The 72,089-nt window shown below is 44.7% G+C and overlaps 1 protein-coding gene across 4 annotated transcripts; it reads left to right on the top strand.

Moving 5' to 3' along the window:
- Positions 1-23,371: 23,371 nt before the first annotated feature.
- LOC109878548 (rho-related BTB domain-containing protein 1) lies at positions 23,372-51,293 on the top strand. 4 transcript variants are annotated; one of them, XM_031820240.1, is made up of 12 exons: positions 23,372-24,750; positions 26,797-26,992; positions 28,240-28,401; positions 28,757-28,860; positions 33,117-33,302; positions 33,616-34,024; positions 34,265-34,814; positions 35,583-35,701; positions 39,263-39,413; positions 46,226-46,314; positions 47,448-47,553; positions 47,913-51,293. In XM_031820240.1, exons 5-12 carry the CDS (start codon positions 33,181-33,183, stop codon positions 48,080-48,082), a joined length of 1,716 nt encoding a protein of 571 aa, XP_031676100.1. In that variant the 5' UTR covers positions 23,372-24,750; positions 26,797-26,992; positions 28,240-28,401; positions 28,757-28,860; positions 33,117-33,180; the 3' UTR covers positions 48,083-51,293. The 4 variants fall into 4 exon arrangements, with proteins under 4 accessions (XP_031676100.1, XP_031676099.1, XP_031676101.1 ...); XM_031820239.1 differs by lacking the exon at positions 28,240-28,401; XM_031820242.1 differs by lacking the exons at positions 23,372-24,750; positions 26,797-26,992 and adding an exon at positions 27,881-27,968.
- Positions 51,294-72,089: the final 20,796 nt, after the last annotated feature.

A 72,089-nucleotide genomic window follows, 5' to 3' on the forward strand; every position in this document is an offset into this window, starting at 1 on the left:
GTGGTCAGAGATAGATGGGAGGAGTTGAGGGGAGCTGAAGGGTGGGACTGGATGGTGGTCAGAGATAGATGGGAGGGGTTGAGGGGAGCTGAAGGGTGGGACTGGATGGTGGTCAGAGATAGATGGGAGGGGTTGAGGGGAGCTGAAGGGTGGGACTGGATGGTGGTCAGAGATAGATGGGAGGGGTTGAGGGGAGCTGAAGGGTGGGACTGGATGGTGGTCAGAGATAGATGGGAGGGGTTGAGGGGAGCTGAAGGGTGGGACTGGATGGTGGTCAGAGATAGATGGGAGGGGTTGAGGGGAGCTGAAGGGGGGGACTGGATGGTGGTCAGAGATAGATGGGAGGGGTTGAGGGGAGCTGAAGGGGGGGACTGGATGGTGGTCAGAGATAGATGGGAGGGGTTGAGGGGAGCTGAAGGGTGGGACTGGATGGTGGTCAGAGATAGATGGGAGGGGTTGAGGGGAGCTGAAGGGTGGGACTGGATGGTGGTCAGAGATAGATGGGAGGGGTTGAGGGGAGCTGAAGGGTGGGACTGGATGGTGGTCAGAGATAGATGGGAGGGGTTGAGGGGAGCTGAAGGGGGGGACTGGATGGTGGTCAGAGATAGATGGGAGGGGTTGAGGGGAGCTGAGGGGGGGGACTGGATGGTGGTCAGAGATAGATGGGAGGGGTTGAGGGGAGCTGAAGGGGGGGACTGGATGGTGGTCAGAGATAGATGGGAGGGGTTGAGGGGAGCTGAAGGGGGGGACTGGATGGTGGTCAGAGATAGATGGGAGGGGTTGAGGGGAGCTGAAGGGGGGGACTGGATGGTGGTCAGAGATAGATGGGAGGGGTTGAGGGGAGCTGAAGGGGGGGACTGGATGGTGGTCAGAGATAGATGGGAGGGGTTGAGGGGAGCTGAAGAGGGGGACTGGATGGTGGTCAGAGATAGATGGGAGGGGTTGAGGGGAGCTGAAGGGGGGGACTGGATGGTGGTCAGAGATAGATGGGAGGGGTTGAGGGGAGCTGAAGGGTGGGACTGGATGGTGGTCAGAGATAGATGGGAGGGGTTGAGGGGAGCTGAAGGGTGGGACTGGATGGTGGTCAGAGATAGATGGGAGGGGTTGAGGGGAGCTGAAGGGGGGGGACTGGATGGTGGTCAGAGATAGATGGGAGGGGTTGAGGGGAGCTGAAGGGGGGGACTGGATGGTGGTCAGAGATAGATGGGAGGGGTTGAGGGGAGCTGAAGGGGGGGACTGGATGGTGGTCAGAGATAGATGGGAGGGGTTGAGGGGAGCTGAAGGGGGGGACTGGATGGTGGTCAGAGATAGATGGGAGGGGTTGAGGGGAGCTGAAGGGGGGGACTGGATGGTGGTCAGAGATAGATGGGAGGGGTTGAGGGGAGCTGAAGGGGGGGACTGGATGGTGGTCAGAGATAGATGGGAGGGGTTGAGGGGAGCTGAAGGGTGGGACTGGATGGTGGTCAGAGATAGATGGGAGGGGTTGAGGGGAGCTGAAGGGTGGGACTGGATGGTGGTCAGAGATAGATGGGAGGGGTTGAGGGGAGCTGAAGGGTGGGACTGGATGGTGGTCAGAGATAGATGGGAGGGGTTGAGGGGAGCTGAAGGGTGGGACTGGATGGTGGTCAGAGATAGATGGGAGGGGTTGAGGGGAGCTGAAGGGTGGGACTGGATGGTGGTCAGAGATAGATGGGAGGGGTTGAGGGGAGCTGAAGGGTGGGACTGGATGGTGGTCAGAGATAGATGGGAGGGGTTGAGGGGAGCTGAAGGGGGGGACTGGATGGTGGTCAGAGATAGATGGGAGGGGTTGAGGGGAGCTGAGGGGGGGGACTGGATGGTGGTCAGAGATAGATGGGAGGGGTTGAGGGGAGCTGAAGGGGGGGACTGGATGGTGGTCAGAGATAGATGGGAGGGGTTGAGGGGAGCTGAAGGGGGGGACTGGATGGTGGTCAGAGATAGATGGGAGGGGTTGAGGGGAGCTGAAGGGGGGGACTGGATGGTGGTCAGAGATAGATGGGAGGGGTTGAGGGGAGCTGAAGGGGGGGACTGGATGGTGGTCAGAGATAGATGGGAGGGGTTGAGGGGAGCTGAAGAGGGGGACTGGATGGTGGTCAGAGATAGATGGGAGGGGTTGAGGGGAGCTGAAGGGGGGGACTGGATGGTGGTCAGAGATAGATGGGAGGGGTTGAGGGGAGCTGAAGGGTGGGACTGGATGGTGGTCAGAGATAGATGGGAGGGGTTGAGGGGAGCTGAAGGGTGGGACTGGATGGTGGTCAGAGATAGATGGGAGGGGTTGAGGGGAGCTGAAGGGGGGGACTGGATGGTGGTCAGAGATAGATGGGAGGGGTTGAGGGGAGCTGAAGGGGGGGACTGGATGGTGGTCAGAGATAGATGGGAGGGGTTGAGGGGAGCTGAAGGGGGGGACTGGATGGTGGTCAGAGATAGATGGGAGGGGTTGAGGGGAGCTGAAGGGGGGGACTGGATGGTGGTCAGAGATAGATGGGAGGGGTTGAGGGGAGCTGAAGGGGGGGACTGGATGGTGGTCAGAGATAGATGGGAGGGGTTGAGGGGAGCTGAAGGGTGATTATATATGGGTGGTTATAACATTTTGGAATATACAGAGCATTCAGAAAATATTCAGACCCCTTGACTTTTTCCACCTTTTGTTACGTTACAGCCCGTTTTCCTCATCAATCTACACACAATATCCCCTAATGACAAAGCAAGAACAGAAATACCTTAATTATATCAGCATTCAGACCCTTTGCTATGCGATTTGAAATTTATCTCCGGTGCATTCTGTTTCCATTGATCATCCTTGAGATGTTTCTACAACTTGATTAGAGTGAACCTGTGGTAAATGAAATTGATTGGACATGATTTGGAAAGGCACACACCTGTTTATATAAGGTCCCACAGTTGACAGTTCAAGTCAGAGCAAAAACCAAGCCATGAGGTCGAAGGAATTGTGCGTAGAGCTCTGAGAAAGGATTGTGTCGAGGCACAGATCTGGGGAAGGGGATACCAAAACATTTCTGCAGTATTAGGGGGTCTGAATACTTTTGGAATGCACTGTATAATGTCTCTAACTCTGTGGTCTGTTATGGGAGCTATAATGTCTCTGTAACTCTGTGGTCTGTTATGGGAGCTATAATTTCTCTCTAACTCTGTGGTCTGTTATGGGAGCTATAATGTCTCTCTAACTCTGTGGTCTGTTATGGGAGCTATAATGTCTCTAACTCTGTGGTCTGTTATGGGAGCTATAATGTCTCTGTAACTCTGTGGTATGTTATGGGAGCTATAATGTCTCTGTAACTCTGTGGTCTGTTATGGGAGCTATAATGTCTCTAACTCTGTGGTCTGTTATGGGAGCTATAATGTCTCTACCTCTGTCCTCAGTTATGGGAGCTATAATGTCTCTAACTCTGGTCTGTTATGGGAGCTATAATGTCTCTAACTCTGTGGTCTGTTATGGGAGCTATAATGTCTCTGTAACTCTGTGGTCTGTTATGGGAGCTATAATGTCTCTGTAACTCTGGGCAGTTATGGGAGCTATAATGTCTCTGTAACTCTGGTCAGTTATGGGAGCTATAATGTCTCTGTAACTCTGGTCAGTTATGGGAGCTATAATGTCTCTGTAACTGGTCAGTTATGGGAGCTATAATGTCTCTGTAACTCTGTGGTCTGTTATGGGAGCTATAATGTCTCTAACTCTGTGGTCTGTTATGGGAGCTATAATGTCTCTCTAACTCTGGTCTGTTATGGGAGCTATAATGTCTCTGTAACTCTGGTCTGTTATGGGAGCTATAATGTCTCTGTAACTCTGGTCAGTTATGGGAGCTATAATGTCTCTGTAACTCTGGTCAGTTATGGGAGCTATAATGTCTCTGTAACTCTGGTCAGTTATGGGAGCTATAATGTCTCTGTAACTCTGGTCTGTTATGGGAGCTATAGTGTCTCTGTAACTCTGGTCTGTTATGGGAGCTATAATGTCTCTGTAACTCTGGTCTGTTATGGGAGCTATAATGTCTCTGTAACTCTGGTCAGTTATGGGAGCTATAATGTCTCTGTAACTCTGGTCAGTTATGGGAGCTATAATGTCTCTGTAACTCTGGTCAGTTATGGGAGCTATAATGTCTCTGTAACTCTGGTCTGTTATGGGAGCTATAATGTCTCTGTAACTCTGGTCAGTTATGGGAGCTATAATGTCTCTGTAACTCTGGTCAGTTATGGGAGCTATAATGTCTCTGTAACTCTGTGGTCTGTTATGGGAGCTATAATGTCTCTGTAACTCTGGTCAGTTATGGGAGCTATAATGTCTCTGTAACTCTGGTCAGTTATGGGAGCTATAATGTCTCTGTAACTCTGGTCTGTTATGGGAGCTATAATGTCTCTGTAACTCTGGTCAGTTATGGGAGCTATAATGTCTCTGTAACTCTGGTCTGTTATGGGAGCTATAATGTCTCTGTAACTCTGGTCAGTTATGGGAGCTATAATGTCTCTGTAACTCTGGTCAGTTATGGGAGCTATAATGTCTCTGTAACTCTGGTCAGTTATGGGAGCTATAATGTCTCTGTAACTCTGGTCAGTTATGGGAGCTATAATGTCTCTGTAACTCTGGTCTGTTATGGGAGCTATAATGTCTCTGTAACTCTGGTCTGTTATGGGAGCTATAATGTCTCTGTAACTCTGGTCAGTTATGGGAGCTATAATGTCTCTGTAACTCTGGTCTGTTATGGGAGCTATAATGTCTCTGTAACTCTGGTCTGTTATGGGAGCTATAATGTCTCTGTAACTCTGGTCTGTTATGGGAGCTATAATGTCTCTGTAACTCTGGTCAGTTATGGGAGCTATAATGTCTCTGTAACTCTGGTCTGTTATGGGAGCTATAATGTCTCTGTAACTCTGGTCTGTTATGGGAGCTATAATGTCTCTGTAACTCTGGTCTGTTATGGGAGCTATAATGTCTCTCTAACTCTGGTCTGTTATGGGAGCTATAATGTCTCTAACTCTGTGGTCAGTTATGGGAGCTATAATGTCTCTAACTCTGGTCAGTTATGGGAGCTATAATGTCTCTGTAACTCTGGTCAGTTATGGGAGCTATAATGTCTGTAACTCTGGTCTGTTATGGGAGCTATAATGTCTCTGTAACTCTGGTCAGTTATGGGAGCTATAATGTCTCTAACTCTGGTCTGTTATGGGAGCTATAATGTCTCTGTAACTCTGGTCAGTTATGGGAGCTATAATGTCTCTGTAACTCTGGTCTGTTATGGGAGCTATAATGTCTGTAACTCTGGTCAGTTATGGGAGCTATAATGTCTCTAACTCTGGTCTGTTATGGGAGCTATAATGTCTCTAACTCTGGTCTGTTATGGGAGCTATAATGGAATGTAGGACTGAACAAATCACCAGACTTCAAAGCCTTGTTTATAACAAGATGTTAACAGCTGATTGGCTTCAGTTGAAGTTGTTTACTCTTCACTTCCTGAATAATTAGCTGGGTTGAAGTCATTCTACACAATCCTATATTAAGTTCTGTTTATGTGAAATGGGTTTTTATTTGATGTGGAGTTGATAGTTACCTGCAATCTGACATTAATATAGCCTTTCTTCTGTAAATAAAGCATTGGTGAATTCCATGACAAATCTGCTTATCAGAATGTCTGTTGGGAAATCAAGATGGTCATATATCAAACGGAAATAAAATTCCATTCTGATCTCTCATGTACACTTTGTCTTCAAAACATTAGGAACACCTGCTCTTTCCATGACAGACTGACCAGGTGAATCCAGGTAAACGCTATGATCCCTTATTGATGTCACATGTTAAATCTACTTCAATCAGGGAGGAGACAGGTTATATAAGGAGTTTTAAGCCTTGAGACAATTGAGACACGGATACACAGAGGGTGAATGGGCAAGAAAACAGATGTAAGTGAGACACGGATACACAGAGGGTGAATGGGCAAGACAACAGATGTAAGTGCCTTTGAACGGGATGTGGTAGTAGGTGCCAGACGCACCAGTTTGAGTCAAGAGCAGCAATGCTGCTGGTTTTACCAGTGTGGATCAAGAATGGTCAACCACCCAAAAGATATCCAGCCAACTTGATACAACTGTGGGAAGCATTGGAGTCAACATGGGCCAGCATCCCTGTGGAACGCTTTTATCAACTTCAAAACGGGGTGCAATTCCATATTGGGAATCTAAGGTTCCTAATGTTTTGTCCACTCAGTGTAGATGTAGGACAGAATCATTATACTGTTTAAGGAAAAGTAATGATATCATCTGTCCTCCAGGAGGAGGTATTGGGTCACTAAACAACAATAGTAATGACATCATCTGTCCTCCAGGAGGAGGTATTGGGTCACTAAACAACAATAGTAATGACATCATCTGTCCTCCAGGAGGAGGTATGGTCACTAAGCAACAATAGTAATGACATCATCTGTCCTCCAGGAGGAGGTATGGGTCACTAAACAACAATAGTAATGACATCATCTGTCCTCCAGGAGGAGGTATGGTCACTAAGCAACAATAGTAATGACATCATCTGTCCTCCAGGAGGAGGTATGGGTCACTAAACAACAATAGTAATGACATCATCTGTCCTCCAGGAGGAGGTATGGTCACTAAACAACAATAGTAATGACATCATCTGTCCTCCAGGAGGAGGTATGGTCACTAAACAACAATAGTAATGACATCATCTGTCCTCCAGGAGGAGGTATGGTCACTAAATCAAATCAAATGTATTTATATAGCCCTTCGTACATCAGCTGATATCTCAAAGTGCTGTACAGAAACCCAGCCTAAAACCCCAAACAGCAAGCAATGCAGGTGTAGAAGCACGGTGGCTAGGAAAAACTCCCTAGAAAGGCCAACACCTAGGAAGAAACCTAGAGAGGAACCAGGCTATGAGGGGTGGCCAGTCAACTTCTGGCTGTGCCGGGTGGAGATTATAACAGAACATGGCCAAGATGTTCAAATGTTCATAAATGACCAGCATGGTCGTATAATAATAAGGCAGAACAGTTGAAACTGGAGCAGCAGCACGGTCAGATGGACTGGGGACAGCAAGGAGTCATCATGTCAGGTAGTCCTGGGGCATGGTCCTAGGGCTCAGGTCTGGAGCAGCAGCACGGCCAGGTGGACTGGGGACAGCAAGGAGTCATCATGTCAGGTAATCCTGGGGCATGGTCCTAGGGCTCAGGTCCTCCGAGAGAGAGAAAGAAAGAGAGAAGGAGAGAATTAGAGAACGCACACTTAGATTCACACAGGACACCGAATAGGACAGGAGAAGTACTCCAGATATAACAAACTGACCCTAGCCCCCCGACACATGAACTACTGCAGCATAAATACTGGAGGCTGAGACAGGAGGGGTCAGGAGACACTGTGGACCCATCCGAGGACACCCCCGGACAGGGCCAAACAGGAAGGATATAACCCCACCCACTTTGCCAAAGCACAGCCCCCACACCACTAGAGGGATATCTTCAACCACCAACTAAACAACAATAGTAATGACATCTGTCCTCCAGGAGGTATGGGCACTAAACAACAATAGTAATGACATCATCTGTCCTCCAGGATTAGGTATGGTCACTAAACAACAATAGTAATGACATCTGTCCTCCAGGAGGTAGGGGTCACTAAACAACAATAGTAATGGCATCATCTGTCCTCCAGGAGGAGGTATTGGGTCACTAAACAACAATAGTAATGACATCATCTGTACTCCAGGAGGAGGTATTGGGTCACTAAACAACAATAGTAATGACATCATCTGTCCTCCAGGAGGAGGTATTGGGTCACTAAACAACAATAGTAATGACATCATCTGTACTCCAGGAGGAGATATTGGGTAACTAAACAACAATAGTAATGACATCATCTGTCCTCCAGGAGGAGGTATTGGGTCACTAAACAACAATAGTAATGACATCATCTGTACTCCAGGAGGAGGTATGGGTCACTAAACAACAAGGCCACATGAGTTAAGTTACAGTTATAATAGTCATTCTACAGAGTACATAAATATTTTGTGTCTGAATACAGAATCAAACAGTACAGTAGACTGTTGCATCATACAGTACAGTAGACTGTTACATCATACAGTAGACTGTTACATCATACAGTACAGTAGACTGTTACATCATACAGTACAGTAGACTGTTACATCAAACAGTACAGTAGACTGATACATCATACAGTACAGTAGACTGCTACATCATACAGTACAGTAGACTGTTACATCATACAGTACAGTAGACTGTTACATCATACAGTACAGTAGACTGTTACATCATACAGTACAGTAGACTGCTACATCATACAGTACAGTAGACTGTTACATCATACAGTAGACTGTTACATCATACAGTACAGTAGACTGTTACATCATACAGTAGACTGCTACATCATACAGTAGACTGTTACATCATACAGTAGACTGTTACATCATACAGTACAGTAGACTGTTACATCATACAGTACAGTAGACTGTTACATCATACAGTACAGTAGACTGTTACATCATACAGTACAGTAGCCTGTTACATCATACAGTACAGTAGACTGTTACATCATACAGTACAGTAGACTGTTACATCATACAGTACAGTAGACTGTTACATCATACAGTAGACTGTTACATCATACAGTACAGTAGACAGCTACATCATACAGTACAGTAGACTGCTACATCATACAGTAGACTGCTACATCATACAGTAGACTGTTACATCATACAGTACAGTAGACTGTTACATCATACAGTACAGTAGACTGTTACATCATACAGTACAGTAGACTGCTACATCATAGAGTAGCCTGTTACATCATAGAGTAGACTGCTACATCATACAGTACAGTAGACTGTTACATCATACAGTAGACTGTTACATCATACAGTAGACTGTTACATCATACAGTACAGTAGACTGTTACATCATACAGTACAGTAGACTGTTACATCATACAGTACAGTAGACTGTTACATCATACAGCACAGTAGACTGTTACATCATACAGTAGACTGTTACATCATACAGTACAGTAGACTGCTACATCATACAGTACAGTAGACTGCTACATCATACAGTAGACTGCTACATCATACAGTAGACTGTTACATCATACAGTACAGTAGACTGTTACATCATACAGTACAGTAGACTGTTACATCATACAGTACAGTAGACTGCTACATCATAGAGTAGCCTGTTACATCATAGAGTAGACTGCTACATCATACAGTAGACTGCTACATCATACAGTAGACTGCTACATCATATAGTACAGTAGACTGTTACATCATACAGTACAGTAGACTGTTACATCATACAGTAGACTGTTACATCATACAGTAGACTGTTACATCATACATTACAGTAGACTGTTACATCATACAGTAGACTGCTACATCATACAGTACAGTAGACTGTTACATCATACAGTAGACTGCTACATCATACAGTAGACTGCTACATCATACATTACAGTAGACTGCTACATCATACAGTACAGTAGACTGTTACATCATACAGTAGACTGTTACATCATACAGTAGACTGTTACATCATACAGTACAGTAGACTGTTACATCATACAGTAGACTGCTACATCATACAGTAGACTGTTACATCATACAGTAGACTGTTACATCATACAGTACAGTAGACTGTTACATCATACAGTACAGTAGACTGTTACATCATACAGTACAGTAGACTGTTACATCATACAGTACAGTAGACTGTTACATCATACAGTAGACTGTTACATCATACAGTACAGTAGACTGCTACATCATACAGTACAGTAGACTGCTACATCATACAGTAGACTGCTACATCATACAGTAGACTGTTACATCATACAGTACAGTAGACTGTTACATCATACAGTACAGTAGACTGTTACATCATACAGTACAGTAGACTGCTACATCATAGAGTAGCCTGTTACATCATAGAGTAGACTGCTACATCATACAGTAGACTGCTACATCATACAGTAGACTGCTACATCATATAGTACAGTAGACTGTTACATCATACAGTACAGTAGACTGTTACATCATACAGTAGACTGTTACATCATACAGTAGACTGTTACATCATACATTACAGTAGACTGTTACATCATACAGTAGACTGCTACATCATACAGTACAGTAGACTGTTACATCATACAGTAGACTGCTACATCATACAGTAGACTGCTACATCATACATTACAGTAGACTGTTACATCATACAGTACAGTAGACTGTTACATCATACAGTAGACTGCTACATCATACAGTAGACTGCTACATCATACAGTACAGTAGACTGTTACATCATACAGTACAGTAGACTGTTACATCATACAGTAGACTGTTACATCATACAGTAGACTGTTACATCATACAGTAGACTGATACATCATACAGTACAGTAGACTGCTACATCATACAGTAGACTGCTATATCATACAGTAGACTGTTACATCATACAGTAGACTGCTACATCATACAGTACAGTAGACTGTTACATCATACAGTACAGTAGACTGCTATATCATACAGTAGACTGTTACATCAAACAGTACAGTAGACTGTTACATCATACAGTACAGTAGACTGATACATCATACAGTACAGTAGACTGCTACATCATACAGTACAGTAGACTGTTACATCATACAGTAGACTGTTACATCAAACAGTAGACTGATACATCATACAGTACAGTAGACTGTTACATCATACAGTACAGTAGACTGTTACATCATACAGTACAGTAGACCGTTACATCATACAGTAGACTGTTACATCATACAGTACAGTAGACTGATACATCATACAGTAGACTGCTACATCATACAGTACAGTAGACTGTTACATCATACAGTACAGTAGACTGTTACATCATACAGTACAGTAGACTGTTACATCATACAGTAGACTGCTACATCATACAGTACAGTAGACTGTTACATCATACAGTAGACTGCTACATCATACAGTACAGTAACCTGTTACATCATACAGTAGACTGTTACATCAAACAGTACAGTAGACTGTTACATCATACAGTAGACTGTTACATCAAACAGTAGACTGATACATCATACAGTACAGTAGACTGTTACATCATACAGTACAGTAGACTGTTACATCATACAGTAGACTGTTACATCATACAGTAGACTGTTACATCAAACAGTAGACTGTTACATCATACAGTACAGTAGACTGTTACATCATACAGTACAGTAGACTGTTACATCATACAGTAGACTGTTACATCATACAGTACAGTAGACTGATACATCATACAGTACAGTAGACTGCTACATCATACAGTACAGTAGACTGTTACATCATACAGTAGACTGATACATCATAAAGTAGACTGCTATATCATACAGTACAGTAACCTGTTACATCATACAGTAGGCTGTTACATCATACAGTACAGTAGACTGTTACATCATACAGTACAGTAGACTGTTACATCATACAGTAGACTGCTACATCATACAGTACAGTAGACTGTTACATCATACAGTAGACTGCTACATCATACAGTACAGTAGACTGCTACATCATACAGTAGACTGTTACATCATACAGTAGACTGTTACGTCATACAGTACAGTAGACTGTTACATCATACAGTAGACTGCTACATCATACATTACAGTAGACTGTTACATCATACAGTACAGTAGACTGTTACATCATACAGTAGACTGCTACATCATACAGTAGACTGATACATCATACAGTACAGTAGACTGTTACATCATACAGTACAGTAGACTGATACATCATACAGTAGACTGCTACATCCTACATTACAGTATACTGCTACATCATACAGTAGACTGCTACATCATACAGTACAGTAGACTGTTACATCATACAGTAGACTGCTACATCATACAGTACAGTAGACTGATACATCATACAGTACAGTAGACTGATACATCATAGAGTAGACTGTTACATCATACAGTAGACTGCTACATCATACAGTAGACTGCTACATCATACAGTACAGTAGACTGTTACATCATACAGTAGACTGCAACATCATACAGTACAGTAGACTGCTACATCATACAGTACAGTAGACTGCTACATCATACAGTACAGTAGACTGTTACATCATACAGTACAGTAGACTGTTACATCATACAGTAGACTGTTACATCAAACAGTAGACTGATACATCATACAGTACAGTAGACTGTTACATCATACAGTACAGTAGACTGTTACATCATACAGTAGACTGTTACATCATACAGTACAGTAGACTGATACATCATACAGTAGACTGCTAAATCATAAAGTAGACTGCTATATCATACAGTACAGTAGACTGCTACATCATACAGTACAGTAGACTGTTACATCATACAGTACAGTAGACTGTTACATCATACAGTACAGTAGACTGTTACATCATACAGTAGACTGCTACATCATACAGTACAGTAGACTGTTACATCATACAGTAGACTGCTACATCATACAGTACAGTAACCTGTTACATCATACAGTAGACTGTTACATCAAACAGTACAGTAGACTGTTACATCATACAGTAGACTGTTACATCAAACAGTAGACTGATACATCATACAGTACAGTAGACTGTTACATCATACAGTACAGTAGACTGTTACATCATACAGTAGACTGTTACATCATACAGTAGACTGTTACATCAAACAGTAGACTGTTACATCATACAGTACAGTAGACTGTTACATCATACAGTACAGTAGACTGTTACATCATACAGTAGACTGTTACATCATACAGTACAGTAGACTGATACATCATACAGTACAGTAGACTGCTACATCATACAGTACAGTAGACTGTTACATCATACAGTAGACTGATACATCATAAAGTAGACTGCTATATCATACAGTACAGTAACCTGTTACATCATACAGTAGGCTGTTACATCATACAGTACAGTAGACTGTTACATCATACAGTACAGTAGACTGTTACATCATACAGTAGACTGCTACATCATACAGTACAGTAGACTGTTACATCATACAGTAGACTGCTACATCATACAGTACAGTAGACTGCTACATCATACAGTAGACTGTTACATCATACAGTAGACTGTTACGTCATACAGTACAGTAACTGTTACATCATACAGTAGACTGCTACATCATACATTACAGTAGACTGTTACATCATACAGTACAGTAGACTGTTACATCATACAGTAGACTGCTACATCATACAGTAGACTGATACATCATACAGTACAGTAGACTGTTACATCATACAGTACAGTAGACTGATACATCATACAGTAGACTGCTACATCCTACATTACAGTATACTGCTACATCATACAGTAGACTGCTACATCATACAGTACAGTAGACTGTTACATCATACAGTAGACTGCTACATCATACAGTACAGTAGACTGATACATCATACAGTACAGTAGACTGATACATCATAGAGTAGACTGTTACATCATACAGTAGACTGCTACATCATACAGTAGACTGCTACATCATACAGTACAGTAGACTGTTACATCATACAGTAGACTGCTACATCATACAGTACAGTAGACTGCTACATCATACAGTACAGTAGACTGCTACATCATACAGTACAGTAGACTGTTACATCATACAGTACAGTAGACTGTTACATCATACAGTAGACTGATACATCGTACAGTACAGTAGACTGCTACATCATACAGTAGACTGCTACATCATACAGTAGACTGCTACATCATACAGTACAGTAGACTGTTACATCATACAGTAGACTGATACATCATACAGTACAGTAGACTGCTACATCATACAGTACAGTAGACTGTTTCATCATACAGTACAGTAGACTGCTACATCATACAGTAGACTGCTACATCATACAGTACAGTAGACTGCTACATCATACAGTACAGTAGACTGCTACATCATACAGTACAGTAGACTGCTACATCATACAGTACAGTAGACTGTTACATCATACAGTACAGTAGACTGTTACATCATACAGTAGACTGCTACATCATACAGAACAGTAGACTGCTACATCATACAGTAGACTGCTACATCATACAGTAGACTGCTACATCATACAGTAGGCTGTTACATCATACAGTACAGTAGACTGCTACATCATACAGTACAGTAGACTGCTACATCATACAGTAGACTGTTACGTCATACAGTACAGTAGACTGTTACATCATACAGTACAGTAGACTGTTACATCATACAGTAGACTGCTACATCATACAGTAGACTGCTACATCATACAGTAGACTGTTACATCATACAGTACAGTAGACTGTTACATCATACAGTACAGTAGACTGTTACATCATACAGTACAGTAGACTGATACATCATACAGTAGACTGCTACATCATACAGTACAGTAGACTGCTACATCATACAGTACAGTAGACTGCTACATCATACAGTACAGTAGACTGCTACATCATACAGTACAGTAGACTGTTACATCATACAGTACAGTAGACTGTTACATCATACAGTAGACTGCTACATCATACAGAACAGTAGACTGCTACATCATACAGTAGACTGCTACATCATACAGTAGACTGCTACATCATACAGTAGGCTGTTACATCATACAGTACAGTAGACTGCTACATCATACAGTACAGTAGACTGCTACATCATACAGTAGACTGTTACGTCATACAGTACAGTAGACTGTTACATCATACAGTACAGTAGACTGTTACATCATACAGTAGACTGCTACATCATACAGTAGACTGCTACATCATACAGTAGACTGTTACATCATACAGTACAGTAGACTGTTACATCATACAGTACAGTAGACTGTTACATCATACAGTACAGTAGACTGATACATCATACAGTAGCCTGCTACATCATACAGTAGACTGATACATCATACAGAACAGTAGACTGCTACATCATACAGTAGACTGCTACATCATACAGTAGACTGCTACATCATACAGTAGACTGCTACATCATACAGTACAGTAGACTGCTACATCATACAGTAGCCTGCTACATCATACAGTAGACTGCTACATCATACAGTACAGTAGACTGCTACATCATACAGTAGACTGCTACATCATACAGTAGACTGCTACATCATACAGTAGACTGCTACATCATACAGTACAGTAGACTGCTACATCATACAGTACAGTAGACTGTTACATCATACAGTACAGTAGACTGTTACATCATACAGTACAGTAGACTGCTACATCATACAGTACAGTAGACTGCTACATCATACAGTACAGTAGACTGCTACATCATACAGTACAGTAGACTGCTACATCATACAGTACAGTAGACTGTTACATCATACAGTACAGTAGACTGTTACATCATACAGTACAGTAGACTGCTACATCATATAGTACAGTAGACTGCTACATCATACAGTACAGTAGACTGTTACATCATACAGTACAGTAGACTGTTACATCATACAGTACAGTAGACTGTTACATCATACATTACAGTAGACTGTTACATCATACAGTACAGTAGACTGCTACATCATACAGTAGACTGTTACATCATACAGTACAGTAGCCTGCTACATCATACAGTACAGTAGACTGTTACATCATACAGTACAGTAGACTGTTACATCATACAGTACAGTAGACTGCTACATCATACAGTAGACTGTTACATCATACAGTACAGTAGACTGCTACATCATACAGTACAGTAGACTGTTACATCATACAGTACAGTAGACTGTTACATCATACAGTAGACTGTTACATCATACAGTACAGTAGACTGCTACATCATACAGTACAGTAGACTGTTACATCATACAGTAGACTGCTACATCATACAGTAGACTGCTACATCATACAGTAGACTGTTACATCATACAGTACAGTAGACTGCTACATCATACAGTAGACTGTTACGTCATACAGTACAGTAGACTGTTACATCATACAGTAGACTGCTACATCATACAGTACAGTAGACTGCTACATCATTCTATATTAGTGGGTTAGGGTCTCCGACTGTAGTCTACAGCTCATATCCTATATTAGTGGGTTAGGGTCTCTGACTGTAGTCTACAGCTCATATCCTATATTAGTGGGTTAGGGTCTCCGACTGTAGTCTACAGCGCATGTTCTATATTAGTGGATTAGGGTCTCCGACTGTAGTCTACAGCTCATATCCTATATTAGTGGGTTAGGGTCTCTGACTGTAGTCTACAGCTCATGTTCTATATTAGTGGGTTAGGGTCTCTGACTGTAGTCTACAGCTCATGTTCTATATTAGTGGGTTAGGGTCTCTGACTGTAGTCTACAGCTCATATTAGTGGGTTAGGGTCTCTGACTGTAGTCTACAGCTCATATTAGTGGGTTAGGGTCTCTGGCTGTAGTCTACAGCTCATATTAGTGGGTTAGGGTCTCTGACTGTAGTCTACAGCTCATATTAGTGGGTTAGGGTCTCTGGCTGTAGTCTACAGCTCATATTAGTGGGTTAGGGTCTCTGACTGTAGTCTACAGCTCATATTAGTGGGTTAGGGTCTCTGACTGTAGTCTACAGCTCATATTAGTGGGTTAGGGTCTCTGACTGTAGTCTACAGCTCATATCCTATATTAGTGGGTTAGGGTCTCTGACTGTAGTCTACAGCTCATGTTCTATATTAGTGGGTTAGGGTCTCTGACTGTAGTCTACAGCTCATGTTCTAGTGGTGTGGGGGCTGTGCTTTGGCAAAGTGGGTGGGGTTATATCCTTCCTGTTTGGCCCTGTCCGGGGGTGTCCTCGGATGGGGCCACAGTGTCTCCTGACCCCTCCTGTCTCAGCCTCCAGTATTTATGCTGCAGTAGTTTATGTGTCGGGGGGCTGGGGTCAGTTTGTTATATCTGGAGTACTTCTCCTGTCCTATTCGGTGTCCTGTGTGAATCTAAGTGTGCGTTCTCTAATTCTCTCCTTCTCTCTTTCTTTCTCTCTCTCGGAGGACCTGAGCCCTAGGACCATGCCCCAGGACTACCTGACATGATGACTCCTTGCTGTCCCCAGTCCACCTGGCCATGCTGCTGTTCCAGTTTCAACTGACCTGAGCCCTAGGACCATGCCCCAGGACTACCTGACATGATGACTCCTTGCTGTCCCCAGTCTACCTGGCCATGCTGCTGCTCCAGTTTCAACTTCCACCTGACTGTGCTGCTGCTCTAGTTTCAACTGTTCTGCCTTATTATTATTCGACCATGCTGGTCATTTATGAACATTGAACATCTTGACCATGTTCTGTTATAATCTCCACCCGGCACAGCCAGAAGAGGACTGGCCACCCCACATAGCCTGGTTCCTCTCTAGGTTTCTTCCTAGGTATTGGCCTTTCTAGGGAGTTTTTCCTAGCCACCGTGCTTCTCCACCTGCATTGCTTGCTGTTTGGGGTTTTATGCTGGGTTTCTGTACAGCACTTTGAGATATCAGCTGATGTACGAAGGGCTATATAAATAAATTTGATTTGATTTGATTTGATTCTATATTAGTGGGTTAGGGTCTCTGACTGTAGTCTACAGCTCATATTAGTGGGTTAGGGTCTCTGACTGTAGTCTACAGCTCATATTAGTGGGTTAGGGTCTCTGGCTGTAGTCTACAACTCATATTAGTGGGTTAGGGTCTCTGACTGTAGTCTACAGCTCATATTAGTGGGTTAGGGTCTCTGACTGTAGTCTACAGCTCATATTAGTGGGTTAGGGTCTCTGGCTGTAGTCTACAGCTCATATTAGTGGGTTAGGGTCTCTGACTGTAGTCTACAGCTCATATTAGTGGGTTAGGGTCTCTGACTGTAGTCTACAGCTCATATTAGTGGGTTAGGGTCTCTGACTGTAGTCTACAGCTCATATTAGTGGGTTAGGGTCTCTGACTGTAGTCTACAGCTCATATCCTATATTAGTGGGTTAGGGTCTCTGACTGTAGTCTACAGCTCATATCCTATATTAGTGGGTTAGGGTCTCTGACTGTAGTCTACAGCTCATGTTCTATATTAGTGGGTTAGGGTCTCTGACTGTAGTCTACAGCGCATGTTCTATATTAGTGGGTTAGGGTCTCTGACTGTAGTCTACAGCTCATATTAGTGGGTTAGGGTCTCTGACTGTAGTCTACAGCTCATATTAGTGGGTTAGGGTCTCTGACTGTAGTCTACAGCTCATATCCTATATTAGTGGGTTAGGGTCTCTGACTGTAGTCTACAGCTCATATCCTATATTAGTGGGTTAGGGTCTCTGACTGTAGTCTACAGCTCATGTTCTATATTAGTGGGTTAGGGTCTCTGACTGTAGTCTACAGCGCATGTTCTATATTAGTGGGTTAGGGTCTCTGACTGTAGTCTACAGCTCATATTAGTGGGTTAGGGTCTCTGACTGTAGTCTACAGCTCATATTAGTGGGTTAGGGTCTCTGACTGTAGTCTACAGCTCATATTAGTGGGTTAGGGTCTCTGACTGTAGTCTACAGCTCATATTAGTGGGTTAGGGTCTCTGACTGTAGTCTACAGCTCATATTAGTGGGTTAGGGTCAGATGGGGCTTCAGGTTTAAACTTCATCAAATATATTTGGGCTGTTGTGGATGAGTTTTCAGCAATTGCGGTGCGGGTGAACAAACAGCAGGTAATATAATTTTACCAATCATCAATCTACACACAGTACCCCATAATGACAGAAAACTGAAATATTACATAAGTAAATGTCTAAAAACCTGTTTTTGCTGCATCATTATGGGGTACTGAGATGTCATTATGGAGTACTGTGATGTCATTATGGGGTACTGTGATGTCATTATGGGGTACTGTGATGTCATTATGGGGTACTGTGATGTCATTATGGGGTACTGTGATGTCATTATGGGGTGCTGTGATGTCATTTTAGGGTACTCTGATGTCATTATGGGGTACTGTGATGTCATTATGGTACTGTGATGTCATTATGGGGTACTGTGTGTAGATTTGATTTAACAAGGCAAGTCAGTTAGGAACAAATTCTTATTTACAATGACCGCCTACACCGGCCAAACCTTCCCATAACTTGGACAATGCTGGGCCAATTGTGAGCTGCCCTATGGGACTCCCGATCACGGACGGTTATGATACAGCCCGGGAAAGAAGAGAGGCTGTTCAGTGCTCCCAGTCCCAGTCCCAGTCCCATCTATAGTAGAGAGGCAGTTCAGTGCTCCCAGTCCCAGCTATAGTAGAGAGGCTGTTCAGTGCTCCCAGTCCCAGCTATAGCAGAGAGGCTGTTCAGTGCTCCCAGTCCCAGTCCCAGCTATAGCAGAGAGGCTGTTCAGTGCTCCCAGTCCCATCTATAGTAGAGAGGCTGTTCAGTGCTCCCAGTCCCAGCTATAGCAGAGAGGATGTTCAGTGCTCCCAGTCCCAGTCCCAGCTATAGCAGAGAGGCTGTTCAGTGCTCCCAGTCCCAGCTATAGTAGAGAGGCTGTTCAGTGCTCCCAGTCCCAGCTATAGTAGAGAGGCTGTTCAGTGCTCCCAGTCCCAGCTATAGCAGAGAGGCTGTTCAGTGCTCCCAGTCCCAGCTATAGCAGAGAGGCTGTTCAGTGCTCCCAGTCCCAGCTATAGCAGAGAGGCTGTTCAGTGCTCCCAGTCCCAGCTATAGTAGAGAGGCTGTTCAGTGCTCCCAGTCCCAGCTATAGCAGAGAGGATGTTCAGTGCTCCCAGTCCCAGTCCCAGCTATAGCAGAGAGGCTGTTCAGTGCTCCCAGTCCCAGCTATAGTAGAGAGGCTGTTCAGTGCTCCCAGTCCCAGCTATAGTAGAGAGGCTGTTCAGTGCTCCCAGTCCCAGCTATAGCAGAGAGGCTGTTCAGTGCTCCCAGTCCCAGCTATAGCAGAGAGGCTGTTCAGTGCTCCCAGTCCCAGCTATAGCAGAGAGGCTGTTCAGTGCTCCCAGTCCCAGCTATAGTAGAGAGGCTGTTCAGTGCTCCCAGTCCCAGCTATAGTAGAGAGGCTGTTCAGTGCTCCCAGTCCCAGCTATAGTAGAGAGGCTGTTCTGTGCTCCCAGTCCCAGTCCCATCTATAGTAGAGAGGCTGTTCAGTGCTCCCAGTCCCAGCTATAGCAGGGAGCCTGTTCAGTGCTCCCAGTCCCAGCTATAGCAGAGAGGCTGTTCAGTGCTCCCAGTCCCAGCTATAGCAGAGAGGCTGTTCAGTGCTACCAGTCCCAGTCCCAACTATAGCAGAGAGGCTGTTCAGTGCTCCCAGTCCCAGCTATAGCAGAGAGGCTGTTCAGTGCTCCCAGTCCCAGCTATAGTAGAGAGGCTGTTCAGTGCTCCCAGTCCCAGCTATAGCAGAGAGGCTGTTCAGTGTTCCCAGTCCCATCTATAGTAGAGAGGCTGTTCAGTGCTCCCAGTCCCAGCTATAGTAGAGAGGCTGTTCAGTGCTCCCAGTCCCAGTCCCATCTATAGCAGAGAGGCTGTTCAGTGCTCCCAGTCCCAGTCCCAGCTATAGTAGAGAGGCTGTTCAGTGCTCCCAGTCCCAGCTATAGTAGAGAGGCTGTTCAGTGCTCCCAGTCCCAGCTATAGCAGAGAGGCTGTTCAGTGCTCCCAGTCCCATCTATAGTAGAGAGGTTGTTCAGTGCTCCCAGTCCCAGCTATAGCAGAGAGGCTGTTCAGTGCTCCCAGTCCCATCTATAGTAGAGAGGCTGTTCAGTGCTCCCAGTCCCAGCTATAGCAGAGAGGCTGTTCAGTGCTCCCAGTCCCGGTCCCATCTATAGTAGAGAGGCTGTTCAGTGCTCCCAGTCCCAGCTATAGCAGAGAGGCTGTTCAGTGCTCCCAGTCCCATCTATAGTAGAGAGGCTGTTCAGTGCTCCCAGTCCCAGCTATAGCAGAGAGGCTGTTCTGTGCTCCCAGTCCCAGCTATAGTAGAGAGGCTGTTCAGTGCTCCCAGTCCCAGTCCCATCTATAGTAGAGAGGCTGTTCAGTGCTCCCAGTCCCAGCTATAGTAGAGAGGCAGTTCAGTGCTCCCAGTCCCAGCTATAGCAGAGAGGCTGTTCAGTGCTCCCAGTCCCAGCTATAGTAGAGAGGCTGTTCAGTGCTACCAGTCCCAGTCCCAACTATAGCAGAGAGGCTGTTCAGTGCTCCCAGTCCCATCTATAGTAGTGAGGTTGTTCAGTGCTCCCAGTCCCAGCTATAGCAGAGAGGCTGTTCAGTGCTCCCAGTCCCAGCTATAGCAGAGAGGCTGTTCAGTGCTCCCAGTCCCGGTCCCATCTATAGTAGAGAGGCTGTTCAGTGCTCCCAGTCCCAGCTATAGCAGAGAGGCTGTTCAGTGCTCCCAGTCCCATCTATAGTAGAGAGGCTGTTCAGTGCTCCCAGTCCCAGCTATAGCAGAGAGGCTGTTCTGTGCTCCCAGTCCCAGCTATAGTAGAGAGGCTGTTCAGTGCTCCCAGTCCCAGTCCCATCTATAGTAGAGAGGCTGTTCAGTGCTCCCAGTCCCAGCTATAGTAGAGAGGCAGTTCAGTGCTCCCAGTCCCAGCTATAGCAGAGAGGCTGTTCAGTGCTCCCAGTCCCAGCTATAGTAGAGAGGCTGTTCAGTGCTACCAGTCCCAGTCCCAACTATAGCAGAGAGGCTGTTCAGTGCTCCCAGTCCCAGCTATAGCAGAGAGGCTGTTCAGTGCTCCCAGTCCCAGCTATAGTAGAGAGGCTGTTCAGTGCTCCCAGTCCCAGCTATAGTAGAGAGGCTGTTCAGTGCTCCCAGTCCCAGCTATAGTAGAGAGGCTGTTCAGTGCTCCCAGTCCCAGCTATAGTAGAGAGGCTGTTCAGTGCTCCCAGTCCCAGCTATAGCAGAGAGGCTGTTCAGTGCTCCCAGTCCCAGTCCCAGCTATAGCAGAGAGGCTGTTCAGTGCTCCCAGTCCCATCTATAGTAGAGAGGCTGTTCAGTGCTCCCAGTCCCAGCTATAGCAGAGAGGATGTTCAGTGCTCCCAGTCCCAGTCCCAGCTATAGCAGAGAGGCTGTTCAGTGCTCCCAGTCCCAGCTATAGTAGAGAGGCTGTTCAGTGCTCCCAGTCCCAGCTATAGTAGAGAGGCTGTTCAGTGCTCCCAGTCCCAGCTATAGCAGAGAGGCTGTTCAGTGCTCCCAGTCCCAGCTATAGCAGAGAGGCTGTTCAGTGCTCCCAGTCCCAGCTATAGCAGAGAGGCTGTTCAGTGCTCCCAGTCCCAGCTATAGTAGAGAGGCTGTTCAGTGCTCCCAGTCCCAGCTATAGCAGAGAGGATGTTCAGTGCTCCCAGTCCCAGTCCCAGCTATAGCAGAGAGGCTGTTCAGTGCTCCCAGTCCCAGCTATAGTAGAGAGGCTGTTCAGTGCTCCCAGTCCCAGCTATAGTAGAGAGGCTGTTCAGTGCTCCCAGTCCCAGCTATCTGAAGAATGCTGTGTGGTTTTGATGTGTCTGACATATCTATAAAATGCCGTGTTGTTCTGATGTGTCTGACATATCTACAGAATGCTGTGTTGTTCTGATGTGTCTGACATATCTACAGAATGCTGTGTTGTTCTGATGTGTCTGACATATCTACAGAATGCTGTGTTGTTCTGATGTGTCTGACATATCTACAGAATGCTGTGTTGTTCTGATGTGTCTGACATATCTATAAAATGCTGTGTTGTTCTGATGTGTCTGACATATCTACAGAATGCTGTGTTGTTCTGATGTGTCTGACATATCTACAGAATGCTGTGTTGTTCTGATGTGTCTGACATATCTATAAAATGCTGTTGTTCTGATGTGTTGTCATCTTATATACAAGGAAAAAGCTAATTGCGTCCCATTCATTTAAATTGCTGCGGCTCATATCTAACGGATCACTGCTTTAACCTGTTAGTTTAGATAAGACAGTTTTACTTGACAGAATTTGAATGGATGCAAACAACAGGATGCGGAAAGCATGAATGATTCTGATTGGCCCTTGTCTCTACTTCAGCCCTTCCAACTGCTCTGTCTAGTCTATCACATGATTATGTTCCGTTTCCAATCTCTGTATTATTACAATGGAAGGCTTACATAACTCATTTTAATATTAATGACGCTTTTTGCAGCTGTCCTTTTTAGTGCCTGGACTTCAATGGCAGTGTCAGTTGAAACATAGTGGTCCAGATACTACTGCTTGCCCGGTACAGTATATCATTAGTGCACAAGATATTTACCTTGTTGTTAATACCACTTCAGTTATAACTTTATCAAATGTTTACATTCTGTATAACATATTTCTCTAAAATGATAAACATGTCTCCTATATTCACAGATGGCGTCGGTCGAAACGCTCAGCTCAGCAGCGTCCCTCCCTGCCCGGTTTCTCTCTGTCTCCAGCGGGACAGGCTATACAGACAAGCCTGGTGTCCACATGGATTTTGTATGTTGCGCAGTTTAAAAGTGAAGGGTGTGTGGAGACAAATGAATTCGGTTCAGTCAGTCGTCCTGATAAGCCCTTCCGATAAAGTTTAGCAACAGACGCAGCATGGCACTAGTTCAAACTTGTAAAAGAAAGTGATGTTTATTTCGATGGCCGACGGAGAAATTACTTGTAGTATTGGTCACCATCTTCAATTTGTTCCATCTCACTTGATTTTATTACGAGTAGGATAGCAGCCTACACGATAAATAACTTGTAATAGTGGTAGTAACTGTCGGGATGTCACCGTGATACAGTCTACACTGCTCAATGGGGAGAGTTTGCGCGGCAAGCCGACATCACAACATTTTTATTTAATTTAACAAGGAAAGTCTGTTAAGAACAAATTATTATTTACAATGACGGCCTACCCCGGCCAAACCTGGACGACGCTGGGCCAATTGTGCGCCGCTCTATTGGACTCCTAATCACCGCCGGATGTGATACAACATGGGCCACATCAGTGTCATCGCTCCTGCTGGAGGTGGAAGTAGATAGATATAGTGTAGCCAATATCAGGTCAGGGTGAAAGCTAAAGCACATTCATTGTAGTGGTTTTCGCCGAAAATGTACAACTATGGCATTAATGTCGGTCTAAAGAGACATTTATATCTAAATAAATAAATAACACTATTAGTCCGGTAGAACGGAATGATTCTGAACACTCCCACGTCCCAACTTCGACAGACACGTTTCAAATGATCACTGACATTTCTAGACAAAAACATAAATCCGCTAACTGAGAATCAGGATGACTGACTGAACCGAATCCGTTTGTCTCCACTCGACTCTCAACTGCGCTCCAAACGTCATCAATTTAGGCACCCGGCGTACGCGTATAACCTCTCCCGTCGCGGGCTGAACCACCTGGTTTTCTGAATGAAACCGTAGCTCGCCTCCCGCTATAAATAGAACTGACAGGGCTTGACGTCACCATGGAAGCCGCATCGCGTCGTTTTGTTCCGTGCTGTTGTGGCTGCAGATTATTTTTTCCCCCGAAGCGCTTTCGGATGGGGACGGACGGAGTACTTCTGAAGGCAGCCCGAACAATCAAGCTAGATACATAGTAGTGGTTATTGTTACATTGGGAGAAAAGGATTAACGTTCAACAAGCTGGGCCGTGATACCAGTTACGAAATGATCTTGCAGTATTTGCCTAGCTAGCGGCGAGCGATTCTTATTTGTACAGGAGCCATCGAGCTACCTGCAATTATTGAATCGCACTCTGAACTCCTGCCTGTAGTTTTGGTTGACCAGATCACACTCACTCAGCCCTAGAGAACGGTAGGTGCTTCTGTTATGACATCTTGGCCAACTGGAACGAAGACTAGGGTGTCGTCCTCTCTGTTATTTCATTACAGAGCTGTGCCTGGCACTTACACGGTAGTTGAGTCGAGAGGCACTTCAACTCATTTTAATGTGGATACAAATTATATCATGCAAGGACATCATCCTTGTTACATTATTTGATTGATTTCATTATTTGAGTCCCAAGTTAGTGTCAATTTCGAGTAAATTACAGCAGTCTGGTTGTGAAACACATTGTGGAGGTTTGGAAACGTTTAAAGACTTTGCACCTAAATGACATCACAGAGTGATTATGCCAAGCAGCAGACTCCCATCAACTATCTTCTGAAATTATAAACAAGTCATGTTTAATTATTTAAAAAATGTATGTAGCTAATTAGATTAGTTTATTAGTCACATGCACAGGGTCACAAATGTAATTGCAGGGTACAGTGAAATTCTTAAATTCTGACATGTTGTTACACTCAGGCCCCTCTTTCAGAGTAGCATCACTGGTGCTGACTAGGCTTGTTTCCTCCTCTGTCAGAGTAGCATCACTGGTGTTGACTAGGCCCGTTTCCTCCTCTTTCAGAGTAGCATCACTGGTGTTGACTAGGCCCATTTTCTCCTCTTAGCTACTGAGGTCAACTGTTCTGAATGTCATACAGTAGGACTAAATCCTACCTTTCAGCTGGCCCCTCTTTACCCGAGACCTGTCAGCTGGCCCCTCTTTACCTGAGACCTGTCAGCTGGCCCCTCTTTACCTGAGACCTGTCAGCTGGCCCCTCTTTACCCGAGACCTTTCAGATGGCCCCTCTTTACCCGAGACCTTTCAGCTGGCCCCTCTTTACCCGAGACCTTTCAGCTGGCCCCTCTTTACCCGAGACCTGTCGGCTGGCCCCTCTTTACCCGAGACCTGTCGGCTGGCCCCTCTTTACCCGAGACCTGTCGGCTGGCCCCTCTTTACCCGAGACCTGTCGGCTGGCCCCTCTTTACCCGAGACCTGTCGGCTGGCCCTCTTTACCCGAGACCTGTCAGCTGGCCCCTCTTTACCCGAGACCTGTCGGCTGGCCCCTCTTTACCCGAGACCTGTCAGCTGGCCCCTCTTTACCCGAGACCTGTCAGCTGGCCCCTCTTTACCCGAGACCTGTCAGCTGGCCCCTCTTTACCCGAGACCTGTCAGCTGGCCCCTCTTTACCCGAGACCATTCAGCTGGCCCCTCTTTACCCGAGACCATTCAGCTGGCCCCTCTTTACCCGAGACCATTCAGCTGGCCCCTCTTTACCCGAGACCATTCAGCTGGCCCCTCTTTACCCGAGACCATTCAGCTGGCCCCTCTTTACCCGAGACCATTCAGCTGGCCCCTCTTTACCCGAGACCATTCAGCTGGCCCCTCTTTACCCGAGACCATTCAGCTGGCCCCTCTTTACCCGAGACCTGTCGGCTGGCCCCTCTTTACCCGAGACCTGTCGGCTGGCCCCTCTTTACCCGAGACCTGTCGGCTGGCCCCTCTTTACCCGAGACCTGTCAGCTGGCCCCTCTTTACCCAAGACCGTTCAGTTGGCCCCTCTTCTGACCTCAGACAATACTAAACAACAAGTGTAAATTCAACAGTAGTGTAACGGCTGAAGCAAACACAAAGCTTGGTTGGTCCATAGTCCCTACTCTGTTGAAGAGCTAAACTGATTTGTTTTGGATGCAGGGCTGCGGATTAGAGCCAGTTTCCTCCTCCTCCCTCTATTCCCTGACCTCTGGATGTGTTCTGCAGCAGTGTGGTTCTAGAGCAGCAGAGTGACAGATTAGTGGACCTCAGTGTTAATACTATCCTGTTGCCATGTCATCAGTATAATCATAAGAATGTGAATAGCTGCTTATTAGAATGTGTTTCAGGGTTGTTTTGAATGAACTGAGTGAAAATGAAGTCTTAATTTAAACGTGTACCTACATTACGTTGTTCATCTGCGTTGTTTAGGCGATCTACTACCTGACGTTGCATCATCATCATCCAATGTGATTGAGCCTGTTTTCTCTCCTGTCACACAGGGCCCTGAACAATAGTATGGACTACGAGAGACCCAATGTTGAGACCATTAAGTGTGTTGTGGTGGGGGACAACGCCGTAGGGAAGACACGGCTGATCTGTGCTCGGGCCTGCAACACCACTCTGAACCAGTACCAACTACTGGCCACACACGTCCCTACGGTCTGGGCTATAGACCAGTACAGAGTGTGTCAAGAGGTACAAACCTAACCCTGACCCCTAACCCCAACACACGTCCCTACGTTCTGGGCTATAGACCAGTACAGAGTGTGTCAAGAGGTATAAACCTAACCCTGACCCCTAACCCCAACACACGTCCCTACATTCTGGGCTATAGACCAGTACAGAGTCTGTCAAGAGGTACAAACCTAACCCTGACCCCTAACCCCAACACGCGTCCCTACGTTCTGGGCTATAGACCAGTACAGAGTCTGTCAAGAGGTACAAACCGAACTCTGAACCCTGACCCCTAACCCCAACGCACGTCCCTACAGTCTGGGCTATAACCAGTATAGAGTCTGTCAAGAGGTACCATACCTAACCCTGACCCCTAACCCCAACACACGTCCCTACGTTCTGGGCTATAGACCAGTACAGAGTGTGTCAAGAGGTACAAACCTAACCCTGACCCCTAACCCCAACACACGTCCCTACGTTCTGGGCTATAGACCAGTACAGAGTCTGTCAAGAGGTACAAACCTAACCCTGACCCCTAACCCCAACACGCGTCCCTACGTTCTGGGCTATAGACCAGTACAGAGTCTGTCAAGAGGTACAAACCTAACTCTGAACCCTAACCCGAACACATGTCCCTACGGTCTGGGCTATAGACCAATACAGTCTGTCACTACCTGTCTCTCTACACTGCAGCTGAAACAGCCCTACCTGTCTTCAAACAGCCCTCCCTACCTGTCACCAAACAGCCCTCCCTACCTGTCATACCTGTCATCAAACAGCCCTACCTACCTGTCATCAAACAGCCCTACCTACCTGTTATCACTCACCCCCCTACCTAAGAAAGCCTGTCCCTTTAAGAACTCAGCGATGATGTCACAGCTATCACGAGCTGGCATAGTGTTCAGTTCATTACCAAGTGCAGCTCGCTACCTACTGCTGTGAACACAAATCTGACCAATTTATTAATCACTGCGTGATTACCAGAACTGTAATTAAGGTATATGTTTTACTGATGAAAGATGTCAGTAGTTTAAGAATATTTCTTTCATTATTACAGCATTATATATCTTGTTTTTATGCTAGCTATCTAACATTATTAGCTACATTTTCGCCTATAATTGTTAGCTGGTTAGTCTGTTGCTAGCTACTTGTATTTTTGTTTCACTCATTGGATTATTTTAACAGATGGAGACTGTATCTTGTTATTGCAAAGTGAATGTGCCTTATCTTAGTATTGATGCCATTGTATTCATGTTTATTATTTCCAGACCACATGGATAAATGGACAGTTAATTGGATAATGACAGCTGAGTGACATGGCACAGATCTGCAAACATTGTTAATCTCCAATCAACATTATAGAACCCTAAACTGAGGAACTGCCTCTCTAACAGGAGTACAATCTCCATAACTTCACCGACTCAATCAGTGTATAAATTAAAGGCATCACCCTCTAATTCAAGACCTACTTGATCACTCAAGTGATCATCACTCACCCCCCAGCCTGTCATCACTCACCCCCCAGCCTGTCATCACTCACCCCCCAGCCTGTCATCACTCACCCCCCAGCCTGTCATCACTCACCCCCCAGCCTGTCATCACTCACCCCCCAGCCTGTCATCACTCACCCCCCAGCCTGTCATCACTCACCCCCCAGCCTGTCATCACTCACCCCCCACTTGTCATCACTCACCCCCACCTGCATTCTATGTACAGTATTTTAAATTAATCTAGTTTAAAAATCTGTATGTTTTCTAATATATGTCTCTGTGTGACCCGCTGTAGGTGTTGGAGCGCTCCAGGGATGTGGTAGATGAGGTCAGTGTGTCTCTCAGGCTGTGGGACACCTTTGGCGATCATCATAAAGACAGACGCTTCGCATACGGAAGGTAAGACTGACACCTGGGGCTGGGATGCTGTGGCTGGGATGCTGTGGCTGGGATGCTGTGGCTGGCATGCTGAGGCTGGCATGCTGAGGCTGGCATGCTGAGGCTGGCATGCTGAGGCTGGCATGCTGAGGCTGGCATGCTGAGGCTGGCATGCTGAGGCTGGCATGCTGAGGCTGGCATGCTGAGGCTGGCATGCTGAGGCTGGCATGCTGAGGTGTATTTTTCTGGAATGGCTAAGGATGAGTAGGGGTGGATTGGGTAGGGATGGGATGGGTAAGGGTGGGTAGGGATGGGATGGGTAAGGGTGGGTAGGGATGGGATGGGATGGGTAGGGATGGGATGGGATGGGTAGGGATGGGATGGGTAAGGATGGGATGGGTAAGGATGGGATGGGTAAGGATGGGATGGGTAAGGATGGATGGATGGATGGGTAGGGATGGGATGGATGGGTAAGGATGGGTAGGGATGGGGATGGATGGGTAAAGGATGGGATGGATGGGTAAAGGATGGGATGGATGGGTAAAGGATGGGATGGATGGGTAAAGGATGGGATGGATGGGTAAGGATGGGATGGGTAAGGATGTGTACGGATGGGATGAGTAAGGATGGGATGAGTAAGGATGGGATGAGTAAGGATGGGATGAGTAAGGATGGGATGAGTAAGGATGGGATGGGTAAGGATGGGATGGGTAAGGATGGGATGGGTAAGGATGGGATGGGTAAGGATGGGATGGGTAAGGATGGGATGGGTAAGGATGGGATGGGTACGGATGGGATGGGTACGGATGGGATGGGTACGGATGGGATGGGTACGGATGGGATGGGTACGGATGGGATGGGTACGGATGGGATGGGTACGGATGGGATGTGTACGGATGGGATGTGTACGGATGGGATGTGTACGGATGGGATGTGTACGGATGGGATGGGTAAGGATGGATTGATGGGTAGGTGTGGGTAAGCTAGGTTAGGTAGTATCTGCTAGGTTAGGTAGTATCTGCTAGGTTAGGTAGTATCTGCTAGGTTAGGTAGTATCTGCTAGGTTAGGTAGTATCTGCTAGGTTAGGTAGTATCTGCTAGGTTAGGTAGTATCTGCTAGGTTAGGTAGTATCTGCTAGGTTAGGTAGTATCTGCTAGGTTAGGTAGTATCTGCTAGGTTAGGTAGTATCTGCTAGGTTAGGTAGTATCTGCTAGGTTAGGTAGTATCTGCTAGGTTAGGTAGTATCTGCTAGGTTAGGTAGTATCTGCTAGGTTAGGTAGTATCTGCTAGGTTAGGTAGTATCTGCTAGGTTAGGTAGTATCTGCTAGGTTAGGTAGTATCTGCTAGGTTAGGTAGTATCTGCTAGGTTAGGTAGTATCTGCTAGGTTAGGTAGTATCTGCTAGGTTAGGTAGTATCTGCTAGGTTAGGTAGTATCTGCTAGGTTAGGTAGTATCTGCTAGGTTAGGTAGTATCTGCTAGGTTAGGTAGTATCTGCTAGGTTAGGTAGTATCTGCTAGGTTAGGTAGTATCTGCTAGGTTAGGTAGTGTCTGCTAGGTTAGGTAGTGTCTGCTAGGTTAGGTAGTGTCTGCTACTCTGCTTGGTTAGGTAGTGTCTGCTACTCTGCTTGGTTAGGTAGTATCTACTACCCTGCTAGGGTCTGGTTTGGTGTAGTCATTTACAGTGTAGCATAATAGACGTTATTCCTGATATATTTGGCATGGACTGATGGCTGCATGCATAGTGTAGTGATCCTGTCTAATGAGCCATGTTACAATTCCCACCGAGTGGGTTAACCCTATTGGCCCAATGCCAGCGACCTGGGTTCCCGGCTCTGGCCCTCTGGACACTAAAATATTCAGCTGATTTTAGACTTCCTGTAAATTAGTTTTCTCTCGATCTTAGTATCCGACTGTGTTATTCTTAAATGATGCCTCAGACGGTCTTAATGGAACTGGTGCCTCCGATGAGCTTTCATTGATTGGTGGATTGATCGTTGTCAAGCTGCCACCATCATCCTCTAACATCTGTTGATGTCGGCGAGACATGAGGTCGGTCTGTCTGTTTACCTAGTAGGCAGTTTAAACCCACACCCCTCTAATCATTCATTATTACCTCTGTTATAACTGCTGAACACCTGACACATTGATTTCTGACTCTAACTGGTTCTAGACCCCATTATAAGTTCTGCTTTGGCACCTGAGCCCAGGTTTGCGTGAGAGGGGACTTGGTTAGCACTTATTTGCCCTGTCTTAAATCACTGTACCTTGGCCATGACAATACACTATGGCCTTGGCCATGACAATACACTATGGCCTTGGCCATGACAATACACTGATCCTGGCCATGACAATACACTGTGATCCTGGCCATGACAATACACTGTGATCCTGGCCATGACAATACACTTTGGCCATGACAATGCACTATGGCCTTGACCATGACAATACACTATGGCCTTGGCCATGACAATACACTGTGATCCTGGCCATGACAATACACTATGGCCTTGGCCATGACAATACACTATGGCCTTGGCCATGACAATACACTGTGATCCTGGCCATGACAATACACTTTGGCCATGACAATGCACTATGGCCTTGACCATGACAATACACTATGGCCTTGGCCATTACAATGCACTGTGATCCAGGCCATGACAATACACTATGGCCTTGGCCATTGAGATGCACTGTGATCCTGGCCATGACAATACACTATGGCCTTGGCCATGACAATACACTGTGATCCTGGCCATGACAATACACTATGGCCTTGGCCATGACAATACACTGTGATCCTGGCCATGACAATACACTATGGCCTTGGCCATGACAATACACTGTGATCCTTGGCCATGACAATACACTGTGATCCAGGCCATGACAATACACTGTGATCCTTGGCCATGACAATACACTGTGATCCTTGGCCATGACAATACACTGTGATCCTTGGCCATGACAATACACTGTGATCCTGGCCATGACAATACACTGTGATCCTGGCCATGACAATACACTGTGATCCTAGCCATGACAATACACTGTGATCCTGGCCATGACAATACACTATGGCCTTGGCCATGACAATACACTGATCCTGGCCATGACAATACACTATGGCCTTGGCCATGACAATACACTGTGATCCTGGCCATGACAATACACTGTGATCCTGGCCATGACAATACACTATGATCTTGGCCATGACAATACACTATGATCTTGGCCATGACAATACACTGATCCTGGCCATGACAATACACTGTGATCCTGGCCATGACAATACACTGTGATCCTGGCCATGACAATACACTGTGATCCTGGCCATGACAATACACTGTGATCCTGGCCATGACAATACACTGTGATCCTGGCCATGACAATACACTGTGATCCTGGCCATGACAATACACTGTGATCCAGTCTGACTGTTAATGATCTGGTGTAGTACTGTAGCTGTTGTCAGAGTGGTGTTGTGTTTGGTGTAGTACTGTAGCTGTTGTCTTGTCAGAGTGGTGTTGTGTTTGGTGTAGTGCTGTTGTCTTGTCAGAGTGGTGTTGTGTTTGGTGTAGTACTGTAGCTGTTGTCTTGTCAGAGTGGTGTTGTGTTTGGTGTAGTACTGTAGCTGTTGTCAGAGTGGTGTTGTGTTTGGTGTAGTACTGTAGCTGTTGTCAGAGTGGTGTTGTGTTTGGTGTAGTACTGCAGCTGTTGTCTTGTCAGAGACATGGTTCAATTTAGGTTAGGTGGTTAACCGATAATTGTACTCCGACGTCCTTGTGTAGGTGGAGGGAGTCTGGAAGGGAATTTAGGAATATTTGGGTTGTATGAGAATTTATAGCATGGCTTTTGATGATCCTTGGTTGGGGTCTGAGCAGATTATTTGTTGCAAATGTAATAAAATGGTGGTCCGATCGTCCACAATTATGAGGAAAAACATTAAGATTCACAACATTTATTCCACGGGACAAAACTAGATCCAGAGTTTGACTGTGGCAGTGAGTAAGTCTTGAGACATGTTGGACAAAACCCACTGAGTCGATGATGGCTCCGAAAGCCTTTTGGAGTGGGTCCATGGACTTTTCCATGTGAAAATTAAAGTCACCAAAAACTAGAATATTATCTGCCCTGACAACAAGGTCCGATAGGAATTCAGGGAACTCAGTTAGTGACCCTGCATACGGCCCAGGAGGCCTGTAAACAGTAGCTTTCTGTGTGTCTTTCTGGCTCTGATTATCTGGTGTCTTTCTGGCTCCTGTCTGTTCTCTCCAGGTCAGACGTGGTTGTGCTGTGTTTCTCCATCGCCAACCCCAACTCTCTGCATCACGTCAAGACCATGTGGCACATGGAGATCAAGCACTTTTGTCCCAGGACGCCTGTCATCCTGGTGGGTTGTCAGCTGGACCTGCGTTACGCTGATCTGGAGGCCGTCAACAGGGCCAGGAGGCCACTAGCCAGGTATAGAATCAGCATTATGTCACCATGTGGCCGTCAACAGGGCCAGGAGGCCACTAGCCAGGTACAGAATCAGCATTATGTCACCATGTGGCCGTCAACAGGGCCAGGAGGCCACTAGCCAGGTATAGAATCAGCGTTATGTCATCATGTAGCTGGTTTTGGTTGACGAAATCTATACATTTGTGTTAGTTGAAACTCTGTGCAGTAACTACTGACATTTTATTAAATTAAGCAAACTCGTTTACATACATTTCATAAATAATGACTTTGTATTCTTCCGTATTGAGAATAGCTCTTATTTCCTCCCCACCAGGCCGATAAAGCCCGGAGACATCCTTCCTCCAGAGAGTGGCCGGGAGGTGGCCAAGGAGCTGGGCATCTCCTACTATGAGACCAGTGTGTTCGACCAGTTTGGTATCAAGGACATCTTCGACAATGCCATTCGAGCCGCGCTCATCTCCCGTCGACACCTGCAGTTCTGGAAGTCCCACCTCCGGAAGGTCCAGAAGCCCCTCCTCCAGGCGCCCTTCCTGCCACCCAAAGCACCGCCCCCTCTCATCAAGATTCCAGAGTGTGTCATCAACAACGGGGAGGGTCCTGGCCTCCTATTGGACAGTCCTCTTTGTGCTGACGTCATGTTCATCCTCCAGGACCACATCCACCTCTTCGCCCACAAGATCTACCTCTCTACCTCCTCCTCCAAGTTTTATGACCTGTTCCAGGTAGTGTCTCTCTGCCTGTTTCCTCTCTAGGTTCCTCTCTAGGTTCCTCTCTAGGTTCCTCTCTAGGTTCCTCTCTAGGTTCCTCTCTAGGTTCCTCTCTCGGTTTCCTTCCTTCTAGGTTTTTATTCCTAGCCACTGTGCTTCTGCCTCAGTATTGCTTGCTCTCTGTGGTTTCCGGTTGCGTTTCTGTAGAGCACTTTGTGACATAAAAAACCCTGTTATAAATGTGATTGTTTCCAGATGGACTTCAGTGACGAGTCCCAGTGCCTGGTGGTGACGGAGCGGCATGCCCGGGACTCTCTCCTCAGGACCCTTAGTCTGGACACAGAGGAGGACGTGGCTGTGCTCCCCAACCTCTCCCCCTGCTCCCTCCGGGCCTCTAAGAGTGACGGCACCCTGAAGATGATGAGCTTCTCTGGTAAGCACCGGCGCACCAAGCTGTCCTTGGCCTCCTGGAGCAAGGCCTTCTACAGCATCCACAAGGAGAGTGTGACCAACCCTGTGACGGGCTCCCCGGCTCACATGACGGTGGTGAAGATGGACTACTCCATCCAGCTGGGTCCGTTCAGTGCCGTGTTGAGGTTCCTCTACACTGGGGAGCTGGATGAAGAGGAGCGGGATCTGATGAAGATCGCCCAGATCGCAGAGGTCCTGGAGGTGTTTGACCTGAGGATGATGGTGGAGAACATCATGAACCATGAAGGCTTCATGAACCAGGAGATCACCAAGGCCTTCCACGTCAGGAAATCCAACCGCATCAAGGAGTGTCTCAACAAGAACACCTTCACAGGTAAACCATGCTGCATCGTAGATCAAAGTGTTTTCTGTTGCTTTTGACTAGGAAGTGATCATGTGTTTGGAACTTTGGATGGGGGTGATGTGTTCTGTTTAATGTGTTTCTCTGGGGCACACATCACCTTCAGGTTGTTATAATGTCTCTGTCTCACACATCACCTTCAGGTTGTTATACTGTCTCTGTCTCACACATCACCTTCAGGTTGTTATAATGTCTCTGTCTCACACATCACCTTCAGGTTGTTATACTGTCTCTGTCTCACACATCACCTTCAGGTTGTTATACTGTCTCTGTCTCACACATCACCTTCAGGTTGTTATGTCTCTCTGTCTCAGACATCACCTTCAGGTTGTTATAATGTCTCTCTGTCTCAGACATCACCTTCAGGTTGTTATAATGTCTCTCTGTCTCAGACATCACCTTCAGGTTGTTATAATGTCTCTGTCTCACACATCACCTTCAGGTTGTTATAATGTCTCTCTGTCTCACACATCACCTTCAGGTTGTTATAATGTCTCTCTGTCTCAGACATCACCTTCAGGTTGTTATAATGTCTCTCTGTCTCAGACATCACCTTCAGGTTGTTATAATGTCTCTGTCTCACACATCACCTTCAGGTTGTTATAATGTCTCTCTGTCTCACACATCACCTTCAGGTTGTTATAATGTCTCTCTGTCTCAGACATCACCTTCAGGTTGTTGTTGTAATGTCTCTGTCTCAGACGTCACCTTCAGGATGTTTTTATAATGTCTCTATCTCAGATGTCACCTTCAGGTTGGAGGATGGAACCATCAATGCTCACAGACCTCTGCTCATCTCCTCCTGTGATTGGATGGCTGCTGTGTTCGGAGGATCCTTCATGGAGAGTGCTAACAACGAGGTGAGTCGACAACACAGAGTAATATCTAGTGTTGGGGTTAGGGTGCTTTGTTCGGAGGATCCTTCATGGAGAGTGCTAACAACGAGGTGAGTCGACAACAGAGTAATATCTAGTGTTGGGGTTAGGGTGCTGTGTTCGGAGGATCCTTCATGGAGAGTGCTAACAACGAGGTGAGTCGACAACAGAGTAATATCTAGTGTTGGGGTTAGGGTGCTGTGTTCGGAGGATCCTTCATGGAGAGTGCTAACAACGAGGTGAGTCGACAACCCAGAGTAATATCTAGTGTTGGGGTTAGGGTGCTGTGTTCGGAGGATCCTTCATGGATAGTTAACTTGTCTACAGCACAGTCTGGGTTAGGGTAATCTTCGTCCCAAATGGGACCCTATTCCCTATGTAGTAAACTACTTTTGAGCAGGGTATTTTATTTACAAGCAAACAGGAAGTACCAGTGAGGAGTTCAACACATCAGCCACTGGCTTCATTAAGTACATTGACGAAGTCATCACTCCACATACAATACCCTATAATGACAAAGAGAAAATACATATTTTATTTTATTGCACTTTTATACAAAATTAAATATAGAAATACCATATTTACATAAGTATTCAGACCCTTTGCTATGAAACTCTAAATTGAGCTCAGGTGCATCCTGTTTCCATTGATCATCCTTGATGTTTCTTCAACTTGATTGGAGTCCACCTGTGGTGAATTCAATTGATTGGACATGATTTGGAAAGGCACACACCTGACCAGGATCCATAGGGATTACCAGGATCCATAGGGAATATAGGGAATGGGATGTTGTCTCCAGTTGACCAGGATCCATAGGGAATATGGGATGTTGTCTCCAGTTGACCAGGATCCATAGGGAATATGGGATGTTGTCTCCAGTTGACCAGGATCCATAGGGAATATGGGATGTTGTCTCCAGTTGACCAGGATCCATAGGGAATATGGGATGTTGTCTCCAGTTGACCAGGATCCATAGGGAATATGGGATGTTGACCAGGATCCATAGGGAATATGGGATGTTGACCAGGATCCATAGGGAATATGGGATGTTGACCAGGATCCATAGGGAATATGGGATGTTGACCAGGATCCATAGGGAATATGGGATGTTGACCAGGATCCATAGGGAATATGGGATGTTGACCAGGATCCATAGGGAATATGGGATGTTGACCAGGATCCATAGGGAATATGGGATGTTGACCAGGATCCATAGGGAATATGGGATGTTGACCAGGATCCATAGGGAATATGGGATGTTGACCAGGATCCATAAGGGAATATGGGATGTTGACCAGGATCCATAAGGGAATATGGGATGTTGACCAGGATCCATAAGGGAATATGGGATGTTGACCAGGATCCATAAGGGAATATGGGATGTTGACCAGGATCCATAAGGGAATATGGGATGTTGACCAGGATCCATAAGGGAATATGGGATGTTGACCAGGATCCATAAGGGAATATGGGATGTTGACCAGGATCCATAAGGGAATATGGGATGTTGACCAGGATCCATAAGGGAATATGGGATGTTGACCAGGATCCATAAGGGAATATGGGATGTTGACCAGGATCCATAAGGGAATATGGGATGTTGACCAGGATCCATAAGGGAATATGGGATGTTGACCAGGATCCATAAGGGAATATGGGATGTTGACCAGGATCCATAAGGGAATATGGGATGTTGACCAGGATCCATAAGGGAATATGGGATGTTGACCAGGATCCATAAGGGAATATGGGATGTTGACCAGGATCCATAAGGGAATATGGGATGTTGACCAGGATCCATAAGGGAATATGGGATGTTGACCAGGATCCATAAGGGAATATGGGATGTTGACCAGGATCCATAAGGGAATATGGGATGTTGACCAGGATCCATATGGGATGTTGACCAGGATCCATAGGGAATATGGGATGTTGTCTCCAGTTGACCAGGATCCATAGGGAATATGGGATGTTGACCAGGATCCATAGGGAATATGGGATGTTGACCAGGATCCATAGGGAATATGGGATGTTGACCAGGATCCATAGGGAATATGGGATGTTGACCAGGATCCATAGGGAATATGGGATGTTGACCAGGATCCATAGGGAATATGGGATGTTGACCAGGATCCATAAGGGAATATGGGATGTTGACCAGGATCCATATGGGAATATGGGATGTTGACCAGGATCCATATGGGAATATGGGATGTTGACCAGGATCCATATGGGATGTTGACCAGGATCCATATGGGAATATGGGATGTTGACCAGGATCCATATGGGATGTTGACCAGGATCCATATGGGATGTTGACCGGGATCCATATGGGATGTTGACCGGGATCCATATGGGATGTTGACCAGGATCCATATGGGATGTTGACCAGGATCCATATGGGATGTTGACCAGGATCCATATGGAATGTTGACCAGGATCCATATGGGATGTTGACCAGGATCCATATGGGAATATGGGATGTTTACCAGGATCCATATGGGATGTTGACCAGGATCCATATGGGAATATGGGATGTTATCTCCAGTTCATTTATTAAACCCCAGGTAGCAGTAGGAACAGTGACATGACAGGTTCATCAGAGTAACGAGTAAAAATAGACGTCATTCAGAGATCTTTAAATAGCCGTTAGGACAAGGACACTGTCTGAACACAGAGTCCTGTTCTGTTTCACTGCTCTCAGGCAGGCAGACCAGCAGGCTAACAGGCAGACCAGCAGACCAGCAGGCTAACAGGCAGACCAGCAGGCTAACACTACCTCTCTCTGAACACAGTCCTGTTCTGTTTCACTGCTCTCAGGCAGGCAGGCTAACAGGGAGACCAGCAGGCTAACAGGCAGACCAGCAGGCTAACACTACCTCTCTCTGAACACAGTCCTGTTCTGTTTCACTGCTCTCAGGCAGGCAGGCTAACAGGGAGACCAGCAGGCTAACAGGCAGACCAGCAGGCTAACACTACCTCTCTCTGAACAGAGTCCTGTTCTGTTTCACTGCTTACAGGCAGACCAGCAGGCAGACAGGCAGACCAGCAGGCAGACAGGCAGACCAGCAGGCAGACAGGCAGACCAGCAGGCAGACAGGCAGACCAGCAGGCAGACAGGCAGACCAGCAGGCAGGCTAACAGGCAGACCAGCAGGCTAACAGGCAGACCAACAGGCAGGCTAACAGGCAGACCAGCAGGCTAACAGGCAAACCAGCAGGCTAACACTACCTCTCTCTGAACACAGAGTCCTGTTATGTTTCACTGTTCTCAGGCAGGCAGACCAGCAGGCTAACAGTCTAACACTACCTCTCTCTTTATAACCATGGGGACATCTTTATTTTAGTGTGGTAGCAAGCTACTACCCGGTGTCCTAGTTTTTACAGAGCCTCTGTAGTCTGCTGCTAGTCTTCACAGGGCCTCTGTAGTCTCTAATGTTGGTTTTTACTGACATTGAAACAGGACATTTAGATGTTGTCAAATGATTTGTCTCTGTTCTTTCCTGTGTGTGTCTGTGTCTGCCTGCGTGTGTATCTGTGTGTTTAGGTCTCGTTCCCAGGCACCAGCAGGGTGTGTATGCAGGCTGTTCTGGAGTATCTCTACACCAATCAGCTTTGTCCCATGGCAGAGCTGGACCCTATGGAGTTGACGGCCCTGGCTAACAGACTCTGTCTCCCCAGACTGACTGCTCTGACAGGTACTAACCCTGGCTAACAGACTGTCTCCCCAGACTGACTTCTCTGACTGGTACTAACCCTGGCTAACAGACTGTCTCCCCAGACTGACCGCCCTCACAGGTGCTTGATCCATCAGCAGTCTGCTCTGCCCAGAGCCATCTGTTTTGAGATTTGGGCTTTTAGACTGTAGAATATTGTTCTAGTTCTAGACCTTCAGTTACATAGCATTCAATATCCCCATGTAATGTCAATGGGGAGATAACATCGCTGCAGTGCATCACAATGCAGAACTCCAATGTCCCAACTCTCTAAGGGGGTGTTCCTAAATTGACTCCAATGTGTGAATGCTCCTCAGTGCATTCTGGGTCATTCATAAATTCATAGTGTTGACAGATTGTTTGTTCGAAATCCACTGGCTGAGGAGCGGGGTCGATCGGGGGGACACTGGCTGAGGAGCGGGGTCGATCGGGGGACACTGGCTGAGGAGCGGGGTCGATCGGGGGACACTGGCTGAGGAGCGGGGTCGATCGGGGGACACTGGCTGAGGAGCGGGGTCGATCGGGGGACACTGGCTGAGGAGCGGGGTCGATCGGGGGACACTGGCTGAGGAGCGGGGTCGATCGGGGGACACTGGCTGAGGAGCGGGGTCGATCGGGGGACACTGGCTGAGGAGCGGGGTCGATCGGGGGGACACTGGCTGAGGAGCGGGGTCGATCGGGGGACACTGGCTGAGGAGGAGAGTTGAGCTGATCATTCTGACATTTTGAACGTTGACCATTTTACTTTCTCTAGCAACTGGTTGAACTGTTTTCATGTTGTCTTGAGGGTGAGTGACTGTAACTGTTCTGCTGGCAGCCATTTCTGTTTCAAAATGATTTTATTTTGAAGGTTATTAAATCAGGCATTTTACTGTATGTACAAGATGATTCCTCTGCTTCTTTTGAAACATTGAAACAGAATATACAACAAACCAAACGGAATGGAAACATCAACAACATACCAAACAGAATGGAAACAACAACATACCAAACAGAATGGAAACAACAACAACATACCAAACAGAATGGAAACAACAACAACATACCAAACAGAATGGAAACAACAACAACATACCAAACAGAATGGAAACAACAACAACATACCAAACAGAATGGAAACAACAACAACATACCAAACAGAATGGAAACAACAACAACATACCAAACAGAATGGAAACAACAACAACATACCAAACAGAATGGAAACATCTACAACAACATACCAAACAGAATGGAAACATCAACAACAACATACCAAACAGAATGGAAACAACAACATACCAAACAGAATGGAAACAACAACAACATACCAAACAAACATCAACAACATACCAAACAGAATGGAAACAACAACAAACCAAACAGAATGGAAACAACAACAAACCAAACGGAATGGAAACAACAACAAACCAAACAGAATGGAAACAACAACAACATACCAAACAGAATGGAAACAACAACAACATACCAAACAGAATGGAAACAACAACAACATACCAAACAGAATGGAAACAACAACAACATACCAAACAGAATGGAAACAACAACAACAACATACCAAACAGAATGGAAACAACAACAACAACATACCAAACAGAATGGAAACATCTACAACAACATACCAAACAGAATGGAAACATCTACAACAACATACCAAACAGAATGGAAACATCAACAACAACATACCAAACAGAATGGAAACAACAACAACAACAACAACATACCAAACAGAATGGAAACATCAACAACATCAACAACATACCAAACAGAATGGAAACAACAACAACAACATACCAAACAAACATCAACAACATACCAAACAGAATGGAAACATCAACAACATACCAAACAGAATGGAAACAACAACAACATACCAAACAGAATGGAAACAACAACAACATACCAAACAGAATGGAAACAACAACAACATACCAAACAGAATGGAAACAACAACAACATACCAAACAGAATGGAAACATCTACAACAACATACCAAACAGAATGGAAACATCAACAACAACATACCAAACAGAATGGAAACAACAACATACCAAACAGAATGGAAACATCAACAACATACCAAACAGAATGGAAACAACAACAACATACCAAACAGAATGGAAACAACAACAACAACAAACCAAACGGAATGGAAACAACAACAAACCAAACAGAATGGAAACAACAACAACATACCAAACAGAATGGAAACAACAACAACATACCAAACAGAATGGAAACATCTACAACAACATACCAAACAGAATGGAAACATCTACAACAACATACCAAACAGAATGGAAACATCAACAACAACATACCAAACAGAATGGAAACATCAACAACATCAACAACATACCAAACAGAATGGAAACAACAACAACAACAAACCAAACAGAATGGAAACAACAACAACATACCAAACAGAATGGAAACAACAACATACCAAACAGAATGGAAACAACAACAACATACCAAACAGAATGGAAACAACAACAACAACATACCAAACAGAATGGAAACAACAACAAACCAAACAGAATGGAAACAACAACAACATACCAAACAGAATGGAAACAACAACAACATACCAAACAGAATGGAAACATCTACAACAACATACCAAACAGAATGGAAACATCAACAACAACATACCAAACAGAATGGAAACATCAACAACAACATACCAAACAGAATGGAAACAACAACATACCAAACAGAATGGAAACATCAACAACATACCAAACAGAATGGAAACAACAACAACATACCAAACAGAATGGAAACAACAACAACAACAAACCAAACGGAATGGAAACAACAACAAACCAAACAGAATGGAAACAACAACAACATACCAAACAGAATGGAAACAACAACAACATACCAAACAGAATGGAAACATCTACAACAACATACCAAACAGAATGGAAACATCTACAACAACATACCAAACAGAATGGAAACATCAACAACAACATACCAAACAGAATGGAAACATCAACAACATCAACAACATACCAAACAGAATGGAAACAACAACAACAACAAACCAAACAGAATGGAAACAACAACAACATACCAAACAGAATGGAAACAACAACATACCAAACAGAATGGAAACAACAACAACATACCAAACAGAATGGAAACAACAACAACAACATACCAAACAGAATGGAAACAACAACAACAACATACCAAACAGAATGGAAACATCAACAACATCAACAACATACCAAACAGAATGGAAACAACAACATACCAAACAAACATCAACAACATACCAAACAGAATGGAAACAACAAACCAAACAGAATGGAAACAACAACAACAACAAACCAAACAGAATGGAAACAACAACAACAACAAACCAAACAGAATGGAAACAACAACAACAACAAACCAAACAGAATGGAAACAACAACAACAACAAACCAAACAGAATGGAAACAACAACAACAACATACCAAACAGAATGGAAACAACAACAACAACATACCAAACAGAATGGAAACAACAACAACAACATACCAAACAGAATGGAAACAACAACAACATACCAAACAGAATGGAAACAACAACAACAACATACCAAACAGAATGGAAACAACAACATACCAAACAGAATGGAAACAACAACATACCAAACAGAATGGAAACATCTACAACAACATACCAAACAGAATGGAAACAACAACAACAACATACCAAACAGAATGGAAACAACAACAACAACATACCAAACAGAATGGAAACAACAACAACAACATACCAAACAGAATGGAAACAACAACAACAACATACCAAACAGAATGGAAACAACAACATACCAAACAGAATGGAAACATCTACAACAACATACCAAACAGAATGGAAACAACAACAACAACATACCAAACAGAATGGAAACAACAACAACAACATACCAAACAGAATGGAAACATCTACAACAACATACCAAACAGAATGGAAACATCTACAACAACATACCAAACAGAATGGAAACATCAACAACAACATACCAAACAGAATGGAAACAACAACAACAACATACCAAACAGAATGGAAACAACAACAACAACAACATACCAAACAGAATGGAAACAACAACAACAACATACCAAACAGAATGGAAACAACAACAACAACATACCAAACAGAATGGAAACAACAACAACAACATACCAAACAGAATGGAAACAACAACAACAACATACCAAACAGAATGGAAACATCTACAACAACATACCAAACAGAATGGAAACATCTACAACAACATACCAAACAGAATGGAAACATCAACAACAACATACCAAACAGAATGGAAACAACAACAACATACCAAACAGAATGGAAACAACAACAACAACATACCAAACAGAATGGAAACAACAACAACAACATACCAAACAGAATGGAAACATCTACAACAACATACCAAACAGAATGGAAACATCTACAACAACATACCAAACAGAATGGAAACAACAACAACATACCAAACAGAATGGAAACAACAACAACATACCAAACAGAATGGAAACAACAACAACTTACCAAACAGAATGGAAACAACAACAACATACCAAACAGAATGGAAACATCAACAACATCAACAACATACCAAACAGAATGGAAACAACAACAACAACATACCAAACAAACATCAACAACATACCAAACAGAATGGAAACAACAACAACAACAAACCAAACGGAATGGAAACAACAACAACAACAAACCAAACGGAATGGAAACAACAACAACATACCAAACAGAATGGAAACAACAACAAACCAAGCAATGGAAACAACATCAACAACATACCAAACAGAATGGAAACAACAACAACAACATACCAAACAGAATGGAAACATCAACAACATACCAAACAGAATGGAAACAACAACATACCAAACAGAATGGAAACAACAACAACAACATACCAAACAGAATGGAAACAACAACAACAACATACCAAACAGAATGGAAACATCAACAACAAACCAAACAGAATGGAAACAACAACAACAACATACCAAACAGAATGGAAACAACAACAACAACATACCAAACAGAATGGAAACAACAACAACAACATACCAAACAGAATGGAAACAACAACAACAACATACCAAACAGAATGGAAACAACAACAACAACATACCAAACAGAATGGAAACAACAACAAACCAAACAATGGAAACAACATCAACAACATACCAAACAGAATGGAAACAACAACAACAACAACAACAAACCAAACAAACATCAACAACATACCAAACAGAATGGAAACAACAACAAACCAAACAGAATGGAAACAACAACAAACCAAACAGAATGGAAACAACAACAACAACAAACCAAACGGAATGGAATGGAAACAACAACAACAACAAACCAAACAATGGAAACAACAACAACAACAACAAACCAAACAAACATCAACATACCAAACAGAATGGAAACAACAACAAACCAAGCAGAATGGAAACAACAACAAACCAAACGGAATGGAAACAACAACAACAACAAACCAAACAGAATGGAAACAACAACAACAACAAACCAAACAAACATCAACAACATACCAAACAGAATGGAAACAACAACAAACCAAGCAGAATGGAAACAACAACAACAACAAACCAAACGGAATGGAAACAACAACAACAAACCAAACGGAATGGAAACAACAACAACAACAACAAACCAAACAGAATGGAAACAACATCAACAACAACATACCAAATGGAATGGAAACATCAACAACAAACCAAACCAAACGGAATGGAAACCACATCAACAACAACATACCAAACAGAATGGAAATATCAACAACAAACCAAATGGAATGGAAACATCAACAAACCAAACGGAATGGAAACAACATCAACAAACCAAACGGAATGGAAACAACAACAACAACAACAAACCAAACGGAATGGAAACATCAACAACAAACCAAACGGAATGGAAACATCAACAACAACAACAAACCAAACGGAATGGAAACATCAACAACAACAACAAACCAAACGGAATGGAAACATCAACATCAACAACAACAACAACAAACCAAACGGAATGGAAACAACAACAACAACAACAAACAACGGAATGGAAACATCAACAACAACAACATACCAAACGGAATGGAAACAACAACAACATACCAAAAGGATTGGAAACCTCAACAACACGAGAAGTCAATGGTAGAGGAGAAAAAAATGAAACGAGTGCAGCACAGCTCTTGATGTGTCCACAATAGTACCCTATTCCCTTTATAGTGCCCTACTGTTGAACAAGGCACAAGGGGGAGGATGTGTCCACAATAGTACCCTATTCCCTCTGTAGTGCCCTACTGTTGACAAGGCACAAGGGGAGGTTGTGTCCAGAATGACCCTATTCCCTTTATAGTGCCCTAGACAGGCTCTGCTCAAAAGGGACTAGGATGCCATGTTGGAGACGTCCTCTGCCCTGGAGACGTCCTCTGGCTCCGGAGACGTCCTCTGGCCCCAGAGAGTATTGAGATTCATAGTGTATTTGTACCTGTGTCATTGTAGTTACAGTATTACTACAGTATTAAAACTGTAACTACAGTGCTGCGGTAGCTGGGATTGCATACTGCTGGAGTGAACCCTTTTTAACCCTTTCTGTATTGTTTTTCTTGGGTGCCTTGTGACCGTGAAGCATCGTCTATAGAATATTGCTTTCAACTCTGGTTCTGAAACTCTGTGTAGTTTATTATAAAGGTTGTCTGAAGAGGTTCTCTGTCTGCTCCACAGAACACTATGCTGTGAGTGAGCTGGTGAAAGCCTCCAAAGATGGACAGGATATAGACGGCGAAGTACTCACCTATCTGGAACTGGCTCAGGTTGGTTTACTAGAACAGGATATAAACGGCAAAGTACTCACCTGTCTGGAACTGGCTCAGGTTGGTTTACTAGAACAGGATATAGACAGAGAGGTACTCACCTGTCTGGAACTGACTCAGGATGGTTTACTAGAACAGGATATAGACAGAGAGGGACTCACCTGTCTGGAACTGGCTCAGGTTGGTTTACTAGAACAGGATATTGACTTCAAAGTACTCACCTGTCTGGAACTGGCTCAGGTTGGTTTACTAGAACAGGATATAGACAGAGAGGTACTCACCTGTCTGGAACTGGCTCAGGTTGGTTTACTAGAACAGGATATAGACAGAGAGGGACTCACCTGTCTGGAACTGGCTCAGGTTGGTTTACTAGAACAGGATATAGACAGAGAGGGACTCACCTGTCTGGAACTGGCTCAGGTTGGTTTACTAGAACAGGATATAGACAGAGAGGGACTCACCTGTCTGGAACTGGCTCAGGTTGGTTTACTAGAACAGGATATAGACAGAGAGGTACTCACCTGTCTGGAACTGGCTCAGGTTGGTTTACTAGAACAGGATATAGACAGAGAGGTACTCACCTAGGATGATTGTTCTGCAGGTTTTAAATATAGGATGATTGTTCTGCAGGTTTTAAATATAGGATGATTGTTCTGCAGTTTAAATATAGGATGATTGTTCTACAGTTTAAATATAGGAGGATTGTTCTACAGTTTAAATATATGATGATTGTTCTGCAGTTTTAAATATAGGATGATTGTTCTGCAGTTTAAATATAGGATGATTGTTCTGCAGTTTAAATATAGGATGATTGTTCTGCAGTTTAAATATAGGAGGATTGTTCTGCAGTTTAAATATAGGATGATTGTTCTGCAGTTTAAATATAGGATGATTGTTCTGCAGGTTTTAAATATAGGATGATTGTTCTGCAGTTTAAATATAGGATGATTGTTCTACAGTTTAAATATAGGATGATTGTTCTGCAGTTTTAAATATAGGATGATTGTTCTACCGTTTAAATATAGGAGGATTGTACTACAGTTTAAATATAGGATGATTGTTCTACAGTTTAAATATAGGATGATTGTTCTGCAGGTTTCAATGTATTTCCCTTCGTTTTGTTTTTCTTCCAGTTCCATAATGCTAACCAGTTAGCAGCTTGGTGCTTACATCACATCTGCACTCACTACAACAATGTCTGTGCCAACTATCGCAAAGAGATCAAGGCCAAATCTGCAGGTGAGTTATTTGTCCGCTGGTTCTGATCAGCACACAACCAATCACAATCAATGAACGGTGAACACTGAACAGTTTGGTTTTGGACTTCTATTCATGTGTTTCCTGTCAGATACCCTCTTCTCTTGATAATGTCTGCTGCTTTTTGTTATTTCCTTTCCATTTGTGTTTAATGAAGACCTAGAAAACAAGGTGATTGGACTGCCTAACTAATCAGTGACCTTAATGGATCAATCAAGTCCAAGGGAAGAGTGAAAACCTTCTATGGAATGAGTTTGCCACCTGTGTTCTGTACTGCCCAGTCTGTGGTAGCTACACTACATGTTGTCTGATGGTCTGTCGGTGTTGTGTTTCCCTCCCAGAGAACCAGGAATATTTTGAGAAGCACCGCTGGCCCCCAGTGTGGTACCTGAAGGAGGAGGACCACTACCAGCGGGTGAGGAAGGAGAGGGAGAAAGAGGACGTGGTTCTCAACAAACACCACAGCAGACGACGTTGGTGCTTCTGGAGCACCTCCCCTGCCGTGGCCTGAGAAGTCTGAGAAGGGTCTGCCTAGCCCCAAACCGCCCAGGGAATCTGCCTCCTGCCCCGTGCTCCAGCTTCTAACCCTGCACCCCGCAAAGAGGTCCCAACAACACACGCTGTACCAATGTTTTACTGCTAGATCATCTGAGCATCAAAACAGGAAATAACTATCTGACGATGCACTGTCATGTGCCACCCTCTTCTATTGATGAACTGTCAGGTCCTACCCTCTTCTCTTGATGAACTGTCAGGCCCCACCCTCTTCTCTTGATGAACTTTCAGGCCCTACCCTCTTCTCTTGATGCACTGTCAGGTCCTACCCTCTTCTCTTGATGCACTGTCAGGTCCTACCCTCTTCTAATGTCAATACACTGTCTGGTCCTACCCTCTTCTCTTGATGATACACTGTCTGGCCCTACCCTCTTGATGATACACTGTCAGGCCCTACCCTCTTGATGATACACTGTCAGGCCCTACCCTCTTCTCTTGATACACTGTCTGGGCCTACCCTCTTCTATTGATGAACTGTCAGGCCCCACCCTCTTCTCTTGATGAACTGTCAGGCCCCACCCTCTTCTCTTGATGAACTGTCAGGCCCTACCCTCTTCTCTTGATGCACTGTCAGGTCCTACCCTCTTCTCTTGATGCACTGTCAGGTCCTACCCTCTTCTATTGTCAATACACTGTCTGGTCCTACCCTCTTCTCTTGATGATACACTGTCAGGTCCAACCCTCTTCTCTTGATGATACACTGTCTGGCCCTACCCTCTTGATGATACACTGTCTGGCCCTACCCTCTTGATGATACACTGTCTGGCCCTACCCTCTTCTTTCGATGACACACTGTCTGGCCCTACCCTCTTCTCTTGGTGATACACTGTCAGGTCCAACCCTCTTCTCTTGATGATACACTGTCTGGCCCTACCCTCTTGATGATACACTGTCTGGCCCTACCCTCTTGATGATACACTGTCTGGCCCTACCCTCTTGATGATACACTGTCAGGTCCAACCCTCTTGATGATACACTGTCAGGCCCTACCCTCTTCTCTTGATACACTGTCTGGGCCTACCCTCTTCTATTGATGAACTGTCAGGCCCTACCCTCTTGATACACTTTCAGGCCCTACCCTCTTGATGATACACTGTCAGGTCCAACCCTCTTCTCTTGATGATACACTGTCAGGTCCAACCCTCTTCTCTTGGTGATACACTGTCAGGTCCAACCCTCTTCTCTTGATGATACACTGTCTGGCCCTACCCTCTTGATGATACACTGTCTGGCCCTACCCTCTTGATGATACACTGTCTGGCCCTACCCTCTTGATGATACACTGTCTGGCCCTACCCTCTTCGCTTTGGTCCACATGAATAACCTCCACATGGCAGGGCTCTACAGAGGGTACATTTTACTTACATTTTGCGCCTAAATATTTTGCTGTGCAACCTGGAATTTGAATTTAGGAGCACCAGTGCACCTATAAAAATGAAGTATTCTAGCTACATTGTTCAACCTGTCAACGTAGTGTGGTATGTGCTTTCTGTTAGACAGGTAACATTATGGATGTAAATTGTGATTGTTGATGTTAGCTGCAGCCACCGACACCAGCCCTGGATCTAAGTCTGAATCATAAATTATGCAAAAATAACTCTGAACCTGATTAAACACAGGACCTGTTCATAGACGGTGCTTCATGCAGCATATCAACAACAACAACGTTGAAAGTACGTCTTGTGCTCACTGGGATACCGATACAGCTCCAGGGATAAACAGAGCTCCTGATTGAATCGATCCCCAGGTCGGTATGTTGAACCCAGCTGGACGTGTTTCTCTGTATTCTGAAACACCTGTTCCTTTACCCACCTGGTGATGGTAAAGGGGAAACTCTATACTTGAAATCAATGTGTTTTTATTCATCAGCTGTATAGTAGGCTTTCTTTAGTTAACCAAAGCCATAACTAGTCAGTTTATCATATTTTAATATATATACCATGTGATTATTTATTTGTTGGTGATATTTACTATAGAAACCAAGTGGCTGGTTCTCTTGGTTCCTGCTGTCAAAGGTCTTTGATCTAGCTGCTCATCATCCTTCATCTTCTTTATAACCAAGTGGCTGGTTCTCTTGGTTCCTGCTGTCAAAGGTCTTTGATCTGGCTGCTCATCATCCTTCATCTTCTTTATAACCAAGTGGCTGGTTCTCTTGGTTCCTGCTGTCAAAGGTCTTTGATCTGGCTGCTCATCATCCTTCATCTTCTTTTTCTTATTTAAAGGGAATGTTGTTGAATAAATTATTTGACTTAATTGCTTTATTCTAGTTTTCCTTTGAAGTGCCCAGTGTATATCCTAGGGTCTGGACTGTTGGTCTAAAGGTTAATGCAGACAATATGTACTGTTTCAATCCTCATACTGAGACGAGCCTGAGTGCCAGTCTGTTCCTGCTAATATGTTTGGGTTGACAATTCCATAAGGAGTTGGCAAGAGAGCAGAAATGTTTGTTTCACATACCTGTCAATAATACTATATGAATCAAATTCAGATGTAATGTTTGTTTCACCTATTAATAATGCTATTGTAATCATGGGTTTATGCTTTTGAGTGGAGCACCATCAGCTGAACCCGTCATGTAGAACAAGTTATTCAACTGATTAGAGTTCAGTACAACACTATTATATAGAAGGATATGTTGCTGTTATGAAAGTGTAAACATCAGAGGGAGAGAAAGGTTTGGCAACAACCACTCAGCCTCACTCTGTCAGGAGAGGAGGGGAGGGGAGCAGAGCAGCCTGTACCCAAGCTGTCACTCAGCCTCACTCTGTCAGGAGAGGAGGGGAGGGGAGGGGAGCAGAGCAGCCTGTACCCAAGCTGTCACTCAGCCTCACTCTGTCAGGAGAGGAGGGGAGGGGAGCAGAGCAGCCTGTACCCAAGCTGTCACTCAGCCTCACTCTGTCAGGAGGGGAGGGGAGCAGAGCAGCCTGTACCCAAGCTGTCACTCAGCCTCACTCTGTCAGGAGAGGAGAGGAGGGGAGCAGAGCAGCCTGTACCCAAGCTGTCACTGAGGAGCCAGACCAACACTGTATACATAACAGCTTTGGAACACAATGTCACATTCTATTATTAGTAATGATCATCATTATATTGCCTGGTGATTCTATAACCAATGTCAACATGAGTGTATTATAATCAACCTACAATAAAAGTAAGTTGTAGTTCCAGTATATGGACTGTAAGAGTGTCTTCATTTCCTTCCTGTCTTAAGTCCCAACCTATTATAACAGCTGTTATTCATGTTAATATTCTAGAACATTGTTAACCTTCTAGAAGATTTGCATTCCAGAACCTTGTTAACCTTCTAGAACTTTGATGGCATTATAGAATGTCGGCACTATAGAATGTTGTCTGCACTATAGAATGTTGTCTGCACTATAGAATGTTGTCTGCACTATAGAATGTTGTCTGCACTATAGAATGTTGTCTGCACTATAGAATGTTGTCTGCATTATAGAATGCTGTCTGCATTATAGAATGTTGTCTGCATTATAGAATGTTGTCTGCATTATAGAATGTTGTCTGCATTATAGAATGTTGTCTGCACTATAGAATGTTGTCTGCACTATAGAATGTTGTCTGCACTATAGAATGTTGTCTGCACTATAGAATGTTGTCTGCACTATAGAATGTTGTCTGCATTATAGAATGCTGTCTGCATTATAGAATGCTGTCTGCATTATAGAATGTTGTCTGCATTATAGAATGTTGTCTGCATTATAGAATGTTGTCTGCATTATAGAATGTTGTCTGCATTATAGAATGTTGTCTGCACTATAGAATGTTGTCTGCACTATAGAATGTTGTCTGCACTATAGAATGTTGTCTGCACTATAGAATGTTGTCTGCACTATAGAATGTTGTCTGCACTATATAATGTTGTCTGCATTATAGAATGTTGTCTGCATTATAGAATGTTGTCTGCATTATAGAATGTTGTCTGCATTATAGAATGTTGTCTGCATTATAGAATGTTGTCTGCATTATAGAATGTTGTCTGCATTATAGAATGTTGTCCGCGTTCTGGAACGTTGGCCCTTGCGATCTCTGCTTTGCACATCCCACAGTCATCCTGTCTTGTTTGTGAGAGAAGAGGAAACTCCTATTACATAAGAGGAGTGGTGCAGAGCAGGGTGCACTGCCACTGACCGTGTATGTGGTGCTGGATTGTGTGTCAACTGAAGATTGCACTAAGTCCCAGGCTTGGCAGGATGAGAGGAGTTACGGCGGGACACTACTGAGATAAACCGCAGGAAGAGGAGCGGTAATCACATTCTGAGCTGCTGGACAGGGAGCAAGGTGGTGTTAGGGTGGGACAGGGTACAGGGTGGTGTTAGGGTGGGACAGGGTACAGGGTGGTGTTAGGGTGAGACAGATTACAGGGTGGTGTTAGGGTGGGACGGTACAGGGTGGTGTTAGGGTGGGACAGGGTACAGGGTGGTGTTAGGGTGGAGCAGGGTGGGGCAGGGAGCAGGGTGGTGTTAGGGTGGGACAGGGAGCTGGGTGGTGTTAGGGTGGGACAGGGAGCAGGGTGGTGTTAGGGTGGTACAGAGTTAGGGTGGGACAGGGAGCAGGGTGGTGTTAGGGTGGGACAGGGAGCTGGGTGGTGTTAGGGTGGGACAGGGAGCTGGGTGGTGTTAGGGTGGGACAGGGAGCAGGGTGGTGTTAGGGTGGTACAGAGTTAGGGTGGGACAGGGAGCAGGGTGGTGTTAGGGTGGGACAGAGACCGGGTGGTGTTAGGGTGGGGCAGGGAGCAGGGTGGTGTTAGGGTGGGACAGGGAGCAGGGTGGTGTTAGGGTGGAGCAGGGTGGGGCAGGGAGCAGGGTGGTGTTAGGGTGGGACAGGGAGCTGGGTGGTGTTAGGGTGGGACAGGGAGCAGGGTGGTGTTAGGGTGGTACAGAGTTAGGGTGGGACAGGGAGCAGGGTGGTGTTAGGGTGGGACAGGGAGCTGGGTGGTGTTAGGGTGGGACAGGGAGCAGGGTGGTGTTAGGGTGGTACAGAGTTAGGGTGGGACAGGGAGCAGGGTGGTGTTAGGGTGGGACAGGGAGCTGGGTGGTGTTAGGGTGGGACAGGGAGCAGGGTGGTGTTAGGGTGGTACAGAGTTAGGGTGGGACAGGGAGCTGGGTGGTGTTAGGGTGGGACAGGGAGCAGGGTGGTGTTAGGGTGGTACAGAGTTAGGGTGGTGTTAGGGTGGGACAGGGAGCTGGGTGGTGTTAGGGTGGGGCAGGGAGCAGGGAGGTGTTAGGGTGGGACAGGGAGCTGGGTGGTGTTAGGGTGGGACAGGGAGCAGGGTGGTGTTAGGGTGGGACAGGGAGCAGGGTGGTGTTAGGGTGAGACAGGGAGCAGGGTGGTGTTAGGGTGGGACAGGGAGCAGGGTGGTGTTAGGGTGGGACAGAGACAGGGTGGTGTTAGGGTGGGACAGGGTACAAATCAAATTTATTTATATAGCCTTACATCAGCTGATCAGCTGATATCTCAAAGTGCTGTACAGAAACCCAGCCTAAAACCCCAAACAGCAAGCAATGCAGGTGTAGAAGCACGGTGGCTAGGAAAAACTCCCTAGAAAGGCCAAAACCTAGGTAGAAACCTAGAGAGGAACCAGGCTATGAGGGGTGGCCAGTCCTCTTCTGGCTGTGCCAGGTGGAGATTATAACAGAACATGGCCAAGATGTTCAAATGTTCATAAATGACCAGCATTGTCGAATAATAATAATCACAGGCAGAACAGTTGAAACTGGAGCAGCAGCATGGCCAGGTGGACTGGGGACAGCAAGGAGTCATCATGCCAGGTTGTCCTGAGGCATGGCCCTAGGGCTCAGGTCCTCCGAGAGAGAAAGAAAGAGAATTAGAGAGAGCATACTTAAATTCACACAGGACACCGGCAGGGGCAGAGAATCCCAGTGGAAAGAGGGGAACCGGCCAGGCAGAGACAGCAAGGGCGGTTTGTTGCTCCAGAGGATTTCCGTTCACCTTCACACTCCTGGGCCAGGCTACACTCAATCATATGACCCACTGAAGAGATGAGTCTTCAGTAAAGACTTAAAGGTTGAGACCGAGTTTGCGTCTCTCACATGGGTAGGCAAACCATTCCATAAAAATGGAGCTCTATAGGAGAAAGCCCTGCCTCCAGCTGTTTGCTTAGAAATTCTAGGGACAGTAAGGAGGTCTGTGTCTTGTGACCGTAGCGTACGTGTAGGTATGTACGGCAGGACCAAATCAGAGAGATAGGTAGGAGCAAGCTCATGTAATGCTTTGTAGGTTAGCAGTAAAACCTTTAAATCAGCCCTTGACTTAACAGGAAGCCAGTGTAGGGAGGCTAGCACTGGAGTAATATGATAAAATGTTTTGGTTCTAGTCAGGATTCTAGCAGCCGTATTTAGCACTAACTGAAGTTTATTTAGTGATTTATCCGGGTAGCCGGAAAGTAAATCAAATCAAATCAAATTTATTTATATAGCCCTTCGTACATCAGCTGATATCTCAAAATGCTGTACAGAAACCCAGCCTAAAACCCCAAACAGCAAGCAATGCAGGTGTAGAAGCACGGTGGCTAGGAAAAACTCCCTAGAAAGGCCAATACCTAGGAAGAAACCTAGAGAGGAACCAGGCTATGTGGGGTGGCCAGTCCTCTTCTGGCTGTGCCGGGTGGAGATTATAACAGAACATGGCCAAGATGTTCAAATGTTCATAAATGACCAGCATGGTCGAATAATAATAAGGCAGAACAGTTGAAACGAGCAGCAGCACAGTCAGGTGGAAGTTGAAACTGGAGCAGCAGCATGGCCAGGTGGACTGGGGACAGCAAGGAGTCATCATGTCAGGTAGTCCTGGGGCATGGTCCTAGGGCTCAGGTCAGTTGAAACTGGAACAGCAGCATGGCCAGGTGGACTGGGGACAGCAAGGAGTCATCATGTCAGGTAGTCCTGGGGCATGGTCCTAGGGCTCAGGTCCTCCGAGAGAGAGAAAGAAAGAGAGAAGGAGAGAATTAGAGAACGCACACTTAGATTCACACAGGACACCGAATAGGACAGGAGAAGTACTCCAGATATAACAAACTGACCCCAGCCCCCCGACACAAACTACTGCAGCATAAATACTGGAGGCTGAGACAGAGCATTGCAGTAGTCTAACCTAGAAGCAACAAAAGCATGGATAAATTTTTCTGCATCATTTTTGGACAGAAAGTTTCTGATTTTTGCAATGTTACGTAGATGGAAAAAAGCTGTCCTTGAAACAGTCTTGATATGTTCTTCAAAAGAGAGATCAGGGTCCAGAGTAACGCCGAGGTCCTTCACAGTTTATTTGAGACAACTGTACAACCATTAAGATTAATTGCCAGATTCAACAGAAGATCTCTTTGTTTCTTGGTACCTAGAACAAGCATCTCTGTTTTGTCTGAGTTTAAAAGTAGAACGTTTGCAGCCATCCACTTCCTTATGTCTGAAACACAGGCTTCTAGCAAGGGCAATTTTGGGGCTTCACCATGTTTCATTGAAATGTACAGCTGTGTGTTGTCCGCATAGCAGTGAAAGTTAACATTATCTTTTCGAATGACATCCCCAAGAGGTAAAATATATAGTGAAAACAACAGTGGTCCTAAAACGGAACCTTGAGGAACACTGACATTTACAGTTGATTTGTCAGAGGACAAACCATTCACAGAGACAAACTGATATCTTTCCGACAGATAAGATCTAAACCAGGCCAGAACTTGTCCTTGTAGACCAATTTGGGTTTCCAATCTCTCCAAAAGAATGTGGTGATCGATGGTATCAAGAGCAGTACTAAGGTCTAGGAGCACAAGGACAGATGCAGAGCCTCGGTCTGATGCCATTAAAATGTAATTTACCACCTTCACAAGTGCAGTCTCAGTGCTATGATGGGGTCTAAAACCAGACTGAAGCATTTCGTATACATTGTTTGTCTTCAGGGAGGCAGTGAGTTTCCAGTTTGGTGCTGCGCCATTTCCGTTCCAGTTTTCTGGAAGCTTCAGGGCTCTGGTATTTTCTGTATACCAGGGAGTTAGTTTCTTATGACAAATGTTTTTTTTTGTTTTTAGGGGTGCAACTGCATCTAGGGTAATACGCAAGGTTAAATTGAGTTCCTCAGTTAGGTGGTTAACTGATTTTTGTCCTCTGACGTCCTTGGGTAGGGCGAGGGAGTCTGGAAGGGCATCAAGGAATCTTTGTGTTGTCTGGGAATTTATAGCACGACTTTTGATGCTCCTTGGTTGGGGTCTGATGGGGTTATTCTACTGCTGTAATAGATCTGTAGTCCTCTCTGGGGCCCCCTGCTAATAAATGGGGTTATTCTACTGTTAAAGTATGGATCTGTCGTCCTCTCGGTGTCCCCCTGCTCTTCAATGGGGTTATTCTACTGTTGTAATAGATCTGTAGTCCTCTCTGGGGCCCCCTGCTCATCAATGGGGTTATTCTACTGTTGTAATATATCTGTCGTCCTCTCGGGGTCCCCCTGCTCTTCAATGGGGTTATTCTACTGTTGTAATAGATCTGTAGTCCTCTCTGGGGCCCCCTGCTCATCAATGGGGTTATTCTACTGTTGTAATAGATCTGTAGGCCTCTTTGGGGCCCTCTGCTCATCAATGGGGTTATTATACTGTTGTAATAGATCTGTAGTCCTCTCTGGGGCCCCCCTGCTCATCAATGGGGCTATTATATTGTTGTAATAGACTACTTCAACTCCATCAGAACTTTCTCACACATCCAATATAATTCACAGTAGCAGTCAGTGCTGCTAGCTGAACCGAGGTGCACTGTAACTGAGACTAAAGCTATGCAGAAGTAACAGCAGCATATTGATAAACTGAAGCTATAGTTTCCTTGTACCATGTAGCATATTGAATATCAAACCTTATCAAATATTACAACAGTATAGTTCCCGCCCCAGTGTTCAGAAATATAGAGCTAGGGAAGCTATAGTATGAGTGTGCTCTCTGTGCTGATGTAACAGATTTAGAGAGTGGTCAACAGTGGTATGAGTTGGAATTGACTGGCCCAGATGCTGTACTCTGGCTCCCTCTAGAGGTCCAGAAACATAATGACAACACTGTAATGTAGTTTAGGAGGGTGTTAGGAACCCCTTATGTCACAACCATTTGTTAATGTACAAATTGTATCATATTTTTCCATGAGAAATAACGATCTAATTATTTATAATAAAAAATGAAATGATCAGGCTGTTTGACAGAGAGGCCGGCCTGTTTGCTGAATATGTCCAGAACCCCATGTTTAGCTAATTCACTATCTCTGTCTCTATTTTGCTTTAGGCTACTTAATGTTTAAAAAATATATATATTTGATTACTGTGAAGGGAATATTATAATGGCTGCCTGGGTTAAAATGTTTCTGTTTATGTATCTATGTATCTCTACTTGCACATCATTATCTGCACATCTATCTCTCCAGTATTAATGCTAAATTGTAAATATTTTCACCTCTATGGCCTATTTATTGCCTTACCTCTCTTATCTTCTACATTTGCACACACTGTATATAGATTATTCTACTGTATTATTGACTCTATGTTTATTCCATGTGTAACTCTGTGTTGTTGTTTCTGTCTCACTGCTTTGCTTTGTCTTGGTCAGGTCGCAGTTGTAAATGAGAACTTGTTCTCAACTGGCCTACCTGGTTAAAAAAAGGAGAAATAAAAATAAATAAGCGATCTCAGAAAACGATGGTTTAACATCTAGTTCATAGTGACAGAACTGCATTACACTGTCCTAATAATACACAAGCTCCTAATTGAATCCTCCCAGTAGCACTTCTGTGATGAAACAGAGCAGTCGGGGCAATGACCACTGGGTAATAACTATACACCTACCAGTGAGCCAGTCGGTGCAATGACCACTGGGTAATAACTATACACCTACCAGTGAGCCAGTCGGGGTAATGACCACTGGGTAATAACCACTGGGTAATAACTATACACCTACCAGTGAGCCAGCCGGGGTAATGACCACTAGGTAATAATCTCTGGGTAATAACCACTGGGTAATAATCTCCTGGTAATAATCTCTGGGTAATAATCTCTGGGTAATAACCACTGGGTAATAACCAGTGGGTAATAATCTCTGGGTAATAACCACTGGGTAATAATCTCTGGGCAATAACCACTGAGTAATAACTAAGCCAGTCCGGGTAATAACCACTGGGTAATAACTGAGCCAGTCGGGGTAATAACCACTGCGTAATAATCACAGGGTAATAACCACTGGGTAATAACCACCGAGTAATAACTAAGCCAGTCCGGGTAGTCAGGCGACTCTACCTGCACGCTCCATAGAATGACACTACAGCTATCTCGCGCCACATACACGTTTTGCCCGGGAAATATCAGGACCTTCGAGAATGAAAACTTGTTGAAGACGAAGGACTTGATTTCGTTTTTTAAAATAATATTATAATATAATAGCTTCGTGATAATTCATATTTTCTATACGTTTATGGATTTTGCACGACTGAGAATCTGAGCAGCTGTCCGGAGTTGAGAAGTCTTCAACATGGCTTCCTCCACAGGTGACCGCCGAGACTCACAGGTGAGGATCCTTCCTTCCCTGCACACAGGTACCAATACACCGCTGGCGAAACACTGCTTCATTTAACAGTTATACTAAACACGGCTTCATTTAACAGTTATACTATGGCGAAACACTGCTTCATTTAGCAGTTATACTAAACACTGCTTCATTTAACAGTTATACTATGGCGAAACACGGCTTCATTTAACAGTTATACTAAACACTGCTTCATTTAACAGTTATACTAAACACAGCTTCATTTAACATGTATACTCATACACCTGATCATTCAGCATAATCATGCTTTCTGAAATTACACAGACTTTGTGTTGTGTTATTTTGCAACTGGGCAAACAGTATTGTGTCGCAACAACGTGGAGTGAAAGTTTTGCTTTCACTTACTCTGTTGGTAAAGCATGATTTAGAGAGATTTAGTAAACATATATAGACTACAAATCGGAAACAGTCAATTGACATGTCAACTTTTGCCTGTTCATATGGGAGTTTACTCGTTTTTCTCTACGCTATTTTTCTCTGTTAACCTACATACGCTCATATATTGTTCATTCAATTCGTATACAAACATTTTCTGCAGACTTTTCTAGTCGTCGTATTATTATGCTACTTTATGCTAATCAGTTAGTTGCACATCTTGCTTACTGTTATACTGTTATAAAGGGTTATAATGCAATTACATGACATTGGATCCACATAATGAATTTGATATGAAAACCTTGGTAGTGACACATAACGTGTAGGATTGTTTTTATTGTAGAATAGTTGTTAGTTGTTCTATGTAAAGCGCATAACTGATCACTCATAACAGCCTACCAACATCAGCCTGAACAAAACACATTCAGAGTTAATGGCTGATCTATTCTGTGGCTATAAAGCAACCTCAACCCCAGTAATCCCTATTGTCTATAAGTCAAGGAGTGGTTTTGGGAAAGAACAAACAAACTAAAAGCCTTGCTCTAGGGCAGAGTCCCAAATGGCACACTATTTGCTACATAGTGCCCTATGGGCTCTAGTCAAAGAAGTGCCCTATATAGGGAATAAGGTGCCATTTGGGATGTATGCTTAGATCCTAGTGGACTCAAGATTCTGGAGAAACAGGTTCTGAGGTAATGGTGTCGCTGATTAACAGTATCCTGGGAATGACTATGGTTGTATCTCAAACAGCATCCTATTCCCTATATAGTGGCCTGGTCTAAAGTAGTGCAGCACCCTATTCCCTATATAGTGGCCTGGTCTAAAGTAGTGCAGCACCCTATATAGTGGCCTGGCCTATAGTAGTGCAGCACCCTATTCCCTACATAGTGCCCTGGTCTAAAGTGGTGCAGCACCCTATTCCCTACATAGTGGCCTGGCCTATAGTAGTGCACTATGTAGGGAATAGGGTACCATTTGGAATACAGACAGTCTTTAAAGGGACTTGTGGTTTGGCCTGTGGAGACTTGCAGATGCCCGCTGACTGCTTCTTCATGGCGTCTTGAGTGGTGTTGTTTACTAATGCACTTCTAAAGTCCTGTGTTTAATATCACGGTCTGTCATTCTGCTAGTGCTTTAGAAACAGTGGAGTTAGGGGGGGGGGTGGCTTTTAGTCAACCAGGTGAGGGGAGTTCTTTACTCATTAGTGACCTTAAGTCATCAATCAAGTACAAGGGAGGAATGAAAACCTTCAGATACTCGGGCCCACCGTGGAATGAGTTTGGCACAGGTGAGTTAGAGCATGATGTCAGTGGCGCGTTGGGGAGAAGGCTGGTAGGTCTACCATGTTAGTGACCTAGTGTGGTGCATGATGTCAGTGGCGCGTTGGGGAGAAGGTTGGTAGGTCTACCATGTTAGTGACCTAGTGTGGTACGTGAGTTAGAGCATGATGTCAGTGGCGCGTTGGGGAGAAGGCTGGTAGGTCTACCATGTTAGTGACCTAGTGTGGTACGTGAGTTAGAGCATGATGTCAGTGGCGCGTTGGGGAGAAGGCTGGTAGGTCTACCATGTTAGTGACCTAGTGTGGTGCATGACGTCAGTGGCGCGTTGGGGAGAAGGCTGGTAGGTCTACCATGTTAGTGACATAGTGTGGTGCATGACGTCAGTGGCGCGTTGGGGAGAAGGCTGGTAGGTCTACCATGTTAGTGACCTAGTGTGGTACGTGAGTTAGAGCATGACGTCAGTGGCGCGTTGGGGAGAAGGCTGGTAGGTCTACCATGTTAGTGACCTAGTGTGGTAGCGCCTCATTCTAAGGCCGTTCCGTTCTGGAGACAAACAGTCTCCTTCTCTGGTTTCTCTTAGTGCTTTAGAAACCATGACAACGCACTAACTAGAGAATGACATCAGTGGCGCGTTAGGGAGAAGGCTGGTAGGCCAGTCATGTGTCGTAGCATTGTAGTGACCCTAGTGATAGCGTTGTGACTTGTCCTCATCCTGAGCCGGTTCTGATAAACAGATAATGCAGTGATTCCCTGCTCTGATGCCAGAACCCCACGTGCTGCTGGTGACGGGCTGAGGCTGATACAGCTCTGGAGACAATGGAAGAGGAATGAAAGATCCCTCTATCAGTCCTGCTGACCTAGAGTCGCACCCTGGCACCCTGTTCCCTATACAATGCACTATACTATAGCCCTATTCCCTCTATCAGTCCTGCTGACCTAGAGTCACACCCTGGCACCCTGTTCCCTATACAGTGCACTATACTACAGCCCTTTCCCTATATCAGTCCTGCTGACCTAGAGTCGCACCCTGGCACCCTGTTCCCGATACAGTGCACTATACTACAGCCCTTTTCCCTATATAATGCACTACTTTATACTACAGCCCTATTCCCTATATAGTACACTACTTTATACTACTGCCCTATTCCCTATATAGTGCACTACTTTATACTAAAGCCCTATTTCCTATATAGTGCACTACTTTATACTACTGCCCTATTCCCTATATAGTGCACTACTTTATACTACTGCCCTATTCCCTATATAGTGCACTACTTTATACTACAGCCCTATTCCCTATATAGTGCACTACTTTATACTACTGCCCTATTCCCTATATAGTGCACTACTTTATACTACTGCCCTATTCCCTATATAGTGCACTACTTTATACTACAGCCCTATTCCCTATATAGTGCACTACTTTATACTACAGCCCTATTCCCTATATAGTGCACTACTTTATACTACTGCCCTATTCCCTATATAGTGCACTACTTTATACTACAGCCCTATTCCCTATATAGTGCACTACTTTATACTACTGCCCTATTCCCTATATAGTGCACTACTTTATACTACAGCCCTATTCCCTATATAGTGCACTACTTTATACTACAGCCCTATTCCCTATATAGTGCACTACTTTATACTACTGCCCTATTCCCTATATAGTGCACTACTTTATACTACAGCCCTATTCCCTATATTTTGTATTTTTGGTATTTTATTAGGATCCCCATTAGCTGTTGCAAAAGCAGCAGCTAATCTTCCTGGGGTCCACACAGAACACAGAACACAGAACACAGAACACAGAACACAGAACATGATATATAATACAGAACATCAATAGGCAAGAACAGATCACTACATACACACACAGCCTACATATCACTACATACACACACAGCCTTACATATCACTACATACACACACAGCCTACATATCACTACATACACACACAGCCTACATATCACTACATACACACACAGCCTAATATCACTACATACACACACAGCCTACATATCACTACATACACACACAGCCTAATATCACTACATACACACACAGCCTACATATCACTACATACAACACAACAGCCTACATATCACTACATACACACACAGCCTACATATCACTACATACACACACAGCCTACATATCACTACATACACACCACAGCCTACATATCACTACATACACACACAGCCTACATAGTCACTACAACACACACAGTCTACATATCACTACATACAAAAAATCACACAGCCTACATATCACTACATACACACACAGCCTACATACTCACTACATACACACACAGCCTACATATCACTACATACACACACAGCCTACATATCACTACATACACACACAGCCTACATATCACTACATACACACACAGCCTACATATCACTACATACACACAGAGCCTACATATCACCTACATACACACACACAGCCTACATATCACTACATACACACACAGCCTACATATCACTACATACACACACAGCCTACATATCACTACATACACACACAGCCTACATATCACTACATACACACACAGCCTACATATCACTACATACACACACAGCCTACATATCACTACATACACACACAGCCTACATATCACTACATACACACACAGCCTACATATCACTACATACACACACAGCCTACATATCACTACATACACACACAGCCTACATATCACTACATACACACACAGCCTACATATCACTACATACACACACAGCCTACATATCACTACATACACACACAGCCTACATATCACTACATACACACACAGCCTACATATCACTACATACACACACAGCCTACATATCACTACATACACACACAGCCTACATATCACTACATACACACACAGCCTACATATCATACATACACACAGCCTACATATCACTACATACACACACAGCCTACATATCACTACATACACACACAGCCTACATATCACTACATACACACACAGCCTACATATCACTACATACACACACAGCCTACATATCACTACATACACACACAGCCTACATATCACTACATACACACACAGCCTACATATCACTACATACACACACAGCCTACATATCACTACATACACACACAGCCTACATATCACTACATACACACACAGCCTACATATCACTACATACACACACAGCCTACATATCACTACATACACACAACAGCCTACATATCACTACATACACACACAGCCTACATATCACTACATACACACACAGCCTAACATATCACTACATACACACACAGCCTACATATCACTACATACACACACAGCCTACATATCACTACATACACACACAGCCTACATATCACTACATACCACACCAGCCTACATATCACTACATACACACACAAGCCTACATATCACTACATACACCACATCCTACATATCACTACATACACACAGCCTACATATCACTACATACACACACAGCCTACATATCACTACATACACACACAGCCTACATAATCACTACATACACACACAGTCCTACATATCACTACATACACACACAGCCTACATATCACTACATACACACATACTACACACACAGCCTACATATCACTACATACACACACAGCCTACATATCACTACATACACACACAGCCTACATATCACTACATACACACACAGCCTACATATCACTACATACACACACAGCCTACATATCACTACATACACACACAGCCTACATATCACTACATACACACACAGCCTACAATATCACTACATACACACACAGCCTACATATCACTACATACACACACAGCCTACATATCACTACATACACACACAGCCTACATATCACTACATACACACACAGCCTACATATCACCTACATACACACAGCCTACATATCACTACATACACACACAGCCTACATATCACTACATACACACACAGCCTACATATCACTACATACACCACAGCCTACATATCACTACATACACACACAGCCTACATATCACTACATACACACACAGTCTACATATCACTACATACCACACAGCCTACATATCACTACATACAACACAGCCTACATATCACTACATACACACACAGTCTACATATCACTACATACACACACAGCCTACATATCACTACATACACACACACAGTCTACATATCACTACATACACACACAGTCTACATATCACTACATACACACACAGCCTACATATCACTACATACACACACAGTCTACATATCACTACATACACACACAGTCTACATATCGCTACATACACACACAGCCTACATATCACTACATACACACACAGTCTACATATCACTACATACACACACAGTCTACATATCACTACATACACACACAGCCTACATATCACTACATACACACACAGCCTACATATCACTACATACACACACAGCCTACATATCACTACATACACACACAGCCTACATATCACTACATACACACACAGTCTACGTATCACTACATACACACACAGTCTACGTATCACTACATACACACACAGCCTACGTATCACTACATACACACACAGCCTACGTAATCACTACATACACACACAGCCTACATATCACTACATACACACACAGTCTACATATCACTACATACACACACAGCCTACATATCACTACATACACACACAGCCTACATATCACTACATACACACACAGTCTACATATCACTACATACACACACAGCCTACATATCACTACATACACACACAGTCTACATATCACTACATACACACACAGTCTACATATCACTACATACACACACAGTCTACATATCACTACATACACACACAGTCCTACATATCACTACATACACACACAGTCTACATATCACTACATACACACACAGTCTACATATCACTACATACACACACAGTCTACATATCACTACATACACACACAGCCTACATATCACTACATACACACACAGTCTACATATCACTACATACACACACAGTCTACATATCACTACATACACACACAGTCTACATATCACTACATACACACACAGTCTACATATCACTACATACACACACAGTCTACATATCACTACATACACACACAGCCTACGTATCACTACATACACACACAGTCTACGTATCACTACATACACACACAGTCTACGTATCACTACATACACACACAGCCTACGTATCACTACATACACACACAGCCTACGTATCACTACATACACACACAGCCTACGTATCACTACATACACACACAGCCTACATATCACTACATACACACACAGTCTACATATCACTACATACACACACAGCCTACATATCACTACATACACACACAGCCTACATATCACTACATACACACACAGCCTACATATCACTACATACACACACAGCCTACATATCACTACATACACACACAGCCTACATATCACTACATACACACACAGCCTACATATCACTACATACACACACAGCCTACATATCACTACATACACACACAGCCTACATATCACTACATACACACACAGCCTACATATCACTACATACACACACAGCCTACATATCACTACATACACACAGCCTACGTATCACTACATACACACACAGCCTACGTATCACTACATACACACACAGCCTACGTATCACTACATACACACACAGTCTACATATCACTACATACACACACAGCCTACATATCACTACATACACACACAGCCTACATATCACTACATACACACACAGTCAACATATCACTACATACACACACAGCCTACATATCACTACATACACACACAGCCTACATATCACTACATACACACACAGCCTACATATCACTACATACACACACAGCCTACATATCACTACATACACACACAGCCTACATATCACTACATACACACACAGCCTACATATCACTACATACACACACAGCCTACATATCACTACATACACACACAGCCTACATATCACTACATACACACACAGCCTACATATCACTACATACACACACAGCCTACGTATCACTACATGCACACACAGCCTACGTATCACTACATACACACACAGCCTACGTATCACTACATACACACACAGCCTACGTATCACTACATACACACACAGCCTACATATCACTACATACACACACAGCCTACATATCACTACATACACACACAGCCTACATATCACTACATACACACACAGCCTACATATCACTACATACACACACAGCCTACATATCACTACATACACACACAGCCTACATATCACTACATACACACACAGCCTACATATCACTACATACACACACAGCCTACATATCACTACATACACACAGTCTACATATCACTACATACACACACAGCCTACATATCACTACATACACACACAGCCTACATATCACTACATACACACACAGCCTACATATCACTACATACACACACAGTCTACATATCACTACATACACACACAGCCTACATATCACTACATACACACACAGTCTACATATCACTACATACACACACAGTCTACATATCACTACATACACACAGCCTACATATCACTACATACACACACAGTCTACATATCACTACATACACACACAGTCTACATATCACTACATACACACACAGCCTACATATCACTACATACACACACAGTCTACATATCACTACATACACACACAGTCTACATATCACTACATACACACACAGCCTACATATCACTACATACACACACAGTCTACATATCACTACATACACACACAGCCTACATATCACTACATACACACACAGCCTACATATCACTACATACACACACAGCCTACATATCACTACATACACACACAGCCTACATATCACTACATACACACACAGCCTACATATCACTACATACACACACAGCCTACATATCACTACATACACACACAGCCTACATATCACTACATACACACACAGCCTACGTATCACTACATACACACACAGCCTACGTATCACTACATACACACACAGTCTACATATCACTACATACACACACAGCCTACATATCACTACATACACACACAGCCTACATATCACTACATACACACACAGTCTACATATCACTACATACACACACAGCCTACATATCACTACATACACACACAGCCTACATATCACTACATACACACACAGCCTACATATCACTACATACACACACAGCCTACATATCACTACATACACACACAGCCTACATATCACTACATACACACACAGCCTACATATCACTACATACACACACAGCCTACATATCACTACATACACACACAGCCTACATATCACTACATACACACACAGCCTACGTATCACTACATGCACACACAGCCTACGTATCACTACATACACACACAGCCTACATATCACTACATACACACACAGCCTACATATCACTACATACACACACAGCCTACATATCACTACATACAACACACAGCCTACATATCACTACATACACACACAGCCTACATATCACTACATACACACACAGCCTACATATCACTACATACACACACAGCCTACATATCACTACATACACACACAGCCTACATATTACTACATACACACACAGCCTACATATCACTACATACCACAAACTATGTGGGTCCAATAGGGGAGAGGCGTTGTGCTGTGGGTCCAATATGGGAGAGGCGTTGTGCTGTTGGTCCAATAGGGGAGAGGCGTTGTGCTGTGGGTCCAATAGGGGAGAGGCGTTGTGCTGTGGGTCCAATAGGGGAGAGGCGTTGTGCTGTGGGTCCAATAGGGGAGAGGCGTTGTGCTGTGGGTCCAATAGGGGAGAGGCGTTGTGCTGTGGGTCCAATAGGGGAGAGGCGTTGTGCTGTGGGTCCAATAGGGGAGAGGCGTTGTGCTGTGGGTCCAATAAGGGAGAGGCGTTGTGCTCTGGGTCCAATAGGGGAGAGGCGTTGTGCTGTGGGTCCAATAGGGGAGAGGCGTTGTGCTGTGGGTCCAATAGGGGAGAGGCGTTGTGCTGTGGGTCCAATAGGGGAGAGGCGTTGTGCTGTGGGTCCAATAGGGGAGAGGCGTTGTGCTGTGGGTCCAATAGGGGAGAGGCGTTGTGCTGTGGGTCCAATAGGGGAGAGGCGTTGTGCTGTGGGTCCAATAGGGGAGAGGCGTTGTGCTGTGGGTCCAATAGGGGAGAGGCGTTGTGCCGTGGGTCCAATAGGGGAGAGGCGTTGTGCTGTGGGTCCAATAGGGGAGAGGCGTTGTGCTGTGGGTCCAATAGGGGAGAGGCGTTGTGCTGTGGGTCCAATAGGGGAGAGGCGTTGTGCTGTGGGTCCAATAGGGGAGAGGCGTTGTGCTGTGGGTCCAATAGGGGAGAGGCGTTGTGCCGTGAGGTGTTGCTTTATCTGTTTTTTGAAACCAGGTTTTCTGTTTACTTGATCAATATGAGATGGAAGGAAGTTCCATGCAATAATGGCTCTATATAATACTGTTGTATTAGGGGACTGTGAAAAGACCCCTGGTGGCTTGTCTGGTGGGATAAGTGTGTGTACTACTGTTGACCAGAGCCCTATTCCATATATAGTGTACTACTGTTGACCAGAGCCCTATTCCCTATATAGAACACTACTGTTGACCAGGGCCCTATTCCCTATATAGTGCACTACTGTTGACCAGAGCCCTATTCCCTATATAGAACACTACTTTAGACCAGGGCCCTATTCCCTATATAGTGTACTACTGTTGACCAGAGCCCTATTCCCTATATAGAACGCTACTGTTGACCAGAGCCCTATTCCCTATATAGTGCACTACTGTTGACCAGAGCCCTATTCCCTATATAGAACACTACTTTAGACCAGAGCCCTATTCGCTATATAGTGCACTACTGTTGACCAGAGCCCTATTCCCTATATAGAACACTACTTTAGACCAGAGCCCTATTCGCTATATAGTGCACTACTGTTGACCAGAGCCCTATTCCCTATATAGAACACTACTGTTAACCAGGACCCTATTCCCTATATAGAACACTACTGTTGACCAGAGCCCTGTGTATTGTTTAGGGAATAGAGGGCCATCTGGGAGGCAGGCAGGGTTCCCCTGTCTCATTCAGTATTATCACTCCTCCAAGGTCAAACAATGAGGTAGACTGGCTTGCTGCCTGCCTGACTTGTTGCCTGCCTGACTTGTTGCCTGCCTGACTTGCTGCCTGCCTGACTTGTTGCCTGCCTGCATGGCTTGCTGTTTACCTGCATGACTTGCTGTTTGCCTGCATGACTTGTTGCCTGCATGACTTGCTGCCTGCCTGCTGTTGACCTTAGTGATGGGGCTCTATTCAGCTCAGCCACAGAACAGCCATTATGTTGAATCTATCGACTGTAGGATACAAGCAGAGTAGACACACTGTTGAACAGTATCCTCAGCCACAGAACGGCCATACTCGTCGCCAAACCCACTGGCTACAGGTTATCAACAAGTCTCTCCTAGGTAAAGCCCTGCCTTATCTCAGCTCACTGGTCACCATAGCAGCACCCACCCGTAGCACGTGCTCCAGCAGGTATATCTCACTGGTCACCCCCAAAGACAATTCCTCCTTTGGTAGTCTTTCCTTCCTTTCCTTCCAGTTCAATCTCTGAAGCTGGAGACTCACATCTCCCTCATTAGCTTTAAGCACCAGCTGTCAGAGCAGCTCACAGATCACTGCACCTGTGCATAGCCCACCTGTTAACAGCCCATCTATCCAGCTACCTCATCCCCATACTGTATTTATTTATTTATTTTGCTCCTTTGCACCCCAGTATCTCTACTTGCCCATTAATCTTCTGCACATCTACCATTCCAATGTTTAATTGCTATATTGTAATTACTTCGCCACCATGGCCTATTTATTGCCTTACCTCCCTAATCTTACCTCATTTGCACTCACTGTATATAGACTTTTTGTTTTCTTTTGTTCTACTGTGTTATTGACTTGTTAATTGTTTACTCCATGTGTAACTCTGTGTTGTCTGTTCACACTGCTATGCTTTATCTTGGCCAGGTCGCAGTTGTAAATGAGAACTTGTTCTAAGCTAGCCTAACTGGTTAAATTAAGGTGAAATAAATAAATAAAAATGTGTAATCTATCTACTGTAGGATACAGGCAGAGTAGACACACTGTTGAACAGTATCCTCAGCCACAGAACAGCCATTATGTGTAATCTATCTACTGTAGGATACAGGCAGAGTAGACACACTGTTGAACAGTATCCTCAGCCACAGAACAGCCATTATGTGTAATCTATCTACTGTAGGATACAGGCAGAGTAGACACACTGTTGAACAGTATCCTCAGCCACAGAACAGCCATTATGTGTAATCTATCTACTGTAGGATACAGGCAGAGTAGACACACTGTTGAACAGTATCCCAAATGGCACCATATTCCTTTATAGTTCACTACTATGGGCTCTGGTCAAATGTAGTGCACTATACAGAGGACAGGGTGTCATATGGGATGCATCCTTGGTGTCATGGTGGAGAAAGGCAGTCTGGTCTATATGAGTGGGTCTGTTTTCTGTTTCACAGTTGTTTCTATGACAGTCATACAGATGTTGTCTGTTCCTAATGTCACCCTGTCCACTGTATAGCAGAGGTGGAACCAAGTCTCTATTACTATTATTAGAGTCACAATCAAGTCATGAGGTCTGAGTCTCAAGTCGAGTCCCCAGTAGAACGGGTCGAGTCTGGAGTCCAGTCCAAGTCGAGTCCCCAGTAGAACGGGTCGAGTCTGGAGTCCAGTCTCAAGTCGAGTCCCCAGTAGAACGGGTCGAGTCTGGAGTCCAGTCCAAGTCGAGTCCCCAGTAGAACGGGTCGAGTCTGGAGTCCAGTCCAAGTCGAGTCCCCAGTAGAACGGGTCGAGTCTGGAGTCCAGTCCAAGTCGAGTCCCCAGTAGAACGGGTCGAGTCTGGAGTCCAGTCCAAGTCGAGTCCCCAGTAGAACGGGTCGAGTCAGGAGTCCAGTCCAAGTCGAGTCCCCAGTAGAACGGGTCGAGTCTGGAGTCCAGTCCAAGTCGAGTCCCCAGTAGAACGGGTCGAGTCTGGAGTCCAGTCTCAAGTCGAGTCCCCAGTAGAACGGGTCGAGTCTGGAGTCCAGTCCAAGTCGAGTCCCCAGTAGAACGGGTCGAGTCTGGAGTCCAGTCCAAGTCGAGTCCCCAGTAGAACGGGTCGAGTCTGGAGTCCAGTCCAAGTCGAGTCCCCAGTAGAACGGGTCGAGTCTGGAGTCCAGTCCAAGTCGAGTCCCCAGTAGAACGGGTCGAGTCTGGAGTCCAGTCTCAAGTCGAGTCCCCAGTAGAACGGGTCGAGTCTGGAGTCCAGTCCAAGTCGAGTCCCCAGTAGAACGGGTCGAGTCTGGAGTCCAGTCCAAGTCGAGTCCCCAGTAGAACGGGTCGAGTCTGGAGTCCAGTCCAAGTCGAGTCCCCAGTAGAACGGATCGAGTCTGGAGTCCAGTCCAAGTCGAGTCCCCAGTAGAACGGGTCGAGTCTGGAGTCCAGTCTCAAGTCGAGTCCCCAGTAGAACGGGTCGAGTCTGGAGTCCAGTCCAAGTCGAGTCCCCAGTAGAACGGGTCGAGTCTGGAGTCCAGTCCAAGTCGAGTCCCCAGTAGAACGGGTCGAGTCTGGAGTCCAGTCCAAGTCGAGTCCCCAGTAGAACGGGTCGAGT

Source organism: Oncorhynchus kisutch, unplaced genomic scaffold (genome assembly GCF_002021735.2).
Source record: "Oncorhynchus kisutch isolate 150728-3 unplaced genomic scaffold, Okis_V2 scaffold3147, whole genome shotgun sequence".
NCBI lineage: Eukaryota > Metazoa > Chordata > Actinopteri > Salmoniformes > Salmonidae > Oncorhynchus > Oncorhynchus kisutch.

What these genes read in the sequence shown, in the direction of transcription:
- LOC109878548 (XM_031820239.1), top strand. Translation starts at nt 26,813, where the DNA reads ATGGACTACGAGAGACCCAATGTTGAGACCATTAAGTGTGTTGTGGTG. An exon ending in GCCAGGAGGCCACTAGCCAG is followed by an intron (nt 33,303 to 33,615) that starts GTATAGAATCAG and finishes CCTCCCCACCAG; the next exon opens with GCCGATAAAGCCCGGAGACA. An exon ending in TGGAGAGTGCTAACAACGAG is followed by an intron (nt 35,702 to 39,262) that starts GTGAGTCGACAA and finishes CTGTGTGTTTAG; the next exon opens with GTCTCGTTCCCAGGCACCAG.